This window comes from Taudactylus pleione, unplaced genomic scaffold, assembly GCF_031769625.1.
Source record: "Taudactylus pleione unplaced genomic scaffold, aTauple2 ptg000202l, whole genome shotgun sequence".
Lineage (NCBI taxonomy): Eukaryota > Metazoa > Chordata > Amphibia > Anura > Myobatrachidae > Taudactylus > Taudactylus pleione.
Window position 1 is genome coordinate 10,469,058 of NW_028284604.1, and position 69,805 is coordinate 10,538,862.

The following is a 69,805-nucleotide window of genomic DNA, read 5'->3' on the forward strand; positions in this document are numbered from 1 at the left end:
CTATATTGCGCAATTTTAGGAGAGGAACAGAAGTCCTGATTCAGATGTGGACGGTATAGCACAGCTGCAGGGAAGCGGCTGTGCAATACTGTCCAACTAAAATGCAAATGCAGCAGGAGGTGTCTGTATGAAATAGACATCTACTACATGCATCTGCGATTTGAGTGCAACGTCCATAGATGCTGCCTCGGATCACCATCGCGACTATCGGTTGCGATGATTACTGCTTTAGCAGGGCTGAAACTAGGATTTTTGTCACCAGGGGCAAGACAGTAATTGGCCCCCCCCCCCCCCCCCGGTAATTCCCTCTGCAGCAGTGCCCCTATAGCAGTGGCGGAACTAGAGAGTGGTGGGCCCAGGTGCAAGAATATGTTTTGGGCCCCCCTCCCCCCGTGTGTGTATCCTGATGAAGGGGATGTAATCTCAAAATGTTTAAAATAAAACACGTTTGTTCACGAAGGTAGAAGTCTCTGGAGTGCTGCCTATATGTACATAATTACATTATGTCCACATTAAATACGTTGGAAAAGCAGGATGTAAATGAAATACATTAAAAAAGTATAATTTACATAAAATACATTGATATAGCCACTTCCACATAAAGTACCACCATTACCCAATGTGTAGTTCAGATGGGTAAGACTTCACCTGCGTCTCCCAGCCCCAAACCCACCCACTGTGTCTCTAAATCCCAAACCCAACCACTGTGTCTCTCAACCCCATACCCAGCCCCTGCGACTCTCATCTTCAAACCCTGCCCCGGTGTCTCGCATCCCTCAGCCCCTGTGTCTCGCATCCCTCAGCCCCTGTGTCTCGCATCCCTCAGCCCCTGTGTCTCCCATCCCTCAGCCCCTGTGTCTCCCATCCCTCAGCCCGTGTCTCGCATCCCTCAGCCCCTGTGTCTCGCATCCCTCAGCCCCTGTGTCTCGCATCCCTCAGCCCCTGTGTCTCGCATCCCTTAGCCCCTGTGTCTCGCATCCCTCAGCCTCTGTGTCTTGCATCCCTCAGCCCGTGTCTCGCATTCCTCAGCCTCTGTGCCTAACAGGCCCCAGCTCCTGGGTCTCCCAGCCCTCAGCCCCTGGGCCTCACAGCCCAGATCTCCCAGCCCTTGGGCCTCACAGCAACAGCATCTTAATTTCCAGTCCCTCCCCCCAGCATCTTCATCTCCAGTTTTGCCCCCTCCCATACCGTGGCCCCCCCTCAGCCAACACTTACCTGCTGTCTCCTGTGCTGTTCCTCTTCCCGGGCAGCTTGATCCTGGCTCCAGTCCTCCCTGCAACCAGCAGCGTGACGTCGCGCACCAGCATCAAAGTAAACTTTATTGATCCAGGTCTCCCAGTCGCTAGGCTCCGCCTCCCTCTGACAGCTCGCAGCCGTGAGCCAATCAAGAGTGGCCACCGGTCCTCAAGCTGTGTTTGGCCCACGGCCGGCATTACATCTGAAAATCAGCCTGCTGTCTCTGTCTGGTTGCCGGTCCTTGATCTGCTGCCGGGCTCCCCTCTGTCAGGGCCCGGGACTAGTGTCTGATGGCGACCCTGTTGGGAGATGCTGGCGGCGGGTGGTGGCGGCTATGGGCCCCTGCACCAAGGCGGGCCCCGGTGCAAGGCACCGGCTGCACCGCCAGTAGTTCTGCCGCTGCCCTATAGTAATGCCCCCTGAGGTAATGCCCCTGTAGTAGTGCCCATATAGTAATGCCCCTGTAGTAGTGCCCCAATAGCAATGCCCATGTAGTAGTGCCCATATTGTAATACCCATATGTTAATACCCCCATAGTAATGCCCCCATGCTCTCATATTAATGCCCTTGTGGTAATGCCCCTGTAGTGCCCATGCTTTCATAGTAATGCCCCTGTAGTGCCCATGCCCCAATAGTAATGCCCATGTAGTGCTCACGCCCCATTAGTAATGCCCATTATTGCCCATGCCCCCATAATAATGCCCCTGTAGTGCAGCTTATTAAAAAAAAAAATACTTACCTTGAACCCTGCTCCTGCATCCAGTGTCGCGTCCGATCCGCCGGCTGCTCCTCGGAACTATGGGGGAAAAGTCATGACATCTCTCCCATAGTGCCCGTGGGGAGAGCCGGAAGCTGGAGTTCAGGAGAGAACTCCAGCCTCCGGCTCCAGCTACACCGCATCGCTGCAGAGAAGGAGCCGGGCGCCCGCTGGTAATAAATATTACCAGCAGGCGCCCAGCTCGGAGCCTCTCTGCAGCGCCGGGCTGGAGGTCACTGGCATCGGGTACAGGGGCGCACATGGTGCACGTGCACCTCCAGCACCCACCCTAGTTGCAGCCATGGCTTTAGCCAGGCTGCGCAAGCTGCTTGCATGGTCAGAAAAGCTGCATCCCATTTCCAGAAGCACAGCCTGGCACTGCCCCTCCCCGCTCCCAAATAGCTGCAGCCTGTAAATCAGGCCGCGGCTCGGGGGGCACTGCGATCATGATCCCAGGACTGGTTCTGCACATGCACAGAGCGGGTCAAAACGCCCCACCATCGGGTTTAAGTACTTACCTGAATCATGCGGGTTTTTAGAATTGGAGATGTTGCCTATAGCAACCAATCAGATTCTAGCTATTATATTCTAGAAGGTGCTAGATAAATGTAGAATCTGATTGGTTGCTACGGGTAACATCTCCACTTCTACAAACCCATACTTTAGGCAGGGCCGCAACTAGGGGGGGGCTAGAGGTGCATGTGCACCGGGTGCCGGAATGCAGGGGGTAAAAAAGGGATGACTCACTGTGGCTTGGGGACTGGAGAGTCAGAAAACGGCCATCCAAAAATGGCCACTGCCAAGGAGGAGACAGATGCTAGAGATCCTTACTGGACCTCTAGTGTCTGTTAGGCCAGCGCAAGTGCCAGGAGAAGATGCTGAAAGCTGCATCTTCTCCCGTGATACCCCCTGGCAACGAGCATAAACCCCATGGCAAAGAGCATGTAACCCCTGGCAATGAGCATAAACCCCATAGCAACGAGCATGAATCTCCCTGGCAACTAGCATGCAACCCCCTGGCAATGAGCATAAAACACCTCTGACAATGAGCAGGTAATTTTAAGTAATTAGAAGCCTTACTGTGGGGCATAAAATGGTGTCGGGCAAATATGTAAGTGGCACTTTGGTAATAGGCATTACAGTGTGTGGCATAATGTGTAATTGGCATTATTGTGTGTGGAATAGTGTAAGTCATACTTGCCGACAATCAGCTCCAGCCTTCCGGGAGGGAGCTGATTGTCGGCTAATAGCGGGGGCGGGGCCGGCCATTGGGGCGGAGCCGGGGTGGCCATTTTGGGTCACACTGGGGACGGAGCCGCACGATCGCGTCATCGTGACTCCGCCCCCTCTTCACAATGCCGTGATTTTCGGCATTGTGAAGCAGGGGGCGGGGCCATGATGACGCGATTCTGCGCGAATCACGTCACCGGGCCCCCCGCTGCGGGGATTTCTGTTTTTTTCTGGGGGGAGGTGGGGAGGGTGTGAGACTTCTGGGAGGCTTGCCTGCCTTTCCGGGGGGTCGGGAGCGGCACCCGAAAATCGGGAGGCTCCCGGCCAAATCGGGAGGGTAGGCAAGACTGGTGTAAGTCACTATACCAGGGACGTTTGACTAGTGCAGGAGGAGCAAGGACAAAATCCAGGTACGGGAAGGGAGGGGGCGTAAAATTGCTACCTTGCACCGAGTGACAGATATCCTAGTTTCGGCCCTGCTTTAGGAAATATACTCCTAGGCATCTAGTAGAGAATTGATCAGATTAATGTACCTTGATTAGAGATAACTTAAGCAAACCACAGAGGTTCTAATAATGTGGATAAATTGTTTATGCCCCACAGTATCATTCACCAAGGCCACACAATGATGAAAACATGGGCTCTCCTGACACTCTAGGAGTAACAGGAGAGATATCCACCTCCATTCTGTGGACACTGGGCCTGATTCATTACGGATCGCTATTGCGATCGCAAATGCGATTACGCACGCAGTCTCACTGTGAAAATATGCTAATGTTTGAAATCGCAATGCTGTCGCAGCCGAACATAAGGATGCCCACTTTACCTTACACACCTCCGTAATGTCTGCGAAACCATCGGTAACATGGAGTACAATTGGAGCCTCCCGCACACTTGCACAAGGCCTGACCTAACTCAGGAATTGCTAACCTCATCACATGCAGTGAAAGCCCAAGCTGTGTATGGCATCACAATAGCTGATTTATGCGCACCCTTGTAACGGTGTTGAAATGCACTGACACGCCTGCGTTTCTCTGACCACCTCCCCGTCACCACCCCCAAATGGTCACTTCCTGTCAATCACTCTGCGATGGGTCTGCATAGCCACTGCGATCGTCCCGATCGCAGTGAAGTGTTCGTGCACACACTGCAATGCATACACATGCGCAGAACGTAACAATCGGCCAATTGCGGGCATAATTGCAGTTGCAATCGGTAATGAATAAGGCCCACAGTCCAATACAGCCAGGAATCTAATTACACAAGCCAACGGATCTATGAAGGAATTTAGAAATAAAAAAGGAATTCAACTTTGTATATACGTATTTCAATCCCATCTAAACCTGGCGCTTTGTTGTTAGGAGAAGAGGTGACAGTTGTGTCTATTTCTTCAATAGTAATATATATTCCGGGATGTGTTCAGTATCCCGAGACAGGGGATGCCGGTGCTTAGAATACCAGCACCGGAATCCTGAAGCTGGCATCTCGAAAGTAAGTAGTGGGTTTGGTAGGAGGGTTAGAGTTAGGCAGTAGGGGAAGGGTTAGGGTTAGGCACTAACGGGGGAGGGGGAGGTTAGGTTTAGGTGCTAGGGGGAGGGTAGGTTCAGGCACTGAGGAGGGAGGGTTAGGTTAGGGAGAGGGTTAGGATACCTACCGACAGGTGTTGTATCCTAACCCTGCGTCAGGTTTTTGACCACCGGAATCCCGGGCACCTTCATCCCGTACCCATCCCATATACTCTATGAGAGAGGTTCCCAAACGTGATCCTCAAGACTCCCCAACAGGTCAGGTTTTAGATATCCATGGTTGAGCACAGGTAACTTAAGTAGTACCTCAGTCAATTTGATTTAACCACCTGTGCTTAATCATGAATAGCTCTAGAACTTGAACTGTTGGGGAGCCTTGAGCACCGCGTTTGGGAACCCCTGCTCTATGAGTAATTTTGGGAGATTTATTTGCCCAATGTAGTCCATTAGTTATTGATGTGAGTAACTCACATGGGTAATGTACATTTGTTTACAATAAATATAAAAACTTATGTCATTTAACCAATCAGTAATTGCTTTATACTCTGACCAGCTCCAGTAATATGGCAGGGATGGTCCTATTCAATATTTCTGCCCTTACTTAGTATGCCATACAGCTACCAAGGGCATTGACACACTCTGAGTGCTCTGCCATTGGATCCTACCCTCTGCATATATAAGGAGAGGTAAGCACACTAGAGATTGTGACAAACTTGTTCGAGAAAAGTTTATTGATACCTGGAGAATATTTTGAGGACTGCCATTCTCAAAATTAGGGCCGTATTTAATTAGCAGCGATAATATTTTCCCCAAAAATTTGCGCGTGCATTTTTCTACAAAGTACGCAACTTATGAAAAAAAATTGTGGTCATTTATCATTATGTCCAAAGGGTTCTGAAAGAAATCCCCGCATTCTTAGTCAAAAATAGGGATTTTGATTTTTTTTCTCCAGGTCTGAGATGGAGAAAACTTTTCTCCTGTTTCTCACTATAAAAGTGCGAAAAATTATCGCAGGTGCAATAAATCGGACGATATTACCACCGCTAATTGAACAGGTCCTTAAGGTGCGATATAGCAGCCAATCCAATGATTAGTACAATATCGCTGCTATATTGTACCATGTGTGGTCATATCGGACAGAGGCCCTGATTCAGAGCCGGACGCTCTGACAGAGCGCTCGCTCTGAATCAGGGCAGTCCCTCTTAATTTTTAGAGCGGCTTCCTGGCCGCTCGTATAGCTGTGGGTGACCACCCACAGCTATAGTGAGCAGCCAGGAAGATGGTCGCGATGGTCAAGACCATCGCGACCATCGGGCTTTCGACGAGACCCTTGTGGTAAGGTCTCATTGCCGCAAGCCCTGGAGTGCTTTTGGCTCTATCAGAGCCGAGAGCACTCCCACTGACATCACTTGTGATGTCAGTGGGGCCGGCCCCAGACGGTAGGCGTTCCCATGGGAACGCCTCCGTCTGGCCAGCCACGCCCCTGGCACGCCCACCAAAAGGGGCGTGCTGTCACTCACCATCGACAGCACGCCCCCTTTGTAGCGAGACCCGGAGCGACGGCTTGCCCGTTGCTATCCGGGTCTCGCGCATGCGCACGACGGAGCCACCTCCGTCGTGCGCATGCGCACTGGGCCAACATCGACCCGCTTGCGAGCGTTCATCGCTCGCGAGCGGGTCTGAATCAGGCCCAGAGCACGCTCCCGTGGGGTCGTACATCGCACCTCCAGATCTTACTGCAGGTTCATTTGATCTGAGTATGCGATGTACAATCCCATGCAGCGATATGTGGGTGGAGGATGGGGGTGCTGGCATATCGTCGGTCGGCCACCCGATCGCACTGTGTGTGGGAACCAACCCGAGGATCCTACGGGGATCGGCCATAGGATCCCCGACACGTCACAAGGTGCATATTGCCCCGTGTATGGGCGCCTTTAGTGTGCATCTAAGGAACATTTAAAAAATGTAGACAAAAAGAATGGTGTCAATCAAAATATCCCTCACCTACAGCCACTAATCAAGGGTGAGTGGTAAGATATCCTTCTAGGTAGATATACTACATCTTTCAAAAGGGGAATTCATGGGGCATTTGTATGTGTGGTTCATCATAGATTGGTAACAAAACAGCTTCACAAATGGGAATCTAATTCTTCAGTAATCCTATTTTATATATGGCGGCTATTCAATTACAAGCAATGTGCAATTTGTTAGTAACCTAGCGGTTCTCACCATTGAAGTCAATTGGCTGCGAGAGGCGGGGGCTCTTCTCTCCCAGCCAATGAACACTCAGCCCATGCATTTCTAAGTGGAATGCCACGGCTGAGCTCAGTGTGCTGTAATTTGGGATGTACCGTCCTTAGATGACGGTACTTATGTCAGTGTGTCGGGACTTCGCGTTTTTTTTTAATTTTAGGAAGACATGGAAGCCTACATAGAGAAGAGTGCGTGTACAGGGATTGTAGGTGAGTATGTGTGAGTGTGAATGGGAGTGTAATAAAGTTCTATTTTCACGGTGTGTGTGTGTGTCTTGTGTTAATTTTAATATTTATTTTGCAGGTGAACTAGAGGTACCAGTGGGCCCTTAATGCCTTGTATGTTGGTACTTGTGGTTCTCCAAGTACCAGCATGCGGGGGAGGCTTGCTGGGACCTGTAGTTCTCCAGCAAAAGACAATATTATTACATCTATTTTTTACATTACACTTTCACACAATCAACCCGGCAACCACTGACCAGGTGTGCCGGGGAAAGCCTTGGGTTATCAGCCCAGGCCTGGGGTGCCCTGGAGAGTAGGAACCCCTTTATTGCGGGGGTTCCAATCTCACCAGGGATCCCGAGCCTGGGCTGACTAGTGGTTAGGTATAATGCTTTGGCCAGGGAACCCAGTAAAAGGGCATTACACCCCTGCTAGAAAGACCAAAACTAGGACCGGCTCACTAAGCATAGTGCTGGTTGTGCAAAATATGGGGGACCCCTACGTCCTTTGTCCCCAGTATTTTCACAACCAGGACCGGCTCAGAAAAGCCTGGTGCTGGTTATGCTTTTAGGGGGGGGGGGGATCTCACGTAATTTTTATTTTATTTTAATACTTTACACACTTTGTACACAGAAGCAGTGATCTGATCTGTGCATACATCTGTGTAAATCATACAACTGCTCATGCTTAAAAATTCCAGCATGAAGCAGGTCTATTATTTTGAGGATTTGAAGTTCGATTTAAAATTCAGTTCAAAGTTCAATTTTGTGTTTGATTTGGACATGGGCATGCAAATTCAAACAAGAAGTCACTATTCAAAATCGAACCAAATGAATTCGATTTAGAAATGGCTTCCAAAATCGAATTATAGTAAATGTGGGCTTTTGACAGGGATTTCTACATGATTTGATTCGATTTCAGGTGAGCTAAATCAAACATAAAATCAAATGCAAAATCAAACTTTGATAAATATACCCCTTAGTTTCCAGAGTCCCTGAATCATTAAATAGTGCTCTGTGTATGACCCGGCTTGCTCCAGTCCCTCTCTTGCATCAACCCTAGTCTTTTTACTGTGCTAGAAGTGTTTTATCCTGGCTTGTGAACTGACCATTCTGCTGCCCTACCATATTCGCTTTGGTGTTACAAGACATTTTCAGACCCGTATGTCTGACTAAAGCTGTATACACACCTGGACGACCTGACGACCTATCTAGCAATAGTTAAGTGTATACACACTTACCAATCATTTGGCAGATGTGTCTGTGCTCATATCACAACTGGGCAGGCATTTAAATTTGCCCGCCCAGTTGAGATGTCAGTCAACGGCAGATCCTTGCAGCATGTGTACGGACAGTCGGCTGGTTGCATGTACACACAGCCAAATGTGCCAATATACAAGCATCTGCAGGACACATCAGCTTCAGCTGTGCTGCAGGGCAGATGTCATATGTCTGTGATGGACAATGCTCACAGACATATCATCTGCACAGACCCCCGCGATGCACTACATATATATCGCTCATTCAATGGTACAGGCGATATATTGGTCAGTGTGTCCCCCAACATAAGTGTGGCAGGGTGGTTCCTAATAAATCTGTTCCTTTTTTAGACTTTTAAATCTCACAACATTATTTTCTAATATTATTTTAAATGTGTATAATTTCAAATGACTTCATATTGGTTACAGCAATGCACTCCTCTGGTTATTCCAGTTTTAAAACATAATTAGCTTCATGAATTCTCATTGTCAAACCCCAAGGGCCATTTTTTTTAGCTACGTCATTCTCCAACAAGAGACACTTCCCCATAGCTGTATTTAATATACATATTTTTAGAACATACATTTGTTTTAATATGTGCATCAGAACCCCCAATGTTATCATTACATCCGTAATCAAGTATGATCTGAAATGTGTTGGCCCATTTGTACCCTATCTCTACAATGTCAAAGTAAAGTTCCAGCCTTTATACTGTACCACATAAATAGTGTTACAATACAATTACAAAGTAAAGTTCCAGCCTTTATACTGTACCACATAAATAGTGTTACAATACAATTACAAAGTAAAGTTCCAGCCTTTATACTGTACCACATAAATAGTGTTACAATACAATTACAAAGTAAAGTTCCAGCCTTTATACTGTACCACATAGTGTTACAATACAATTACAAAGTAAAGTTCCAGCCTTTATACTGTACCACATAAATTGTGTTACAATACAATTACAAAGTAAAGTTCCAGCCTTTATACTGTACCACATAAATTGTTACAATTATATGCTGCATTATTTGACATATTACACTTCTTCAAATTTTAAACACAATGGATTAATTAATTTAATATTGTTTCCTTTAAAGAACTACAGCACCATGTGTTCATAGGTATTAATTTGTGTTTCTATAGTTATGTTTTCATTACATCTGTCTGTGAATGCTCTGATGTTCCTTAATGTCAAATCTGTATGTGAGAGGTGCAGCAGAATATGAAGCACTATGGAATTTGATCTGTGATCAGTACTACAAACACTCGGATTAATGACTATGAATATGAGAGGTGCAGTTAACAAGAGCCATAATAACGGACTAACACTTAGACTAACAATTTAGGCATTTTAGTAGTACTCAACATATTACATTATACCAAGCATACTGTACAGGGAGTACAAGATATTGAATAATAGGCACAAAACTTGTCTTTTCTTTTTAAGTCTTCATTAGTTTATTCACCTTCTATAATCACCATCTATCTTATATATAATATTCTTTGGTCGGTTTGTTTGTCTTTCCGGTTATGCATTCAGACACCCCTGCACCGATTGGTATAAAACCAATGCAAGGTTGACCAGTTGGATCCTGGCCAGGTTTTAGGGGGGTTAGGGCGCCAGTCAAACCTCCCTTTGGTGTATGCTGGGCAGAACTTTGATCCAATGAGCCTGTTCTGAGCCTTCCACTGGATGAAAACTTCACAGTGGTAACATTAATCTCGGAAGACATACTAGGGGTTTGAGGTTCCGGTCGGACCTACCGCTGGTTTGCAGAACTTTGACCCGGGGAGCTTGTTCTGGGCCTTCCACTTGGTGGATTTGGATAAAAACTTCACAGAGGGGTGGCAACTGGTCTGGGATGCCTAATTTAATAACTTGAAGATAAGGTCCTGATCGGACATCCCAATGGTGTACGCTGGGCAGTACTCTGACCCGGGGAGCCTGTTCTGGGCCTTCCACTGTATGGATTTGGATGAGAACTTCACAGAGCGGTGGCATTTCAGATGAGCATGAGTTAGTGCATGAAGACGTTTCTGTTGTGGGGGGAGTAAAATTTTGCTGCTGATGGATGGAGCTGTATTATATGTGTGGACTGTGGATGTGCCGTCCGGAATGTTTGCTAACTGCATCCAAGTGCATAAAAAACACATGTTGTGTAAGGCAGGATACTGTAATACACTTTAAGGGAAAGAGAATGCACATTTATTTCTATAGCTTCTGCATCCTTTGCAGCACTTTACACTTGGGAACAATCACAGTATTAATACAATTCTGGGCATTGACTGCCTGACAGAGAGGTAAGAGGGCCCTGTGCACATGCTAACAATCAATAGGAGCCTCACGCACAACTTCATTTTTACATGTCCCCTGAGGTGGTAGGATTGATCCAGCTATTACATTCAATGAGATGCCCACGGGGCCTTTTTATACAGGACATTTACAGTTCCATGGTTTTACATATATGGGCATTATTACTAAATAATCTAGTCCTCACCAAATCCTAAAATGTTATAAATCTAATCTCATGTGACAAATAACACATAACATATACTACTGTGTCACTATTTGTTTAACACAAATAAGGCAACCTGAAGAAGCCTGCAGAAGTGATAAGTAGGAGCCTTTCCCTATCTCCAGTTCTAAGTTGTTATCCTCTTATGTTTCTATTGTCTGTGGCTAAGACTCCTATGTGTCCTGCTTTTTCCAGGCATGGAAACTAAAGATCTATATTTCAGTCCTAGACCCTAACCAAATGAAATCAGGATAAGGGACAGTATGACCTATGATTATTTGACACTCAAAAAGAAGTATGGGATAACTTTATTCCATATTGAATAATGTTCTAGTAACAATAATTTTCCACTTTGTCACTTCCAAAAATTAAGGACCACATGGACCATAAAGAATATGATTTACTTGGGACTCAGATTGCACAGAATTATAAAAACAAACTAAACCTTTATCACTGTAATCCAAGTTTTATACAAGTCAAATTTTCTTTATATGTCCTATTCGGGTTAGGTACGGGATGCTGGCGCTAAGTGCCTAAACCTAAGCTGCCCCCCTAGGCCCTACACCTAACCTCCCCCTCCCTGCATCCTAAACCTAATCCTCCTCCTTTAGTGCCTAACCCCACTCCTCCCCCCCTGAGTCCCTAAACCTAACCCTCCTCCTAACCCAGCTATTTACCTTTGGAATGCTGACACCGGGATTCTGACAGGTGTAGGTATTCTGGCGTCTGTATTCTAAGCGCCGAAATCCCATGTGCCGTGATATTGACCACATCCCGTCCTATTCCAAAGAAGGCATTTTGAGTCTCTGTAGTAATAAAAATATCACTCAGTTAACTTTCTCTTTCTACACTCTTATTATTAGAACTTTGAGCTAAATATTATCAGATTAATGTTCTCAGCATAAAAAGGATATATTAAGTTAATGCAATAAATCAAAATCAATTTGAATAGTTCCCCAGGTACTTTCCAGCAGTGTAACAATTTGCTGATGAGCTGCTCTAGTATGATCAGTCCTTAGTCTGCAGAACACCTGCTGTGATCTTCCCATGCTTGCAGCCTAGCGTCCCCTTTTATGAACAGAACAAGTTCTGTCAGGCAGTTTAACAAACATGATCAACCACGTTTTGAAATGTATATCCCTAATATAAAAAGTGCTTCATTAAATGTTTTCAATTACACATTGGCAGATTTTAAGCAACTTCTTTACCAAGTGAGTAAAAATAAATAACCGTCAATTCCTTGTATAGGTTGTATAGAACGGCGCTCTGGTTCAACTTCCAAATTGTATTGCACCGTAGTCCAAAAAGTGGTAAAGTCCAGTTAGTGCTAACAGGTGTGACACTTAGATCCCTTTTGGTGAAGGTGGCAGCAGTCTTCCCGTATTCCTGAATGGCAGTCAGGGTGAATGTGATCTGGGAATAGGGTATGGAAAGAACATGCGCCTAATAGTGTAGTATTTCAAAAAATATTTTTAGCACGTGCTCGAATATAAATGTGCGTACCACAAAATAAATCTTTATAGCTTATCTGTAGTTGTTTCACTGGAACCTCATATGGTGAGATGGTTTCACAACTTCAGGGTGACCAGGAACCTTAAATAAAATTGTCTCATGTCGAGCCCAAATACACATACATAGTGTAGTAATTTTGTGTCCCAAACAAATAATATGGTGAAGTAGTTATAAATGCGTACCAGAATGTTACTTGGATTAATGCGTCAAGTACTAAGTCGCCTCTTCAAACTCATACAATGGCCCCAGCATTAGCATGTGCAGGTGGAGTAGGTCAACTTAAATCAAACAGAAAGTGACTCTTACTCAGGGGGGCTTACATCAACAAGTGGTTTAATAATACTTAGTACATGGGGAATACACAGTACACATAGGGTTAAAAAACATAGGAATAAGATAAAAGGATGCTTATCTGCATAATCAATAGTGTGGAGAGGAGCTGCAACAGGGGTCCCAACGCGTTTCGTCTACAAGGACTTCCTCAGTAAAAAGAGTGGAGAAAGTTCCCCATAGCAACCAATCAGCATCTGCCTAATTATATATATATATATATATATATATATATATATACACACGCATACATACATACCTCCTGCTTGATATATTAAACCCTACATTTCTGACTAACAGATATACAATACGGGCTCTATGAACTAAGCCTTGGAGAGAGATAAAGTGGATGGAGATGAAGTACCATCCAGTCAGCTCCTGTCATTTTACAGGCTGTGTTGGAAAAATGACAGGAGCTGATTGGTTGGTACTTTATCGCTCACAAAGTCTTAGTACATAGATTCCCATATCTTTAACTATTAACTTAAAAGGAATAATAATGCAATTGTGTGGCTGACCGGAGTGGGTAGGGTTGTTATTCAATTAATCCCAGTGTTGTTTCGGCTTTAACTGATCGAAATATTGGGAGGTATGGGAAAGCCCAGTCTGTCTAAAAATGACCTTCATGGGTCTACAGTAAGTCACACATACTATTAAAACAAAGCATTGCCACCACTTAATTTAGTGAAAAAGATTAACCCAAAATGAAATCAAATTCCAATTTATCAAAGGTACTGTAAACCAAATATGTAATTGGATAAAAGTAGCATTAGTAGCACAGCTGATGCTGTGAATAGTATATCAGTCACTGCATATACGGACGATATAATGTTTAATGTGTACCCAGCATTAGGGGTCCTGAGGACCAGGTTTGAGAAACACTGCTTTAGACCTTCAACAAGAATGAATCAGCAGGGTAGAATGGTTGGCATAGTGGTTAGCATTACCAGCTTGAGATGAGGTCAGGGGTTAATGTCCTGACCAAGGCAACATTTGTGTGGAGTTTGTATGCTATCTCCATGGTTGCGTTGGTTTTCTCTCACAATCCAAAAACGTACTGGTAGGTTAATTGACTTTTAACAATAAAACAATGAACCCTAGTTTGTCCCTGTGGTAGGGACTAGACATTGCTCCACTGGGTCAGGGACAGATGTGAATGAGCGACATATTCTTTGTTAAGTGCTGTGGAATGTGTGTGTGATGTATACATTTTAATAAATAATAATATTGCTCCCAGAGCGCTGTGATTGTGCATTACAGAGTGGGTGAGTACAGGTTGAGTCTCCCATATCAAAATGCTTGGGACCAGGGGTATTTTGAATATCGGAATATTCCATATTTTGGAATATGTGCATACTATAATGGAATATGTTGGCAATGGGACCCAAATCTAAACACAGAATGCAGGTAATTTGATACAATATTTTCAATAATTTTGTGCATCATAAAAAAGTTTGTGTACATAATTGAAATTCATTTGTTTAATATACACCTTATACACACAGCCTGAAGGCTATTGTATACTGTATTTTAATAATTTGTGCTTTAAACAAAGTTTGGGTACATTGAACCATCAGAAAGCAAAGGTTTCACTTTCTCAGTCATGCTAAAAATATTCCGTATTTCGGAATATTTGGATATGGGAGACTCAACCTGTAATACATTAGCGGAGGATGGCTTTGCAGTGTTTCTGTGCACGGCAGAGTGAAGGGCTAGGTATTTTGGGAAGGGGTTATATAATAAAACATTTTTGACTTTCAGGGTGGTGGGCCCTAAAAAAAATTGTTTCCATTGACACCCATTACATTGTCCGGAAAGATTACAAAGATACAGGTCCATCAGGTTCAACCTTTCATAACGCTTAATGGTTGATGCAGAGGAAGGTATCACAGCATTCTGTAGATGTTACACTCTATATGTATGCGCTATCTCCTATCCAGGTAGGTAACATACAAGAATTGTCAGCTAATTAAATTGGAGCTTTGACTTTGATCACAACATCCAAAGTTATAACCCTATAGAATTTTATTTTATTATTGGCAGTGAAGAAAAAAACTGAAATTACTGTTTGTGATTAAATATATATGTTACAATGTGTTGCAGACCCTGTGCATTAAGCATAATATTTGCTGCTTTTGGTCTTACACTTTATCCGCCTACATATAAAACAGGTGATCTGCGTTGCCGAGACACTTCTAATTGACTAAACACAATCGCCTGTAGCAGAAAATATGTTCATAACCATACTAGAATACATGTATAAAATGTCTGTGACATGTATAGGATGTGGGAAGACATTTGATAGCACAAAGGAAGACATCTAGATGACACAGCATACTGTAGGAAGTTGAGGTCACATAATTCATGGTCAGCGAAAAAAAACAAAACACAATCACTCCCCCCTAGATATAGACATGGCATTATAAGCTAAAGGGTGCCTATCCACTAGACGATTAAAATGAGCGATTGAACGATAACGATATCATTCGATCCTTCGCAGATTGTTTAAAAAATTGGTCGTTTAGACATCTATCATCATTCAAACATGTCGGTCAACCTGACGTCAAGTTCAGCATGTTTGCAGATAATTGATTGTGCCTACACTGAACAACTGCTCGTTCAGTGTAGGGACATCACAGACTGACAAACAGCTGCACGATTACAATGTCGTAATCGTGCAGTTTTTCCCTGTCTTCTAGTAGATAGGCACCTTTAGAGATAGACAGAATTTAAACATCCACCTGGCTTCTCTTGGTATGGCACACATGTTGTTTAGGGTCAGTGCACATAATTTCACCCAGTCTTTGCCGTTTGTTCATCAGGAATGAATTTGTTGGGGACAGGACAATTTGTAGCTAATTCCATTTATAAGACGGCTCAGGACAGGAGTGTGTTTATACTGTTGGAAGCAGTGACCAGTACATCCCTGTGATTAGGGCTGCATGTGACAGGGGGTGAGGAGGGTCATGGAAGCAATCAGGAAACTACAGCATACTATATAAGGGGCAGAGTCAGCAACAGCACAGAGAAGGGATGGGAGATACTTGTCAAATGGATATAGAATGATTGTGGTATTCAGCAAATATCTTTAGGAAATGAAATTCATCCATCAAATTTGTTTCTCAAGTCCCCCAGGACTATGGGTTTTATGTATTAAGCAGTGAAAGGAGTGGAGAAGTTGCCCATAGCAACTAAGGAGCTTCTACCAGGGACGTGCAGGCACAGCCTCCCCAGTCATACTCCCTCCATCTCATACTCCCTGTCATGCTCCAGATTTTTTTAATATAAAAACTGTGTTTTTATACATGCGTGCCTCCCCAGCCATTGATTCACCGCACGTCACTAGTTTCTATCTAGTATTTTATATAATGTACTTCATAAATGCAACCTTAAAGCTGATTGGTTGCTATGGGCAACTTCTCACTGGTCCACCGCTCTTTTTTTCTCATGGATTGATACATCAACCCCTATAACTGCTAACTGTTTTAAGAATAGTGAGGCTGCATTAGCATAATGGAAGTTCTATTTCTGCAATAGTCTGCCTCTCACACATTGTGGTTTATTCACTTAAACTCACCCCGCCCAACGCTATCCGTAAGTGTGGCTATATGTATGGTAGCACTGGACTCGCTGATTTTCATTTATGACTGCATTCAAAAATATACACAGACAGCGGAGACAACCACTTTGTGGGGGTTAACCAATGAAAGCATGAGGTCACTGGTGCCTAGATAATGGTTAGGCTGCCCTCTCATGAATATTGGGAGATCCCATAAAACAGCTGTCTCCTAGGTGTGCAGGCAACAGAGACCTATAGTTTCCAAATAGTAATTTTGTCAAATTGGGGACATATAGGAAGTTAAAAGTCAAACTGTGGTATCACAATGAGTGACTCATTGACAGTGGCATATCATCACACAATGGCTATCTGGGTAATTAGATAAAGGAGAAAAAAGGCTCTCTATATTATACCAAAATACAAAACCACACCATAGGATTCTCAATTGCTTTGTTCAAACATATGGCAACATTGTATACTTTGTAGTCCCAGGAGATAAGAGGGGTGTGCTTTATCTTAGAATAGTAACCCAGCAAAATTTCAATTCTAAATCCAACCAAATCTGCAAGTGTCTAAATTTGCCCGACAACATCTGACTGGTCCATGAAAAATGGATCTGGATTGGTACTGTACAGGTTGGTTAGTGAACATAGGGGTCTATTTACTAAGCTGTGTTAGGAGATAAAGTGAACGGTGATAAGGTACCAGCCAATCAGCTCCTAACTGCCATGTCACAGGCTGTGTTTGAAAAATGGCAGTAAGGAGCTGATTGGCTGGTACCTTATCACCGTTCACTTTATCTCCTAACACAGCTTAGTAAATAGACCCCATAGTCTTCCAGTGTACGATATCATCAGCTACATCTACTAGCAAATACCCCATACAATTCTGCTATTCACATTTGATCTACCCATTTAAGGGCAGATGCAGGACTTTACTTTCTTAATGAAACATATTACTCAAAGCATTCTCCATTGCTCTCTTGTAGCCCTTTATTATATTAAGAGCAATATAAACAACTATGCCAGAAAGAAGCAATGTAAGAGATAAAATATAAAAGCAAACAAATATAGAAGAATTTTCATACACCTGCCCCCGCTACAAAGTACTAAACATACAAAAGACCATAAAAAGTTAATAAATTCCTTTATCAGGGAGTTTGAGTAGTTGGATTTATCTGAAAATTGGAGTTGATCTGAGTACCCTCATGAACCAAATTCTGCAATCAGCATGATGGGAAAAAAAAAAAAAACAAGAAAGGGACAATAGCTGCCCCAGGTCATGAACCCATTGTATGGCTACTCCTAGAAAACACATTCATTTGTTAATGGTTTATCAATGCCTGCTTTAGATAAACTGGTCTAGACTTTACATTCAAGGCATGCAGGGTTTTTTTAACCATTTGTATTTTAGAATGTACCAGTTTTATTGCAACTCTTTACCATGTTCCCACAAAAGTTTATACTAAGTACCCCTAATATGTATAAACATTTAACGTAGCCTGCTGATCAGAGTACATTTATACCAAGCTACTACTTATTTAAAATGTCCCCCTCAAATTAGTATTGTACAGGTTGAGTCTCCCATATCCAAATATCCCAAAATACGGAATATTTTTAGCATGACTGAGATAGTGAAAACTTTGATTTTTGATGGTTTAATGTACACAAACTTTGTTTAAGGCACAAAAATATTAAAAATAAAGTATAAAATGACCTATAGGATGTGTGTATAAGGTGTATATGACACATACATGAATTTCATGTATGTACACAAACTTTGTTTGAGCCACAAAATTATTGAAAATATTGCATAAAATTACCTGCAGGCTGTGTGTATAATGTGTATATGACACAAATGCATTCTGTGCTTAGAGTTGTCCCCTATTACTAAAATATTTCAATATGGTATACACATTCCAAAATGCGGAATATTCCGATATCCAAAATACCCCTGGTCCCAAGCATTTTGGATATGGGAAACTTAACCTGTATATCTAATTATTTGGTAAGAAGTTGAATGTTATTTTGAGTACTCCAGTAACCTTGAATCTATTCGAGATAAACTATGGGTTAAATGTACCACAATTTAAGATTCCTTATCGTTTAGACGATATTTTGAACAATTTGCCAGATTCCGATGCATCGAAACGGCAAATTGTACCAATCGTGTATGCACTATGCGTGCTCCTGTGCAGTCGTCCATCGCATCTTCAGGTCGGCCCTACATTCTGCTCAATCTGAAGATGTGACGGACAATGCCATGCATGTGGCGGGGGAACATAATATTGTGTGGTGTGTACGGACCGCACGATATGTCGTTTCATCGTATCTGCCGTCGGCTGGGTACACAGGTAGTTTAATGTGTACCCAGCTTTAGTGTAATCGTAGCACAGGACATGGATTATTAAACTTTAATATTTTTTTTGGATGACATTCTTGAATATTATTTAAGTATTCAAATAAATAACTATCGAATATGAATAAAGAACTATCAAATATAAATAGTTTTACTTGCCTAGCGTGCAACATTCCCCAATCCATCAAGTAACTTGAATTGCATAAGAGTCAAATACATCCAACTACTACTTCCCTGTTTTAAAGAGGCAGTTATGTTGTCGATGTCCCTTCACTGTGAATTTCCCAGTGCATGAGAATTAAGAGTTGCCAGGGAGGGGGTAGAGTAGGAGGAGGCACTGGCAGGACAGTTTCCTGACTGTACGGCCATTTCTTGTAGCATATGATGAATAAGACCTGCCAAATAATTTTGAATTACACATTATAATGAAATATTTGTATAAGTAGGTGTTTTTTATTAACCTGATGCAGAATTGGATGGAAATAGTCTTTGTGCTCCCGTTTTGTGTGCATGGGGAAAAGGTGCACTGCATATTCACCTATATGCAGATTTGTATGCATCTTGCTGTACACCTGACCATTGTATATGCACTTGAATTGTTACTCATAGTCATCATCAGAGCACACTTGCACCAGTCTATACTAGGTACAAACGATGCACCTCTAAGCAGGCATATATTAGCATGGCCTACAGTATACTGTCTACGGCAGAACACCCCGTTACGCCTTTTCAGATGTAAGTGGAGTTGCTATTGAAATGCTTCTAAGGGGGGTATCCAATTAGCACCGCTAAAGTAGCGCTTCTAATTGATCGCGGCGGGGCAATCCTATTAGCCCCTGAGTGCTGCATGACGCTGGCACTAATCGTGGATATTTTTCGGGACCTGAACTGTCCCGAAAATAAGTGAGGTTTTTTTACCCCAAAAAAGGCAAACACACATAGGTCTGTGAGCGGATTGCGGACCCTGTGTGTTTTTGTGAGATATATCCTAATATTTCATTAGAAATAATAGGACAGGGTAAAAAAAAAAAAAAACATTGGCGAAAAATTGGGATAACCCCCATTTTTTCGACGATCGCGGGGATCCATTAGCACCCAAACAATGTTCGGGGCTAATTGAATACCGCCCTAAAGCTGCATACACACACGATTTTTTGAACGATTATCGTTTAAAAAAATCGTTCACTTTCTGAGTCAAACGATGAACGATCATCGTTCGTGCGCGATCACGTTTGTAGTTCAGTCAGACTTGTCAACTCAACGATTTTCATTAAGGGAATATGCAAAAATAGTTTGTAGTTCAAAAAAATCGTTCATTACACTTTAAAAAAAAATCTGACAGATAATCTGACAGCAAATCATTCATAAAATCATTGGTAACAAAATCGTTGTGTGTGTATGCAGCTTAAGTGTTACACGTTCTGTTGTAGTTTACGTTTTGACATTTAGTTGTCTTTAAAGTCCAAATTTATATAAATTTTTTTTTAAAGTTTTAGATATTGACTATGAAATTAACATACATTCCTCAGTTTTATATTTCTGTAAAGCGCTACTTAATTTGTGTGTGCTATATAAATAATACTAAGGGCCTCATTTACGAATGAGTTATCACCAAAACGAGTGATAAATTTCACTGTGTATGATAAATGGTGCTCCAGCCAATCAGCTTCCAACTGTCAACTGTTAGAAAAATGACAGTTGGGAGCTGATTGGCTGGAGCACCATTTATCATACACAGTGAAATTTATCACTCATTTTGGTGATAAAACTCATTCATAAGATTCTACTGCTGCTCTTCCCTCCTAGTCATTCCAGGCAGCTACAGTAAAAGGAAGCACCACCTATATCTTTAGGGCAACATCCAGATGTGATCCAGTGGCGTCGCAAGGGGGGTGCAAGCCGCACCCGGATGTCACCCGCCAAGGGGTGACTCCAAAGTGCAGACTCCCCCTCAGTGACGGGAGTCGGGTGCTGCACTGTAGAATTACGTGCAGCACTCGGCTCCTGTCACAGTAAGGGAGCCGGCACTAGAAGTACAGTGGTCCATGGGGGCAGCCCACACCTCCCGGACCCCCGGAGAGACTTAAACCGGGGTTCGGGTGCATGACCCCGCTCCCACATGAGACCACACCCCTTATCAGGAGGCCATGCCCCATTTTTCCCAACACGCGGCAACGCCACGCACATTGCTCCGCTGCCTGCACCAGGTGCATCTAAAGGTAGGGATGCCCCTGATGTGATCAAATGCAAAACGATGGAGAGAAGATACTGCAACATGACTAGCCACACCATGAGCATGAATCCACACAGCATGCTTGCCAGTGCTTACCATGTTAGAGACGCACCTCCTCATAATATGGCAACCTGCTGCAAAAGAATGAATGAGCACGTACCTTAGTCAGCTCAGTTATATTCAGACTTAAGCAAATCTTTACATAGAAGACATTTCTTTGTAGTGTATCAACATAAAAAGAAACACATTGCACAAGATCACTACAATACAATGCTGAATAAAAATATATTCACAGAAACCAACTGTACAATTATTTTATTGTAAAATACTGTATAAATTGACAGACTAAATTTATTTTGGTTAAGTAATATTTCTGTAACATTACAGTGAGTAGCACACATTCTGTGGTCATTACTTGGCAATGATGTGCAAGGAAGCTGGACATAATGAATTGCATCGGTCCTCAAAATATACTATGCAAGTATTCTATTCTTTCAGAATTGAGGAGGTTCTAGGCTGCAAGACTCAGGGGGAAATTATCAAAGAGTGGAAAACTGGCCATTGCCCATAGCAACCAATCAACGTCTAGCTATGGGAAACTTCTCCACTCTTTATAAGGTTTGATACATCTCACCCCCAGTCGCTCAGGAGAAGAAAAAAAAAAGCAAAACAATAAAACAAAACACAACTGATGAAGCATTAATAAAATGGATTACAATATTATAATATTATGTTTTTAATTCAGCCTAATTGAATTAGATATTACCAAACTCAAGTAGAACGTGTTTTCAGTTAATAAATTAAGTCAAATACTAATCTCTTATTAAAAACCTTCCAGCACCTCCGCTCAGCCATCTTCAACCTTGCTCTGAAATCTGTATTGACTATGTAAACAAGCCAATAAAATACTTAGTCATTAATACACTTATTATTCAGGGTGCATTATTGTAGTAAAGTTTTCGCATACACAAAAAATAAAAACCTTAATAATCCTCAGCTTGATGGACATTATAATTGTATTAGACATATGTTCTAAAAAAAATTTTTAATACCTCCAGCAAGGTTTCCAAGATGTATTTTAAAAAAATTATTTTATTAAACAGTGAGCACTTTAAATAATAAGCTTTATAAAATATGTTTTTATTGAGGTATGGGAGAACTAGCTGACGTACATTACAGTGCTACGAAAAAAAAAAAAAAGAGGACACTTTGTTCGAATGTCTCCAGCATGGAAAAGCACACTTTGTAAATACATGGCTTAGTAGTAGGGCCTCCATTCTCCATCCTAATATGATGATGTTGTGAGTCGATCAAGTGCTAAGGTGCAGATGATTTGAACTCTTAACATAGTTCTTGGCTTTCCATGTGTCATGGAGCTGCTGAAGACGTTTATATGTTGTTAAGCTTACATTCAGGGCTGGGTGTACTTCATTAATACCAGACTCCCCCATCAAAGAAAGGCCACAGATCCCAAAATATGCGTGCAGGGCATCTAAAAGGACAAAAAAAATTGTGAAGAGTAGACAAAAACAGGAAGTGGTTGGTGCATTATTGCAGCATGTATATTATAATAAGTATTGGATGTTATATTTGAGTACATGGTAACAAAAAATGGGTGCAATATACAGTCAGCACTATGGATGTCATACAATTTACAGAAGAAATGATGCAGGAAACGAAATTATCAATAAAGCAACTGGTGAGCACAAATCAAACAAACTTAAAAATCAACAAAACAAGGCATAAAGTATATAAATACTTAGATCTAGAACTGTCCAGATGGAGTGCAGGAACATCGCTGTATACAAATATTAAAGTTGCTTCATTTTGGAAACATACACAAAAGGAACCACAGGTGAATAACCAAGAATAAAAGCAACAACATCATTAGTAGAGCTTGAAAGACAAAATGTCCAGACAATGTAGATAACACGAAACTGAAGACTTCTTTAGAGGTGTTCACATGTCTTTTATACAGATACTTTATTTACTTTATCAACAGCACTATTTACAGATATACCAGAAATCAAATGGTCTTCTATCAGCATTATTTTTTAATATACTGTACAGCGCCTACATACACTGCAGCTTGTTACAAATGGTAATAACACAAAAATTTGTATTCACAAAGAGGTAAGGAGAACTTGCTTACAAGCTGTATGCTATTCATAGGGAAGCGTTTCACACTTTAAGTGAATATTCATAGATTGCATCGCTGATTGCAATCTGGCTGAACCAACATGTGCTATAGGACGAAAATACTTAGAGGGCCTATATAATCCAGATACACAGCAATATTGATTTGGTGGCCAGTTAATTTTATTTTGATAGAAGAATAAATAAATGTTACTTTGTAGAAAGTAATGTAGAATGAAAAGAGGAAACCAACCTTCCCACTGTCTACATATAAGGCCTAGTGGTGTGAAGATGTGGAGAGCACCATGTGAAAGAGCTGCAGGTGAGACAGTGCCTGACAGTATGAGCCAGGTTTCCGTTACTGCTAGAAAGCTAAAGTTGTTTGTGAGTAAGGGGTCATAGTTAAGTTCTTACAGACAGATTTAGGGGGCAAGTCTCCCCGGTTTTTACATTTATTTAATCACATAATGCATCATATGTGGTCTGAGTAGAGGCAACTGTCAATCACTTTCCGCTCTATGTTTTTACTACAAGTGACTGACAGCTACTTACGCTCAGACCACAGACAAGGCCAAATTATTAATGTAATATTAAATGAAGGTTTTTTTATTTTATATTATCGGCAGAACCTTTCAAGCGCACTGCTGTTCTAATCAAAACCTCAATTACAATAACGTGACAGCAATCTCTGCAGTTAAAACACAGTAGAGATTTTCCTTTGCAGACTTGCTGTGTTTCAATGTGACAGCGTCCCTGCAGCTTAAATACGTTACTGACTTCAACCTGATGGTCTCCTAGTGTAAAGACCATAATAAAAATAGAACAAGAGCGCTGGGAGAGAGTAAATGTAATTTGACAATAAAAAAGTGTAACATAACACATGAGTTAGGAGGTGACATTATTGTAAATCATTCTGTGTGCAGACCTCTCCAAATGCTGCACTGTATTATTATTATTATCCTTTATTTATATGGCGCCACAAAGGTTCCGCAGCGCCTTACACAGTACATAAATGAGCACACAAGAAAAACAGTTAATAGTAATACAAAACAATGCAGGACAAGGACAAGGTTATAAACTCAGCTGCAAAACACAAGCAGCAGGACATGAGCAACCAGGTGTTAGGTGCCGTTGTGGGGAGTTAGGAGTAAATGATACTATAAGTAGGGGGAGGAGAAGCACGTGAGGATGAGGGCCCTGCTCGTGAGAGCTTACATTCTAAAGGGGAAGGGCAGACAGACAGGGGCGACACAGAGGGGTAGAGGAGGAGGTCTAGGGTACGAATATCAGCAAGTTGGAGGAAAAGTCTGCGTTCAGCTAGGATTTCCCACAATATTGGAACGCATTTCTCATCAGATACCAATAGACTAGCTTATTATAAGACATCATTATAATTAGTGGCGAAAACAATATATTGGTATCTCCCCACAACCTCCTACTGAAGAAGCAACTTTGCATGTGTAACGTATTTAGATATTTCGTTAAATCTCAGAGGTGCAAAGATTATCCCCAGCTACTGAATATTACCACCGCACAATGCTGTCAGTCATGTTACACTTATTTATCACTGCATAAATGATATCTACTCATGCTTATATCTACCCAAGCCCATTGCTATCCTTCAGATAACCATGATCTTGCAAGTAATATATACCAATGGTTTGGTAGTAGAAAGGTTGACCACGAATTAAGACAATTTAATGCATGCTGCATTTGTAGACTTCTAAAAATTATTCTCATTCTTAGGTAATTTGTACTCACATCTCGCCGCTTCCATCTTGTTTTGTACACATAAAATATCTAGACCAGTTCATTTACCTTATACCACTAAACAAAAGTTTCAGTCCCACCCTATAAAAAAAGTGAAAGCTATATACGAGTGTACTACCCGGCCGCGGTATTTGTTACTGTGTAGTGCGGACCACACTACACTGACTTGAAACCAGTGTCCTGGGCCGCAGCGCCCAGGGCATGTGCCCTGCTCGACCTCCCCCTAGATGTGCCACTGTCTAATATTGACTTGAAGACACAAGGGCCGTTTATAGGGGATGTACATAGATTGCTAATGTATGTAGCTATAAACGATGGAAACAGCATAAAATTATATGACTACTTGCCCTAGAAATTACAGAAATGGAGAAAATTAATTAAAAAATGAATAGCGAAAAAAAAAACAATTAGAGATGTTTAGTTTGGGCCAGGCAGTGCAAGCGACAAACAAAAGATGATGTTTATATACAAAGTAATATAGCAGTTTCTTCAATTAACTATTTGATACTATTAGTACTACAAATGTCTTATTTCCCTCCTAAATAACCACACAATATAACATTAATAATAGTAAATACATTACCTGGATGGCTATCTGGCCATTTAGCAAAGCCCCCAACAAGGCGGTCTTGGGTTGACAAGATGAAATTTCTATTTCTCTCAAAATTAGTATACTCGAAGATGTTTAAGAGCTGAAATGAGCAAAGAATAAATGTATAGTTTCTATGTGGTGGCACATCAGCACAATATATATCATAGCAGCCACTTCCTTATCAGCTATGGTGAGCCCAACGCCAGTTGGGCTAATTTTAGTTATTTGGTGGAAGTACAGCAAATCGGTGCTTAAAAAATAATAAAAAAATAGATTTATTGTTTGTTTTAATAATTTTCATACAATTTAAATAATTTTCTTTATTTTAAAAGCATTTAATTGTTTTATTGAAATTGTACAAATATTTACCGTTAAAGTTGCTCCCACCCAAAAGGAGTAACAGGTGTCAACTGGTTTGTTTGGTCGCCCATGGAAGCCATTTTGTTGCCTCATAATGCACCACCTTTTCATTCTATTTAATTCTCTCTCAGAAAAGACGTCTTCCAGCTTTCCCATGAGACAAAGAGATGCAATTCCACAAAAAGTGGATCCACCTGACAAAAAAAAATGTAATCCAGTAAATTGCTAAACAATATAACACTTTATATTGCAACAATATGTACATATATTCAGTGAGCCCTCTCCTGTGAACTTCTCGCAAAAAATACCCTAAGAGTGACCGCTCATGCATCGCCTGCTACCCACCTTCCGCTCCCCCACTCTTACCTGCACGCTGCTGTACCCAGGGATCAGTGTCCGGCTCTTTCCTCTGTGACCCCAGTCAGCTGATCAGTGCTGTAACCTGAGATGCCAACTGGGAGTTTCAAAGCATCAGGTGACTGGGGTCACAGGAGACAGACACCGATCCTTAGCCTCTTTTCTTTTTTAACTTTTTATTTTCTTCAGTAATCAGCCTGTGGTCTATTTAGACTAGGAGTGGGCAATAGGTGGCCGCCCAGATGTTGCAGAACTACACATTCAAGCATGCCCTGCCACAGTTTTGCTATTTGGCCATGCTAAAACAGTTGCAAGACATGATGGAATTTGTAGTTCAACAGCAGCTGGAGGGCTGCTTATTGCCCACTCCTGATTTAGACACACATGGCTGATCACAGGTGTCAGCTCTTAGCTCAAAGTCACATTGGTCAGAATTCAATGCAACGTGAATTGAACAGCACCGGGAAGGAGCTCTCGAAGCTATTCAATTCAGTGTGCTGTTAAGTCGGAGAATGCTCGTTCTTGCGCCTTAAACATGGTGGTCAGTTGCGAGAACCGGCATTCTCAGTCATAAGTGCCAGGCACGATGCTGTTTCCGCCGAGCTAAGGGTAGAAAACGGCATTGTGCACCAGCAGTTTTGTCGGATTTCTTCTCATACCCCAGGTGCTCATTGTTGTGGAGCGATAAGGTGTCAATTAAAATCGTAACATTTGTAAGCTAAAGCTACAAGCCTGTTTAAGTTGTTATAATATTGATGAGACAGATACACAGAGAGGATGTTCCTTTTATGTACAGAGGGGACATTTTGATAAATGAAGATTACAGTCTCAAACTTTTTTTTATGTCACATGTTTTTCAAATAAAGCCATTTCCAATTTTGGGCATACAAAATATAAATCTTTGGTAACTTGGCAAGGGAAACTGAATATATCACATTCCCACATACTGCTTTAGTAGAAGACCAATGGCCCTGTACCAATCTCAACAAAGATGAAATAAAGTAAAATACCATAGTGTTGACATTTATTTTTTTCATATTGCTAAAGCCGGCGAACAGTTTTATTTACCCAAAATAAAAAAAATTGGACCTGCAGCAGAAATTACATTTCATCCCTTTTTCACAGCTCGCTATTTCTGCATGCCAGATCTATTTTATACTGGTTGGTTTAAGATACTGGTGACTGGCACTTGAGAATGTTGCCCTCCTTAGTAAGAGGAGCAAGGTCATGTTGGGGCATTTGTGGTCCGTGCAGTGTAGCTATAAAAATGATGCCTCAAAACGCACTAGGGGGGGGAATTCAATTGGGTGCGATAAGCCGCTTTTACGCAAAAAACAGCTTACCGTGCGAATACTTATCGCGCAATCCTATCAGCCACGGATTTCGCTGGTGCAAATTTTGCATAGGCTTTTGCGCAAGTTTCTTTTCACCACCTCCTGGGCAGGTGGAAAGTTGGGGAAAATCCCTATTTTAAAAGGTAGAAATGTCAGGACTTGGTTTAGAACAATTGGGACATCTCCCTTAATGACTAATTAGGCAAAAATATATTTTTTAATTAGCTTAATTTGGCCAATAATTACGTCAGTTTTGGGTTGATATGCGACAAGCATTAAAAGGTGCGAGTTATACAGAAGCCATCACGGATCATGCCTATATGGAACTACGCATAACTGAGGTGAGTATGGATTTTTTATTATAGGTACCACTATGGAATCCTACTGGACAAGGGGACATGATGTCATCCGGGATACTAGGTGAGTATGTGCGATAGTCAGTGTGCATGTATGTTATAATAAACTTTAACTGACACAGTGTGTGTGGTGTGTTTAAGTATTTCTTTGGCTGTGGAACTACAGGTACCAGCGGGCCCGTAATGCCTCGCATGCTAGTACTTGTGGCTCTCCAAGTAGCAGCATGCGGGGGAGGCTTGCTGGGACGTGTAGTACCACAGCTAAAGACAATATTTACACCTCTATTTTACACTACACTTTGGCATTATCAACTCGGCATCCACCGCCCACAGGTGCCGGGGATAGCCCCGGGCTATCGGTCTAGGCCTGGGGTGCTCTGGAGAGGGGGACCCCTTTATTGGGGGGGTCCCCACCTCCCCAGGTATCGCCGGCCTGGGCTGACTAGCGGTCAGGGGTAATGCTTTGGCTGGGGAAACTGGTGAAAGGTTTTCCCTGGCTATGGCATTACCACCCCACTAGAAGGAGTCCTGTTTTTCTACAACCAGGACCGGCTCAGCAAAGCCCTGTGCTGGTTCTTAATATACAGGGCCTCCTACACATTTTGGTCCCTGTATTTTTAGAACTAGGAGCTTTCTAAAGCCTGGGGCTGGTTATGCTTTTGGGGGGTGCATGGGAAGAGACTGCATGTCACTTTTTTTTTTTTTTATAAAAAAACATTTAGCATAAGTACACACAGATACATGCATGTATCTTATGGATATGTGCAAGTTGCTGTGTTATTGTGACCTGCTCAGGATACACTCGCTATCCTGAAGCTGGTCTATTATGTGGGGGCTTTTGGTAAACTTTTTTTTGCGAGTTTGAAACTCGCACCCTATTACATTGGGCGAGTTGTTTTCAATGGGAAAACATCTGGATGCGAATTTGATAATGGCGATTTTTAGTAACTCTGAAAAAATGCGAGTTCTATTGAACTGACACCCTATTACAGCGGTTACCAAACTGTGCGCCACAGCACCCTAGGGTGCCGCATCGCTGTCACCAGGTTGCCGCGGAGAGGAGGGGAGCCACTGCCAGTTTTATCCCTATCATCTGCATCGAGTTTGGATCCGGAGCCGGCGGTAAGACGCGGTCACAGGAGGGGGACGTAGCCAGAGGAAAGCTGCTCTTATCACTATTGGAGCCAAAGGCATGACGGGGTGGTGCGGGGGGCGACGGTCAGATGTGATTACACAGGAGCAGACAGTGGGCTTGGCTGCATGTTTCGACTCTGCGGCTGGAGGATCTGAGGGAACGGCTGCGGCGCTGGAGCTCTGTAGTATAGGTGTGTGTGTGTGTATATATATATATATATATATATATATATAAAAATAATAAGGACACTACAATTACTATTGTGGATTTAAGCAAAGAATGTAAAATGTAAATGAGAAAGCTGTCAAGTTGCTTTAGGACTATTTCAAAACTACCATTTTACCCACACATTGGCAGCTGGATGGTGCAACTGTCAAATTATCTGGCTGATATACTTCATTATATGCTAAGAGAAAGAGTAATATGCAGCTGTATAAATGCAAAAACAATACAGATCTCCAATAACCTTACCATGTGCTTCTAATCCAGCTCCTTGACCCAGTGCATTCTCATAAGACTGAAGTCATAAAGAAAAAAAAAAAATAAGTTAAGTCAAACTACAGTATATACACACATAGGAGTTGTTTATTTACATTTTTTTCAACTCTAACGCAGGGGTGGCCAATAAGCAGCCTTCCAGGTGTTGTTGAACTACACATCCCAGCATGCCTTGCAATAGTTTTGGCATGGCCAAATAGCAAAACTGTGGCAGGACATGCTGGGTTGTGTAGTACTACAACAGCTGGGGGGCCGCTTATTGCCGACCCTTACTCTAATTCAATGATCTGATGGCAACTAAGACTGGGTACACACTGACAGATATATTGGACGGTCAATTGATCGGCCAATATATCTGCTGCCCGTCGGCCAGTGTGTACACACGATATGTCTGAACTGCGCCGTTCACAGACATATCGCATAGGCTGTGCAGCAGACATATCTGTCCATCGGCAAGTGTGTATATATTTAATTACCTACCTATGTGCGAAGAATATGATGATTAATTTCTGACCTGATTGATTTACTGAGTGCTGAGCAGAGTATTGCATTGATTTTGAATATATCTTTTATATTTTATTTACATTGGTGTTACAGGTGGAGTCTCCCATATCCAAATATTCTGTATGTCGGCATATTCCGTATTTCGGAATATTTTTAGCATGAATGAGATAGTGAAACCTTTGCTTTTTGATGGTTCAATATACACAAACTTTGTATGAGCCACCAAATTATTGAAAACATTGTATAAAATGACCTGCAGGCTGTGTGTATAAAACATAAATGCATTCTGTGTTTAGATTTGGGGCCCATTCCCAAGATATGTCATTATGGTATGCATATATTCCAAAATACGAAATATTCCGATATTAAAAATACCTCTGTTGCCAAGCATTTTGGATTTGGGAGACTCAACCTGTATTAAAATTAATTTTTACAAAATATCTTGTGTATTTTCTTAAACAAGCGCTCCATCCATTTGGTTTGGATTTCTTCTTTCAGCAAGTAGCAGATCCTGCTGGTGGAGCTGCCAGTATGAGTAAGCATGTATATAGATTGGCTGGGAAGCGCACTGTCTTTCTGTTTGAGTACAGGAAAGTTGCACATAAAACTCAGACACCACAAAGATATCCATTGTTCCATGAAAGTATTTCCATACAACAGAGAGTGGTTTGCAAATCATGATCATGCCACCGTCCTTTTATACATGCGACTTGTTCATGAGGGATTTGCAAATGTCATATAAACAAATTGAAAAAACAAATTGAAAAAACAAAATTGTAAATCATGAAGGAATCGGATGACCACACACAGCACCTTATTGTCAGTGTAGCAAATAAAACAATGCTACACTGTACACATTGAAAGCAAATTGGTAATTTTAACCTTTAACTTTGAAAACCCCATGCAAAACACAAAAGATCTAAAAATACATATTAAAACGAGAAGAACTTTACATTTGCATATATAATAAGGCACAAAATACTGGATTGGGTACAGGATGCCGACATTCAGGAGTCAGAATTCTGACGCCGGCATCCCGACAGAGATAGGATACCGACACCTGTCGGTAAGTATCCTAACCCTACTGCTACCCCTAATTCTCCCTTCCCGCTGTCTAAACCTAACCCCTCCCACTAGTGTACAGGACCACTGAGCAAAAACAGGTAAGCATAGTACCATGTAGCATGATATTTGTTCATGCATTTACCACAGGATAGAATGAAGAAATGATTTTGGTTACTGCTAGGCATATACATTAAGGACAGACTCAAACTAAAAATAAACAACAGTAAAATGGTGCTGCACCCACAGGTATAACTGGCAAAATACATTATTTCCAGTCAAACATGCTATAGTAATTTAATGAGGCAGTCTGCACCTATTAGCCAGCAGCCCATATCAGTCAGTTATGCCCCAAGTCAGCTTGTTGAAAAATTTGATCCAAATGATGCTACCCTTTACATACCTTATTCAATTTTGAAACTGAACCAAAGAATCTCCTCCACAAATACTTTTGGTTGCCTCTCTCCGTTTTTTCACAAATCACTATTGTGCCATGTCTTTACCATAGGACGCCTACATGCAATTACCACCTACAAGATGAACTGTCCCCTTCTGATGTTCCACCGTAAAACTGAGGCTTTAAAATGAGAAACTATACTATGCTACACTTGCTAGATTACAACTTGAACCTTGACTCTTGGATTGTTCCTGTACAGTTCTCCCTTTTGGCATTTCATAATCTTACAACTTTTTCCATTTTAGAACCTTAAGACTTACAAAGGGAGATGTATCAAACCTTCTAAAGAGTCGAGAAATGGGAAAGCTGGTCATAACAACCAATCAGCTACTACCTAGCATTTTACAGAATTGAATGACATTATCTCTATACAAAAGGTCATTTTGACACATTTTGTTTCAGTAGATTTTGATACATTTGTTAGGAGCCTAGCCGCCCTCTCTAATTGTCTGACCTGTGCCACCGCTGCCCAAATCTTCTCCTTATCTGTGACCTATGTTCTTCTGTGAACTCAAATATTGAAGGAAAATGCACACGTAACAAAGTCAGAAAAAAATTACATAAAGTACTGAAGTTAAAAAGTACATACCATACTTCTTCTAATGTATTCTATTGCCTTCTCCATATCCATTCCTGACCAGTCATTGAGCATGTAACAAATGCAGGAAGCACAGTACACAAACCTCATGTCATTCTCACTTCCTTCAGGTACGGCACAGAAACTGCAGGAAACACAAGATTTCATTTTCTCCTTACTGGTTCTTATAATGGTGGGTACACACTGGGCGATATTACTGAGCGACTGCACGATTACGATGCAATCGCTCAGTAATCGTGCACTTTTATGTCGGAAACGACCAGCGATGCGCACTCCCGCTGGTCGTTTCCGACATTGTCCATCGCCTGAACATGCAGCACAATCTGACGATGTCGTCAGGTTGCTGCATGTTGGGGAATGGGGGAGAGATCCCGGCGCTGAACGATACCGTTAATAATATCGTTCAGCGGGTGTGCTCAATGTCATGAGCGTCATTGAGCACACCCTGCCGGGGACACACTAGACGATATCGCTCAGGGAGCATATCGTCTAGTATGTATGCACCATTAGAGCACTTTCCTGAGAGGCTTCAAGAATTACAACCGTGGCGTATGGTGATGGTGGGGGGAACATTTACGATTTCTACACTTGAAAGCCAACCAACCCTTATGCAGAGGCCATGGAGAACAATCTCTATAGTATACTCCAATTTCAGAAGCAGAGACGTTAAAGGACTAATAAACACCCACAATTTAATTTTCTGATATGAACCACGAAGGTAAAATACATAGTGATAAACAGACATTTTATGCCTATTAAAAAGTCAAATATTACCTCTCCCTACAGACCAAAGAGCGGAGACTGATGGCTGTGACATCATTAGCCCTGACCATATGACTGAATCAACCAATCCTCACAGAGCATTTCTGCAAAATAGTCTGCCTAGCTGTCTGCTTTATTAGACAGAAGCACCTCCTTCCTACCATGGCAACCTGCTGCAGAGATGTGAGAGAGCATGGGGGACATTCAGTATATATGCTCCATTTATTTTGCATATATTATTTGGTCAGTAATACACCACCAGTAATAAGTTGATGAGGACTTAAATGCTCTGACATTTACCTGCCATCGAGAAGCTGGAGAGCACGCAGCCCTGCGAGGCACGCTTCCTTATTAATGCGGCTGAAGTCATCTCCCAATATTAGCAGACTAGACAGAGCTGTGTATGTCATTGCTATGTGCCCACTGTCATACGGATGGTAAAAGCCATGGCCCTGAGAAGGACAAAATACAACATGCAGAAATACCCTTACTCAAGTGCTATTTGTAATATACCTTGTTTTATTAGCAGCACAAAAGGAAAAAGAAAGCCCAAAAGAAAATATTGAGGCCATGTAATACACTTCACTATTAATTCTATGGCATAAAAATAAATAATGACTCTGTCCCACATTATCTTAAAAAATTAAACTAAATATAAAATATATCTTTTCCTGGTGACTAGGGATGTTACAGAACACCAATGACAAGACTATTTTATTATGGTAATCATTTTAGGATGCTTCTCGCCATTGGAAAATAATTAAAAAAATAACATTTCACATTTCTTCCAACAGAGTATTATCATCACGTCTCTGCCTCCATCGTAATTGCTTCAGTCAGAAACCACACTAAGCTGTATACAAAGGTAGTCAAAGCATCTGTAACGGCCACCTTTATACCCTGTCTGGCTCAGCACTACTCCCTAGTATAGTGGACGAACGTTTGAGCCTAAAGGCCCCAATACATCTGCAATTAATCGGGGCAATTTGGCATTTTGCAGTTCACTGTACAAAAAAAAAAATGTATGGGCAATGTATGGGGTTCACCGATTGCCGATTCCTATCAAATAGTGATCGGAATTGCAAAATTAGGTTGTCCAACATGTTGAATTTCAGAGACCAATTGGGGCTATGGATTAGTAGTGTAAGGAGACGATCAGCCGAACGTTACTAGTAAAATGATGAGCCTTTCAAGATTGGCAAATCAGTGATTTGCTGTAAATTATCTGCAAATCCCTGAAGAATATCTGTAATGTATGGGCGCAGATTGGAAGATTGAGGAATCTTTAAATCATTGGGGTAAAAAAAAAATCTGTGAATTGTTTTTTTTTTTTTTTAGATTGCTGATGTATGGGCCCCTTAACACATTGTAGATAATCTTTCAGGAATCAACATACCATGGATGGATTGAACGGTAACCCTAAACATGATGAACCCCGAAATCCACAGCGATCTAGATTTGTTTCTGTGCAAAATTACAAGAAAAGAATTGTTACTAGTCTCAATATGTAAAAAAGAAAAAATATATATATACACACACACACATATTAAAAAAACGATGAGATATATTAGTAAAATATACATTTTTAGTTTCACCTTGTAGGGTTTTTTCCTCTTTAGTCTTATATTATGCCAAGTCTGCCCGGTTCCTATGTGTTCGCTTGAAAACTACAAATTTTGCGTGTGGTAAAAATGGAGGGTAATTGAATTGCCCGGAAAAAAAGAATTGCAATAAAATTCTGTTTTTACCGCACACAAAAAATTATTCTGTGCAAATGAATTCCCCCCAGTATTTCCAAAGTGAAGCCAAGACTTGTTCCTTACAAACAGAAGAAGAAATACGGTAACTTGAGAAGAAAGTGTTGCAGTGTTTGTAGTATCTCCAGCGACTATGGGGGAGATGTATAAAAGCTTAGAGAGAGATAAGGTACCAACCGATCAGGAGTTAGGAACTGATTGGTTGGTACTTTATCTCTCCCCACTTTCTCTCTTCCCAAGGTATAGTAAACCTACCCATTCAAACCTTAGCTAAACCAACAAAGAGCAACATTAACAGACATATTTAGACAACAGTAACGTAATCAGCCTTTCACATACTTTGGGTCTAGTTCTTTTATTCCATGGAAAGCAAGACAAATATTTGCTTCAAACAGCTAATTCAAATGTAATATAGGTTGAGTCTCCCATATCCAAAATGCTTGGGACCAGGGGTATTTTGGATATCGGAATATTCCGTATTTTGGAATAATTGCATAAAATAATGAAATATCTTAGGAATAGAGACCAAATATAAACACAGAATGCATTTATGTGTTATATACACCTTATACACACAGCCAGAAGGTAATTTTATACAATATTTTCAATAATTTTGTGGCTCAAACAAAGTTTGTGTAGATACATGAAATTCATTTATATGTCATATACACCTTATACACACAGCCTATAGGTCATTTTATACAATATTTTTAATAATTTGTGCCTTAAACAAAGTTTGTGTACATTGAACCATCAAAAATCAATGGTTTCACTATCTCAGTCATGCTAAAAATATTCCGTATTTCGGAATATTCCGTATTTCGGAATATTTGGATATGGGAGACTCAACCTGTACTATAGAAGACTAAATCAATTTAATTGAATATGTTAAAATACTATACTATGCTTTAGAATTGTAGTTATTGTAGATGTCAATATACTTGGGCACCCTTATGTGTCCCCATTTTTTATACAGGGAGAGTGATATTCTTCTGTTATGGTTGGCAGTAAGCACTAACATCTTAAAATAAATAATGTCACCTACACTTTGAAAAAGTACATTAACAACTTTTAAAAGTTATAACTATTTATACTGAAACCAGGCAATTTCCAACAATGTTGGTGCGCTCTGCTACCCTGCGTGGAAAAGGACACCGCTCTTTAAATAACCTCCACAGTTTATGCAAAGGCAATGTTATTTATGTCAGCTTTAGAAGTACTGTATAACAAAACAGCATTGAAACCGAAACAAATCGTGGTTTTCCAGGGTCAGACTCAATGCAGTTATAGAAGTTTAAATAAACATTTAAAACAGAAAATGACGTCAGATTTGTCGTTTTATATTTAACTTGGGAAAGTGAGGGGAAGAGTAAGAAAGCTTTCTCCCATTCTTTTATGTGGGGACTCTGCAAGGAGAGGTGGGAAACAAGAGAGAAACCATAAAATGAAGAAATAGTTCATCCCTTTATGAATGGGGTGGTGATGGCAAAGAGGGTAACAGTGTCTTATGTGAATGAACTCAAAAGATCTCAAACACGAGAGGAATTTGTGTTGCAGAGCAGAGAGAAAGCCGTTGTCCTGGCTTGCTAAAATCTACAGGACATCTATTATGGCTCAGGGAGGGGACGTTACTTTCTTTCACACACACTTTGCGTTATACAACCAGCCCCAACACCCAGAACAAATCCATTAGCTATACCAGCCCCATTGCCTCTGCTGCTTCAGTCACTTCCCCCAAGCTCCTGCACTGCACCTTTATTTCAGCCTTATACGCTGCTGGACTGTCCTAACTATACTGTGTTGTGCTCCCCAATACCTTATATGTCCAAAGCAACATGCACACAGCTGTCAGTAGCTTAATTGGGGCTCCCGTAATTTAGAAATGAAAAACAGGGACACCTATGCGACAGACTATAAAATCCACCCTCTGTTTCCATTTATATCCCAAATAAGTTTGACCAGTTATAGCAAAATATTCCAATTGCCCCTGTTCATAAATGGTCATTACAAGTTAAATTATGGTAAAGTAAGTTTTGTGAGTTGAAGATTTGGAATGTAACAAAAGGGGATTGTCCTGAGGATTGTACCAGCCAATCAGCTCCCAACTGCCATCTCACAAACTGTGTTTGAAAAATGACAGTTGGGAGCTGATTGGCTGGCACCTTATCGCTTTTCTCTCTGACTCCTAACACTGCTTAGTAAATAGACCCCTCAGTCCTAAGTGATAGCTGTCCATTTCCAGTGTATACAAATCTGCAGTAACCTCTTCAAAGCATTTTGCAAACCAAAATGTGTTCACTATAGAAAAAATTTATTTTAATGTCAGTAAATGTACTGAACAGTGGCAACAGAAGTATTGTATATTAGATAAAGCCCATGCTAGAAAGAATCTGGATTGCGCTGTCTAAATTTACATAATGCATGCTTCCTAACATTAACACAGGGAAAATCGTGACAAATAATCCCCCCACAAGATCTGTACATGACACGCTCCAATTCATACATAATACACCCAAACCAGGACAGCTGTGAGGCATGCATAATGTGTGTCTTTATTAGTATACATTGGGACATACCTTATGTAACAGTCTCATAAGCATCAGAAAAATAACATTAGCTCACTAAATGGTACATTAGTGCACCACTTATATTAATAGGTTCTTAGCCTGTTGTGCGCCTTCTCATAACAATAACTCAAACAGATTAAAAGTATTGAATTTAGATTTAACATACACACACGGGGGTACACCCTGAGTATACATACATCCACGTAGGGTACAAGTACACCAACTTTGTTAATGTATGTTAAAAATAAGGTCACTGGATCCTGTTCTAGAACGAAGATCTTGCCATAAATCAAAGTTAAAAAGAAGAATTTAAATCAGACACTAAGGGGTATGCGATTTCTCCAAAACCAAGGACACCTGAGGCAAAAGGTAATTCATTTGTAAGTTGTCACTTTGTGCTGACTCAGGGTCTGGGCTATGTTCAATGCACAATATGCCTTCCAGTTATTGGTTATCCACAGACACAGATCTGGCTGCTTAGTCAGCTCCATTTATTCTGCTCACCTATTCATTCTCTCTGAAGAACTAACATTTGCAGCATCATCAGAATTCACTAGCATGCATTAATGCTAGCAACAGGAATGGCTGTAATGACTTCAGATGATAAAATAATGACAGCCTTCAATTATTACATTTAGCAGCAGCGAATCATCTCACGTCAACAGTTTAGTAACTTATCTGCGCATCTAGCAAAGTAAATGTGCAGATAAGAATTTTTAAACTACTTTAACTAAAGTAGACCTGTTGCATTTATAAAACAAAGATATACAGTGCAGACATGGGATTATATGAAAGCCGGTTTATCCAGCAAGTTCTTGTGAATTGATAATATGAAATATTATGAATATGAATGTGTGTAATATGAAGGAATATGACAGGGTGGGGGAAACAATTGTACTTTTGGATAGAGCGATATGCACTTATGCGCGAAAAGTTTGCACCCGCGAATGCTTTTCGCCAAACACGACTTTTCGCACCTAATTGAATACGGCCCTAAATGTCTACATTATCCTGGCGAGCTTTTATTATGCAATATGCTTGATAGAAGCGGTGTTGGCTATAGGGCTATAGTGACTGCTGTGGTTGGCTGTCAGCTCTGTGTAAGGAGGACTCAGGCGGCATACAGAGGAACAATGCGCTCGGCTGGGCACCCCATCACACTGCAGTGTATCCAGTAACACTGCTGGGTTACTTTTATACCAGATTAAATGAGCAGTACATACTACAGAGTAATGGTGCATACACACGATCAGATTTTTCCTTCAGATATGAACGATAACGATTTAAAAATCGTTCAGTCGTTCATATCTGAAGGAAAATCGTTCATATCTGACATGCCTGAACGATGGACGATCAACGATGCGCGTTCCCGATGGTCAGATAACGATTTCTGACATCTGATGTGTTTGCAGTCAGACTTGGACGATTCCATTCATTTTAATGCAGTCAAAAATCGTTCAAATCGTTCTAAACCATGGTAAAATCGTTCAATCGTTCAGTCGTTCATCTGACAAATCTGACAAGTCTGACAAATCTGACCGTGTGTATGCTCCATTATACTGCAATAGCGAGGAATGAGCAGTGTCCAACTTTGTCCTATTTATAATGTGTATTTAATACAATTGCTAATGTGCGAAAAGTGTGAAGTGCTTAGGCATGAACAAATCCTAAGACTGCATATGGCTCTCCAATCAACTGTATCAAACGCTGCCCTAGCCTAGGGGAACCAATCCAACATACAAAGTGATGGGAATATAAGAGACCCTATAATTGAACTGACATGCAAAAGAAAAATAATTGCACTACAACTTTTCCAGGGACCTATAAAATTGCAGTAAAGCCAGGGGCAGCTCATGAAAGCAGACAGTTGGAATCTTGCGTCTGAACACACAAACACACGTAAAAATTATTTTCATAACAGACACTGCCACCTACTGTTACATATTTTACCCTGAACAGAAATTGTAAAGCAGCAATCATACATAGAAGCTTGTTTTTTCCTATACTTAAATAGCAAGTTTAGTAACTTAATGATTTCTTTGGCATATTGTTAATAAAAAGGGCCATCAAATGCTTATCTCCTTTTCTAAATCTCTTTGGAGGGTGCCTAGTACAAATGTCAGACACAGGAATCGGTATGTAATGCCGGCATACTAAATACAGACGCTGGAAGCTCAAACCATCCCGACTGGGGCTGGTAAGTAACCTAACCCTCCCCAACCCTCCCTTAGTGGTGCCTAACCCTAACCTCCCCCCCGGTGGTGGCTAACCCCCCTCCGCCGCACCCTAACCCTTCAAGGGTGGTGCATAATCCTAAGTCCGGCGGCAGGATCTAGACAGACGTCGGGATTTCAACGCCTGTCTTTAGTCGTGCGTCAGGATTTATTCAGACGGCTTCCTGCCCATCGGCATTTTGACCGCATCCCCATACACACCTCAACACATTGTGTGAAGCCAGAGGGGGTGAAGGAGAGTGGTGACATTTAAAGTACACAGAACTCCCAACTTGGTAATACAAGCCCCCCTGTAATTCCACTCCATCAATTTCTTGCCCGTTATTCATCCTCCTCATTACTCATTACATATCACCTGTATGATATTATACCGCATGTTAAATTAAAATGCACATTATACATGTACATTTTTGTCTGCAAATAAATAAAGTTACATCAAATTCTTTTTTTAGGTTTCCCAAATACATGTACTAAACTTTATATTTACGTGAACGACTACTGTCAGAGGAAAGCTAGAGGCTTGGTGTAAACTCCCCTTGTACTGTATGCAGAAGGTACAGTTAATTTAATAACAATTTTTACTCCTCCTGAAACAAATTCCTTGCTCCATAATAAATATATACATACTGTACATATACACACACACACATAGTACAAAATAAAGTCCCTGGTGTCTGTCTGTTTGTTTGTTCGGGTTAATCGCGAGAACCACTGGCTGGATATTGATGCAGTTTTCACTATTCTAAGAGCATTAGTCGAATCATTCCGTGTCAAATCAACACAATGATTTTACCTCACCAGCTTTGATAAAATTTGGTATATGGAGAGTATATATGTAGTCTAAGAAAAATGCAAATTATTATTTAAATATATAATTCAGTTCCCAAAATATGGCTACGCAAAGTTTTAAAAAAAATCTGTAAAAAATGCACAACCAGCATATTTTCAAATCGCCACAGCAGCTCTAATTAAGCTAGAGAGGTGGGAGTGGTGTCTTTTTACTGAGTTTTTTTTATGACCTTTCCTACGATATACAACACAATAGGCTTTGTGAGGTAAAACTTTGTTCAAATTCAAACAGAAATTTTTGATCATGATTACCTCAAAAAGTGCATCGACAAAAAAGTTCAAAAAATGTCTGGAAATAGTCTATACTAATGTTAAAGCTGCATACACACAAAACGATTTTGATACCAACGATTTTATGAACGATTTTTTGTCAGATTTTTTAAAGTGTAATGTACGATTTTTTTGAACTACAAATGATTTTTGCATATTCCCTTAATGAAAATCGTTGAGTTGACAAGTCTGACTGAACTACAAATGTGAATGCGCATGAAAGTGAACGATTTTTACAAACGATTATCGTTAAACGATATTGTTTAACGATAGTCGTTCAAAAAATCGTTGTGTGTGTATGCAGCTTTTGTATGAAACATTTATGTATGACAAAAGGGAGCCGAACAGTGACTATTTTAGTGAAGCAAGTCAATGAAATAACGGACATCCAAGCGCTTTCTTGGCTTACACTGCCTGAACCGTTAAAGATTTATCATAACGATGGACTTTATATTATACCATGTAGAGATTGACACGTATATCCGATTTCTCTAGAAAGAGTGATGGAAACCCTGTTTACTGATTAAAAACTTCAGTTTTTCCCTATTTTTACCGTTCCTATTTAAGTTATGTCAAAAATGGTTCTTTAATTACAAACGAGACCAATTCCTGGTAAGAGTCTGCTTTGGGATGACAAATAAAGCACAGGGATAGACACACTTAACATGGCTAGAGTTGACCTAGGTGGAGACCTTTTTCTCGTGGACAACTTTACATGGCTCTTTTGCGTGTCACATCAAAACGAAATCTTTTCGTGTTGATGTCAGGAAGAAAAACGATTAATGCAGTCTACAAGCCAATCCTCTAAGATCTCGGTAAAAAAAAAAAAGACCATCGCCGGCAATTCAAAATTGCTCCCATGCCTGGCGCGCGCACGTGTCAGAGTATTATAATATATATTATAAATATATACATACACATATATATACATATACATATATACACACACACACACATATGTATATATATATATATATATATATATATATATATATACATACATACATACATACATATATACGTATATGCATACATACACACATACATTTTCAAGTTATAAAGTTAGGTATCCTTCTGAAGTTTTCATCCAAATCCATACAGTGGAAGGCCCAGAACAGTCTCCCTGGGTCAACGTTCTGCCCAGCGTACACCAACGGGAGGTCCAATCGGGACCTCAACCCCCTAGTATGTCTTCTGTGATCCACTGTTACCACTCTGTGAAGTTTTCATCCAAATTTTGTAATGTCGTCCAAATCCATCCAGTGGAAGGGCCTGAACAGGCTCCCTGGGTGAAAGTACTTCATGGCACACTCCGGTCCAACAGAAACCCCAACCACTTCATTAGACACCCCAAACCAATTGCCACCTTTCTGTAAGTTTTTAACAAAATCCATCCATAGAAAGGCCCAGAACAGGCTCCCCAGGTCAAAGTTCTGCCCAGTGTACATCAACGGGAGGTCCTCAAGCCCCTAGTATGTCTTCTGGGACCCAATATTACCACTCTGTGAAGTTTTCGGCCAAAATATGTGATGTCGTCCAAATCCATCCAGTGGAAGGCCTGAATAGACACCCTGGGTCAAAGTTCTACTTGGCGCACTCCACCATGAGGTCCGACCGGGACTGCAACCACTCCATTAGGCATCCCAGCCAAATTGCTCATCCAAATCCATCAAGTGGAAGGCTCAGAATAGGTTTCCCAGGACAAAGTTCTGCCCAGCGTACACCAACGGGAGGTCCGACCAGGAACTCAAACCCCTAGTATGTCTTCTGGGATCCAATGTTACCACTCTGAAGTTTTCATCCAAATCCATCCAGTGGAAGGCTCAGAACAGGCTTCCCAGGTCACAGTTCTGCCCAGTGTACACCAACACGACGTCCGACCGGTACCCTAACCCCCCTAAAACCTGGCCAAGAGCCAACTGGACCACCTGGCGTTGGTTTCATCCCAATCGGTGCAGGGGTGTCTGAATGCATAACCGGACAAAAACAAAAAAAAGCAAGCAGACCAATTCATTTTATATATCAGATAGATAAAAATGCAAATAAAAAGTGGGCACTATACAAAAGAAATATTTCAATATAAATGAGTGATAAATTCATATGATAAGACCAGTACTGTAGGTCTTTACGGTTTCTACAAGTCCTTTCCACTAGGATTTTTTTTATTTACAGATCTAGATATTTTTGGACAGTATTATTTTTATTATAAGATTTAGATGGACTGATAATCTTCTTTATATGGGAATCTGGGGAGTGCAAACTAAGCTTTGCTACAGGGGCCCATACAGTAAAGGAACGTGGCGATCTGTTGGTAATCCTGCAACACGGCATTGCAGGATCAGTGAAATCTAACATGTTGGATTTCACTGATTTGCTGATTATGATTAAAATATGATCGTGATTTGCACATCGGTGAAATTTAACATGGAGAATTTCACCGGTCCTCAGACGGATCACAGAAAATTGATGGCCGCCGGTTGGCATTTCCGATCCGATGGCAGGATCACGGGACTGGCCGGTAGGTGTATGGGGGCCTTAACTTGTGAATATCAAGCAAGCAAGACCAGAATTACCAGGCTGCCACATTTGTCAACATTTTAATTCACTTTATATCATTCAATTCAATTTGTACTACACATCAGGTGTGCTGAAGAATTACAAGTGTTTATTGTTGATCATTTAATGATTATCTCAATTCTACAATCCTTCATTTTGTGATTGATGACACAGCATCAAACACTGGATGGTTCTGAAAGGCTATATGACACTGTGGCCGGGTCACAGTCCCGCAGCCAGCACCCCCTCGCGCACTCCCCTCCTCGTGATTAACGGCGGCCGTGTCACTGAAGGGGCTAACCCCATGCTGCGGCGCCATCTTAGAATTGGTAGTGGTGCTAGACGCCGAGTGTTTAAACAAATGTGTTTCTTATTGTATTCCGCTGGGGCCCGGACCCTCTCCAGCGGCTGCGGCAATGTGTTAACCCCTGGTGCCGCAGCCCCGGACCATCTCCGGCGATGATTGATGTCAATTCCCGAAGCATTGCACCGGGGAAGGGGCCAGGGGCAAGGAGCCTAGCTCTCAGCTACACAGGGCTGAGTACCACATGCAGGGTGACCGGGCTAGCCGTCACCCTGTGCGGTGGCTGCATGCAGGGAGCCGCTGGGGATTGGGACCTTAGCTCCCGACACCCCAGCACAACAGCGAGAGGAAGCCACAGTTAAACCTCAGTGCACAAAAAGCTGCTGCAGCCGGGACCTGGTCCCGGGCTGCGGGGCTGTGTGCTGACTTGCTGGGGACTGGAAGCTGAGCTCCTGGCACTCCAGCACTACAGGTCAGTGAACTTGTCCGCTGGGGACAGGGAGAACCCGCTCTCCGGACCCCCTGCAAGGAGGCAGACAGCAGGTTTAACACTCGGTGCACCCCGGACTGCAGGGCTAAGGGAGCTCTGCACTGAGCGCCGAGCAATGTGTGGGCTGGGGTCCGGGAGAGTAGCTCTCGGTACCACCTGCGGTGAAATGGTCAAAAGCCCAGCACTGAGCACAAAGTGTAACAAAGGAACTGTGGAATAAAATGTATAAATATGTTTAAACTGGGATGTAGTTATGGGACCTCAACACCAACATCGGAATCCCGGCAAGGGACTTAACACAGGCATCAACATACCTATCTTAATCCTGACGCCGGAACGCAAGCCCGAAAGAGGTAAGTCCAGGGCGACCTTAGCGTTAGCCGCGCGCGTTAGGCACCAGTAGGGGGGAGGGTTAGGTACGCCCGGGGGGGTAGGTTAGGGTTAGGCACCCCCAGGGTGAGATTAGGGTAAGGCACTAGGGGGGAGGTTAGGCACCACTAAGGGAAGCTTAGGGTGGGGGGGGGGGGGGTGGCGGGACTTCATACCCATTCCGTTTAAACTGTATGTGCAGCACTGAGGTAGGTTCACAGGACCCAAGCTACAATGCTGTGGTGACTAACTCCAGTTGCAGGGCACAAGGTGTATGCACAATGTAATTATATTGAATGTAATTTAAAGTAAAGTGCACTTACTGTTAGCCCTGGTGGTCTAGGGGGAATCCAGGGCTCTGTGTGGGCTGCTGGGACCCCCTGCCTCCCTTCTCAGGAGAATGGAATGTCTTCTGCTCTGGCCTCCCGCATAAAAGCAGCATGAGGAGACAGAGGAAGGACTTAACAATGCAGCCAGCTAAGTGTTTTTAGAGAGCTTCAAAGGGCTCTCACTCGGTGGGCAGGAGACGCTGCCATGGAACTTGGGCTGCCCATCTCTGGAGCTTGGATTCAGACTAGAAGTGGTGAGCTGGGTCCCCGGGCAGATTCCTGGAAGTACGTTTTGGAGGGAAACTTCCTCCGACCCGAGACGAGCAGACTTCTAGGTGGTGACTAAAACACCAGGTGAGCTCAGACAATGTTAAACGTGCATGTGGTTGAAAACCACAGGGCGGAATTACCCTGTGGTAATGTGTATATGAGTGACATAAAAGAAGGGCCTGCGTTCCTGTATGTGTGTATCTTTGTGAATATCAAGAATGCTGTAACATCTCTGTATGCTGTACCCTCTTAAAGCTGAGGGAAGAGTCAAGACTACTGAGCAATAAACATCTTTGCCTGACTACGACTGCATCTGAATCCTGCGACAACAGAATTGCGCTAAACACTATTCCGTTCTCCGGCTGTTCTGGATTGAGCCCAAGCTTCACCAAGCTCAAGCCGTCTGTCAGCTACCGTGCAGGGCATGGTCCATTGTGAGGGATCAGGGGGATATCAGTCGACACTAACCAGGAGGTGTGGCCGCAGTTAATCGACGCAAACACAGCAGTAGCAGTTCTAGGTGCCGGCGGTAGGAAACTGGGTGCTCATAAGTGGTTCCAAACGCTGATTGAAGGAGTTTGGTGGTGGCAGCATCGTTACACGCCCACTGTGCAGTGGGCGGAGTCAGTAACAGGCAGTTACTGACAGTAAGCGGGAACCCCTGATACCCCAAGACCAGTGGGGATCAAACCCAATCTGTGATTGGGAGTGGAGGCTGAGGCCATCCGGTCACAGACACCTCAGTGTAGGGCAGATATTCCAAACTCTCGGGGGAGATGTAGTATAGCGCCATGCACAGTGCCACTATAACTCTTCCTGCTTCACCTCTTTACCAAGGCCTAGCAGGAAGCAGTACCGACGAGATGTAAGAACATCTAGTCTGCCAGAGTGGGGATTGAAAACGCCCCTCTCCGGCGATCCCAGCCAGAGCCCACAGCGCATTAGCCTAGTGCTCACAGAAGATGTAATTATTATCCTTTATTAATAATGCAGCACACTCAAGAGTCCTGTATAATGCCTATAACAGACTCCCACAACTTACTGAATCAACTTCAGTCAGGCTTTATTTCCCAACACTTCACAGAGATAGCACTGACTAAGGTAGTGAATCATCTAAGTCTAAAGGTCACTAATCACTTCTTATTCTTCTAGATCTCTCTGCTGCATTTCACACTGTTGACCACTCTCTTGTCAAACAAACACTACCATCCCTTGGTCTTTAGGACACAGCCCTATGCTGGTTGTCATCCTACTTATCTAATAGCTCTTTCAGTGTTTGTTTCTCTGAATCCACCTACTCTTCGCTTAACTTGCCAAATCAAACCCACCCCACCCCACAAGCCCGTTGCCTAGGTGTCATCCTTGACTCTGAACTGTCATTTGGTCCCCAAATTAAATCAGTCTCCAAATCATGTCACATACATCTAAAAACATATCCAGAAAACGACCATATCTTACATAAGACACTGCAAAAACTCAAATTCATGCACTCATGATCTCCCGCATTGATTATTGCAATAGTCTCCTTACTGGAAGTCCCCAAAAGAGACTCTGACCACTACAATCAATTTTGAATGCAGCTGCGAGGCTGTTCTTCCTCGCTAAACATTCATTGACTGCAGCTCCGTTCTCTCAGTCCCTCCATCGTTTACCCGTTTTATACCGTATTCAATATGAAATACTTTTACTTACACATATGACTATTAACTAAACTACACAAACATACATCTCTTCACTTATCTCAAAATAACTCCGAACCAAACCTCTCCACTCTGCATCTCTCAACCACATACATTACTTGCTCCCATTAATGGTTACAGGATTTTTTTTGCACCCCTCTGTGGAATGCCCTCCCACGCACTTGTAGTTTCCAAAACTTCAATCGTTGCCTGAAAACTCACCTCTTCAGACAAGCTTATCAAATTCCATAACCTCCATAAGCTATTCTACCCAATTACCTCCCCTCTATACAGTCCACACATAACTTTACATATTTTCTCTTTCACATCCTCCTGACCCCAGGCCAACATTCCTGTGTCACTGGGTCATACAGCTCACCATGAACCTCTGCAACCTAGCTGGACCAATATGCTATAGGTAGCACTTATCCTTGTGCATTAATTACTATTTCCTTATAGAAGGTAAACTTACGAGCAGGGCCCTCTTACCATTATGTCTGTCTGTTATTACCCAGTCTAGTTTTATTACTGTTTGTTCCCAATTGTAAAGTGCAAAGGAATATGCTGCGCTATATGAGAAACTGTTAATATAGTGTTACCGCTACGCTGCTTCAGCAGGGTGCCGCGCCCTGCCCGATTTTAAAATGACAAAATACACCGTGCCCTTATGTCAGCGCCCCGCTGAAACAGCCTTCCCTCAGCCGTCCCCATCCGCAGTGTCCTGCAGGTGGGAAAGGTTGCAGTTTAGCAATCAGGGCCAATGAATATCTATTCACAATGAGGGGAGAGCTTGGGGGCAGCCCAGTATCTCCGGAAGTGCTGGGCATGCCCCCTAGAATGATGAACAAAGGGCGTGTCATGAAGCCACATCACCTTTTCGGGAGTGCCCCTTCACCTGGGTGGCGCCATGCCCACTGTTTAACCTAGAGTGAACACAACAATAATAATACTAATTGGATACTATTACTCAAGAGACACAACCTACGACATGCACGTGAAAAACAAACAACTATCGTAGTCAGAATGTTTTTTATGTAAAGGGGTTTGGACCTTGGAATAAACCCAGAGCACCCAGAGAAAATCCATGCAGAGACAGAATCTTAATTTTTTGAATCAAACCTAAAGCCCCAGTAAAGCAAACTATTATGCCATCATACCTTTCATCTTTTTCTCTCAAAGAGCAATTTACGTAACATAAGTGTCTGAGGACAGAAGACCCCTCTCTTTATTATCATTCCAGAAGTCATGGACAGCACAGACAGCAGCTGATAAGGATGTTGATGTAGGTTTTATCTTATACTATTGTATTTTGAGATTATAGCCATTTTACTGATAATCTAATGCACAGCTAAACTTTCCATTTTATATGATTTTCCATTCAAATCAAACCATTAGACTACATCAGACTATTAGAAAAACATTTTAAAAAAGGGTGATCACAAATAACACCTCATCCAAATTCAAGGATTGAAGGCTAAGATAAGTTAGAAATGTTCCATATGAATTATCCAATTAAATTTTTGAGGCATTTCATTGACTTCTGATACGCTTTGATACCTAAATTCCGGGTATGCCCCGGAGGTTGGAACAGGGTCCCAAACCGGATTAGCCGGCGCCAACCCAGGATATTCCACATAGTGACCCAGCTCTTCCAGAGTGGAAGTGGACGTCATTTCCAAGCGCCACTGAAGCCGGCCAATCGGCCGGCATGCGGTGCGCTCCAGGTCATCGTGACCCGGATCACGCAGTTTACACTGCAGGGTTTCACGAGTCATTCCCTGGGTTGGATTGCCAAGTCACTCGACCCGGGAATCCAACCCTGTCCCCTTTTACACCAAAGAGCTACCCAGGTTCACCCTGCAACAACCCATGTTTTAGCTCTGGTGTAAAAGCAGTATCAGATGACAACAGGAAGGGACCCAGGCAGCGATCTCTTGATGCATGACCAAATTTATTTCCTAGTCTACCTCACTGTAACCTGGAGACAGTGACTTCAGAACAGAACACTCATTTCAGAAATTTGTCTGACTTACAGAATTTTAACCACTTAACACCCGATTAAAACTTATCCAACACGATTTTATTTAAAAAAAAAAAAAGGGAGGGATGGCCATTGGTGGGGTCCATTGGATAGAGATAAAGTGAACGGAGGTAAAGTACTAGCCAATCAGCTCCTAACTGCCATGTCACAGGCTGTGTTTGAAAAATGACAGTTAGGACCTAATTGTTTGGTACTTTATCTCCATCCAAGGCTACAGGCGCATACACACTTAACGATACGCACGATGAAGTGTTTGAATGGCTCAAGGTAGTTAACATTGAGCCTATACACTGAACGATATCGTTAACGATATCGTTCAATGACGTCACCGGCAGCATCCCTGAACATGCACAACCTGACGATATCGTCAGGTTGCCCTGCATGTTGAGGGGATGATAGATATTGTTAATCCACGGGAGCGCACATAGTTATCGATATCTTGCATACACACTGGCCGATATTGTGAAGGATTGAACGATATACACTTGCCGATATTTTGAACAAGTGTGTACGCGGCATTAGTAAATAGACCCCTTAGTAACTGTCAGTGTAGGTGCAGTGTGACAGTTGATCCTCCAACTCTGCCTGCCCCTCACTAGTACATATCAGCCTGTGCCTTCAGATCAGTGCAGTTGTATGCACTGGAAGACATCCTGAGCAAACTTTCTTAAACAAAAATAATAAATCAGAGACTCCACAGCCTACTTGGTGGGCACCACGTTGATCCCCATGGACCCGACGAACTTCAAACATAGCCAAACACCTAATCCTGGTCAAACTACACCACCATGCCAAATTTGGTGGAGCTAGGTACAAAACTCTGGCCATGCATAAAAGACAGACAGACAGACAGACTTTGTCACATATTATATATTTTTACATAATTTAATATAAAAAAATAACAACTTTGGTGTACATTTTTAGAAAATATATTAGTTAAGAGGTTAAAGTAAAAAAAAAAGCTGTCAATGTGAGGCATGTGTGTGTATATTATATGTATGTATGTATATATCAGTGATAGCTACACCCATTCACAGATTGGCCATTCTGCTTACATTCCCCATACGATTAATCAAGTTGTTCAAATGCCTAATTAAATACAGGGCAGTGGAGTAAGACATGAGTGCACTCCAGCCGATGTATCCTGTGCGTTTATCCTGCTGCCCTTAAGGGTCTCCTATCACCTCTTCCCCGACCCAGTAAGTCACCTGCTACTTTTGGGGAGCTTTGGAGGTCCTTGGGGCTGTATGACTGCATCTGCAGCCCTGTTCAGCTCTGATTCCCTGTGTGCTGAAAACGCCTGCCAGCCATTCTGGATTTTGTCCTCTCGCTTCCCTGCTTCCAGATTTAGGTCTCCTTGTGGCTAATTTTTTCCCCGTGTGGTGGGATAGCGCCCAGAGCCTACTTCTACCCTTGCTGCTGTGGTCCTGTGAGCCCCTGAACTCCCGGAGGGGTATTCAATATGAAACGTTAACTTCACTGCCGAAGTTAACGTTTCATATCGGAGTTTTTTTTCTGCGTTACGTCTGGTGCGCGCTCCCGCTTATCCCCGTATTCAAAATAAAAGTAACGAAAACGGGAAACTCCGAAGTTGGATTTGCGTAAAGTTACGAATTTTTCCTGAAAATAATTGTAAGACCCCCCTAAAGTTGTAAAAACATGGGGGATCACTATGGGTACCCCCATTTTAGCCTTTAATTGAAAGTCGGGGATTTAAATAGCCGCAGCAGGTGTTTTTTTCCCCGACATTGAAGAAGTGATGCAAAAGAGCACTTAGGTTATTTTTTTCGTTTTTTTAAGTGGGCCCATCAAATTTGGGGTACATGAAAATGGGTACTAGCATATTTTGGTGTCCCTAAAGTAATTTTTAAAAAATTCTGCATTTGTGCACCTGCCGCTATAATTCTATTCTAGAAAACACCTGCCGCATACATGCAGAATAGCCCTGAACCTATTTCCCTATTGTTTAAGAATTTTTTCCCATTTTTTTTTTTTTTTTTTGCACCCCATTTTTTAAATTAATTTTTTGGGGTGTCCCTATTTTTTTTTAAAACTTTTTTTGACAGTTCTTTTTTAAATGTCAATCTCAGGGGTGCAGGCTATTTTTTTTAAGCCTGCACCCCTAAACCCCAATTCTGCACTTTTTTTCGACACCTATTCAATGGTGAAAAGTTATCACCGTTTTTTATCAAAGACTTTTCAAAACTGCGATAAGTCTTTGATATTGAATACAGTGTAAAACTAAAACAAGTGATATTAACGCAAAAACGATAAAAAGTGCGATATTAACGCAAAAAACACCCATATTGAATACCCCTCCTGGTCTCTCAGGCAGATACCTGATGTCCAGTGGCAGTTTTGGTTTTGAGGGGTCTGTTTACTACAGTAAGCGGTGTTAGGAGATAAAAGTGACAGGAGGTAAGGTACCAGCCAATCAGCTCCCAACTGCCATCTCACAGGCTGTGTTTGAAGAATGACAGTTAGGAGCTCATTGGCTGTACCTTATATCTCTGTTCACTTTATCTCCTAACACAGCTTAGTAAATAGACCCGAGTCTCCGACTGTCTTTGGAGGCCGTCACTGTCTGGGACTACTTCTGACTCCTATGCTGCAAAATCCTGACCCTGCTATAGGTACCCTCTATACTTACCTGGAGTCTCCCCTGTGCTGATTTGAGATGTAGGAAGTTGCAGTTATACTCTGGTATCCACAGCCACATCTCTGCAGTTCAGTACAACCCTCTGGCCCCTACTGCATGCTATTGAGGATACCTGTCCTATGATACTTTGCAGCCGGTAGCTTTGATTTCTGATGCTTATCTCTGTAGCTGCTTTCACTATTACTCACACACCAAATGATTTATTCTTTATTTAATCCTGTATTGAAAATATAACAAAATAAAAAAATACTGACGTACAAAATGACATTGTCCTTTTCCGGGCCTCGAACCCAAGGCAGCCGCTCTGTAAGGCGCTCACCTTACCCACTCGCCCACACACACCAGCCATATCAGCAGTCACACATGTTGTGTACAGTATGTGATGTTCAGTGTGCGACTTTACACCAGGTAAAGTGTATAAAACAATGTCTATAGCAGTTTAGTGTAAAATGCAGCTGGGTGGTATACAGTAGCAAAGAAATGACAGATGGTGGGAAGTTGGGAGCAATGTATTGAGTTCAGCAGAGTTCATTAAGAATATTGAACTTGAATTGCTCTGTCTTTATTTAAATACTGGGTGTGCGTATTTTGGCCAATGCCGATAACTTTATTTAATCCTGCATTCATAACAAAATGTAGTCCAGTACTACTGTATAGTGTAATGAATGACAGGTTCCTAAACACTTCCACTTTCTAATAATATCACTTACAGTTGACCGTGGAATATCCAGCAGGGATGAAATTTCACGAACAGTCTTATTGCAAAGGTGGCATCCTATCACAGTACTACGCTTCAAACCACTGAGCTCTTCAAAACAACCCATTTTGTATCTGGAGACTGCATGGCTAGGTGCTTGATTTTATACACTTGTGGCAACGGGTCTGATACAATAATGAACACGTGTGGCCAAATACTTTTGCCCATATAGTGTATGTGTTTCTAGATTTGATGCTCTGGTGCGGATGTTTATTACTGTGATTCTAGAAGTCCCTGTAATGTGTAGTTGAACCTAGGACTTTTTTCTTAGTTTAAAGGGTTTGTTTTTTTTGTTAGGGTCTAGGTGTACTTCTGTGTTGTTTTGTTGTGTTTGGGGGTCAGGTATAGTAGCGTAGTTAAAGGGGGGGTTTGTTTGGGGAACCAGGTATGCCTTAAGTTGGGGGTAAGGTCATGCAGGTATGGATGGGAAATTATGGGGTGGTTGCTAATTGCTGTAAATGTTGTGAAGATAATGGCTAAGGTATATTTTGTTAATTACTCCATATAGATTTGTTATTTATTTGAACCACATCAGCTTTGTGTAGACAGGTTCACAATATTGCAGCACGATTTGATGTATGGTATGGAGGTCTACGTATCTTGCCCTTACTCTCTCTATAGTGCTAGAATTATTTTTAACACAATGCTACCCTCTATTCTCTAGGTTTAGTGTTACGTGGGCGTGAATGGCGCCTTCGGGCATCCGCTTCTCTGCTTTTTCATTGTATGAGGTTTTCATACATGTACGTTTTCGCTATTGGGAGTGTTACAGCTCACCTGCTTTTATCTCTATTCTGACACCTCAGATATTTGTTTTTTGAATTACTGAATTGGTCTTTTTTTTTCCACTGTGTTTTTATTATTGTAATATGTCATCCCTCCCAAATATGTTGTTATTGTATTATTTTTTGTGGGTACAGTTAAAAAAATTATAAATAAAAGTAGAGTTATGGTAAAACTTACCCTTGTTAACTCTCTTTCTTTGAAGTCCATAGGGAGACAATGGGGTGTAGGTGGTACTTGGAAGGACCGGACACCAACAGCAAAGCTTTTTTCTATCCCAGCATGCTCCGGTCCTTCCCCCTATACCCCGCCCACAGCCTGAAAGCAACTCAGTTTTGTTAACAAGCCCAAGACAGGAGCAGCATAGGAGAGAAGGAAGACTGGTACAATGAAGAATCACACTCTCACACAAAGAAGGAAACAAGTGACCAAGAAAAGAAACCCATAGAAGCCAGGTGCGTCAGGAATGGTGCCTCCTTTTCTTCTTCAGGGTCCATAGGGAGACAATGTGGATGTCCCAAAGCAGTTCAAGGTCGGGGACACTCCTAACCTCCTAAGAGAGGAGAACCCGGTGCCCAAAAAAAGCATTCTGAGAGGCAAATGTGTCAAAGGCAAAGAAAGATGTGAACAGAAGACCACGTTGCCGCCGTGCATACTTGTTCAGCTGCCCACGAAGGACCCACAGAGCAAGCAGATACTGTAGCCAGCACAGGAAGGCCAGTCTGCGTGTAAGCCTGTGAAATAGTCATGCAAAGCCACCTGGCCAGAGTCTGTTTGTTAACTGTCCACGTAGATCTTCAGAGCATGGATCACATCCAAAGAGGCCTCACCTGCCGAGAGGTCTGGTGATTGAAAGGCCGGAACCACGATTTCTTCATTAAGGTGAAAATAAGAGACCACCTTGGGAAGGAAGCCAGGGCGCGTTTGAAAAACAGCCCTGTCCGGATGAAATATCAGAAATGGGGAGCGTCAGGAGAGCATCCCTAAATCGGATACCCGGGCAGATGCTATGGCCAGAAGAAAAAGTCTACGCAGTGAGCCATTTGATATCTACTGAATCCAAGGGTTCAAATGGAGAGTTCTGAAGTGCGTGGAGAATTGCTGACAAATCCCACGGAGCCACAAAGGGAGGTTGTATATAGAGAACACCCTGCAGGAAGGTGTGAACATCCGGACCCCAGACTGCAGCCGGGACTCAAGGGGACAGGTAAGACGGGGACCCGAGTCTATGCGCAGTATAACCTCCGATCTCAGAAGACAGACTGGAGGCGCTGATGTGGACACCGGTTCGTCCAGGACTCCACTAGACTACTAGGGCATAACCTATACTGGCGCAGGGGACAGCTAAGGCCAGGGACCCGGTGATTGATGTCAGCATAGGGGAGAAGGTCCTCTCCCTGCGGCCCCTCTCCCAGGTCAGGGCGCCATTCCACTGCGGTCTTGCCGCCCCTGAGCTACTCCTCCCTCACCCTCCGCCCCCTCAGAAATGGCAGCCATTTTCTGCCACAGCCCCAGGTCTCCGGGAATGCTGGGTCCTTTCATCCTGTATACCTCTCCTAGGAGCCACGTTATACAGTGCTATTTTCTACCAGCCACTGTGGTCTGTGTAGTTGAATTTAGTGCCCACTGCAGTTAATTTGTATGTTTTGCATTGTATGTGACTTGTGTTAGCGCTGCTGTCTGTTTATTTTTCTTAACTGTTAGCTTATACCTTTCTCTTTGTTTCATTATAACCCTGGAATACTGAGGTATAGGGGGTTCACTGTACCTCACATCTGTATTTGTGAGGGCTGTCACATACTGTATATCTGTGTTGCGCACTATACTGTGCCATATTGTACATATATCTGGATTGCTCACCGCACTGTACCAGATTGTGTGCTATATTATCCTTGCAGCTATATCTAGCAAAGGCAAGAATAACAAGCAGCCTGCTGCTCCCACTCTGGTGTCTTGCAAGTTCTGTTTACTAGGCTTAGCTTCAAAGGATCTCATTCAAGATGGTCTATGTGCATCTTGTTATACGGCACCTGGTCCATCAGTCCCTGCATCCTCTCCTCAGGACCCCCCTGTGCTCCTTTTTCGCAGGTGTTGGCAAAAAGTGCAAACCACCTAGCGGTCCCTGTGGTAGCTCCCCTATGGGATGGCCACAGCAGGTACTCCCTGCAATTCTTTTGGGCCTCCAAGTCCCACCTACACCCCATTGTCTCCCTATGGAGTCCTATGCACTGAAGAATAAAGTGATTTAAAAAATAATAATAAAATAAATAAATATATATATATATATACACACATATATATATATATACACATATATATACACACATACATATATACACACACACACACACACACACACACACACAAACACATATACAGCAGTGGTGAAACCACTTATGGGTCTATTTTAAAAGCATTAAACATCACTACTGCTGAGAGACTGATTCATTCCTGTGAGGGGCAGTCTTGATCCAAATTAAATAGGAAGATCCAGCAAAGAGGTGCTGCAGCAGCTACTCACACCGCCCAGAAGCGTTGTGGTGGCAGAAATACCCTCTATAGCAGTTGGCACATGGCTGATTGTTAGCATATGGCTGATTCTGCCATGAGGTGCCAGTAGGAGTAGTCTGTGATAACAAGATACTGGGGGCAGCAAAACTCAAACAAATGGGTAAGCCAACAGGGCAGTAAACTAAGCCTATCCAGTCACATAACCTATTACCCACAAAAACACCAACACTTCAAAAAGCTGTTTACAATAAATTACATGAAAAACTCCTGTATATTACATAAAAAGCACACAATGAAGCAATTTTGGTTCACGTAATAGACAGTTTGCAAATTAGATATACTATATGAAAAATGTGGTATGATATATATACTTTTAAGAGATACTTACTATCTTCAGTGGGAAGGACTTGGAGAGAATAAATCCATTCAATAATTTCAGTTTTGTTCACAACATGCAATGAGTCCAACATGTCCAGACCAGACAGTGCAAAAAATGCAATAGTTAACCTAAAAATAAATATTATGTCAATTTCACAACAATGTGCAACCTGTTGGTACACCCATAATGCAAAGGGAAGTTTAAATATCACTAGCATTACATGCATTGAGGAACACACATGCAAGTTAGATTAGGTATGTCTCGCCTATTGATTGTGGGGGGGGAGGGGGGGGTGTATCCCCCTTTTGCGTTTTAGAAATCAGTTTATCAGGCAGGACTGTTTCTTTTTCTAGCCCTGGAATACAATAGAAAAATACTCTGTAGAAATGCCTCTATCCAACGCAGTGTACAGCATAGCAGTGTGAGGTCACGTGCTAATTAAAATAGCCTAGGCTTCATTGCCTAAATATATGGCAGATAGTTAAATGAATGTATCTGCAGAGAACACCTTTAAAACAAAGTTTAGACAACCCAAGATGTTGGGTAATACTTTTGCGAAACATTAGGGTGTCATTACAGAACATACATTACCAAATTTAGTGGCAAAACCAGGGTTGGCTGGTTTAAACCCAATTTTATTATGCTGCGACTACAGGCACAATGCTGTGACTGGTATTATTCCACATTTTTGTTGCTTGTGGTCTTTATCTGAGTAAACTGAACCAATGCAGTAAATCACACACACTACAAAGATATAGGGAGTATGAAATAGGTGAGAGGTGCTAAATCTGCCTTGCTTCAAGGTAAAGGTGCGTACACACGTAACGATTTTTTTAACAATTTAACTAGAACGACGTCGTTGTCATTCAAAAAAATTGTTCAGTTTCTGAGTTATAACGATGAACGAAAATCATTCAAACGCATTCCCGTTTGTAGTTCATTTCAGACTGAGCAACAGAACGATTTTCATTAAGGGAAGGAACATTTTTCGTTCATCGTTGTAAAAATCGTTCATTACACTTCAAAAAAATCGTTCACTTTTCAAGGGAAAATCTGACAGATAATCGTTGGTTACAAAATCGTTACGTGTGTATGCACCTTAATGGAGCATACACACGGTCAGATCTGTCAGATGAACAATTTGAACGATTTTACCAAAGATTTGGACAATTTTTGACTGCATTAAAATTAATGGAATCGTCCAAGTCTGACTGCAAACACATCATATGTCAGATATCGTTATCTGACCATCGGGAACGCACATAGGCCCTGATTCAGAGCCGGTCGCTATTTGCGCTCGCTCGTCCAGAAAATAGGGGTGGCTATTCAAATGAACCGTTCGCTGTTTGCGGTCTGTTCACGCCTCTAGGTCTGAACGAGCGAACAAAACTTGCGGTCGTTTTTTGGGAAACTACGCCCCCTGGCCGCTCGCATCCGACGTCATGTCCGCTATTTATTAGATTAATCGAGTACATTGAACAGGGTATGAACTGCTCGCTATTCTTGTGGTTGGTTTTTGCTACCACAATTTTGCGAGCAGTTCTGGCTAAAAAAAAACCCAGTGACGTTGTCAATGACGCTGCTGTTTTAAATATGCACACCCATAAAACGCCAGTTTTGACCTTTAAGCACGCCTGCGTTCTGATTTCCACTCCCCGTTTTCAAGCACCTTCCCCTGTTACCACCTACATACGCCTCATCCTGTCACTCAAATTAGCAGGCATTCGCTATTTTGCGAGCACATGAATTTCGGCCGCACTGACTGGTTCGCGCATGCGTATAACGATCCGTACGCATGCGCAGTTTGGTAAACATCGCTCCGAGCGAACGAGCTGCCGCTTACGAGTGGCTCTGAATGAGGGCCATTGTTCAAATCGTTCATCTGACAGATATGTCAGATTTTCCTTCAGATGTGAACGATTGAACGATTTTTTAAATCGTTATCGTTCAGATCTGAAGAAAAATCTGAGCGTGTGTATGCTCCATACTTCTCCCCTATCAATCCCATAGGGCAGGAAAGAAAACCACAGCTAACATTCTCAATCTTAAAGAGTAAACACCAACACATAAAACAGGTAATATACAGGGAAACACCTCATGGTTTAATCTCCATGTTTACCTTTGTATTCCAATTCAAAACCTTCAGTCCTATTGAGATGAGTACTAGAAAAAAAAGACTAAGGGCCATATTCAATTTGGAGCAAAAAGCCGTTCTCGGCTAAACTTTGTCGCCGATGACATCATTTCGCCAATTTCACTTATCCCAGTATTCAATTTGTCAGACTTTTCCCTGGTGCGAAAAGTAAATGTATCAGACCCTGCGATAAAGTATCACCTATGAATAGGTGGCAAGAACAAGTGCAGAATTGGGGTTTGGGGTGCAGACTTCCAAAAACCACCCTGCACCCCTTGGACAATCCCTCAAAGTACCACAGGACACCCCAAAAAAGGTACTTCCATTTTGGGGGTCGAAAAAAAAAAAGTTGGGGGACAAACTTTTAAACTAGCGATATTGACTCAGGGGTGGGTCCCAAAGTATGCCCCGGGTGTTTTTTGGTTGCAAGTGCTTGCGGCAGGTGGATTTTTCACGATTTTTACAAGTTCACTTTAGAATATGCTAGTACCCATTTTCATGTACCCCAAATTTGATGGGACTAGTTATTTTCCATTAAAAAGTTGCTAAATGCTATTTTTCACCACTATCCATAGACCTAAATAGCACCTATTGAGACCATTTATGTTTTGTAAGTGGCTTTGCAATATGTAATATATTAATAAAGTTAAGTTTTAATATTTCCATATAAGAGTGCCCCCGCAAAGGAGTCTTCTTTATTATCCTGCTGCACAGGGTAATTAAAGGGTGAAAGTATTTGACCATTTCAAGAACCCAAATACCTTCAAGCAGGGCTATTCGGGGGTACCCATAGTGAACCCCCATGTCAAAGCATCTTTTGGGGGGTGTCAGGCTGATTTCCCCAAAAATGAAAGGACTTTTTGCTGATTTCCTTTTTGCTGGGTCCGTTTTCCCCCATTTGAAATTGAATACAGGGATATGCTGGGACGAGCGCGAGCGCGATACTTTATCGCAGCCAAAACCTCCATTGACGGTGAGAAGTCTGGCAACTGACTTTTCGCTCCAAATTGAATATGCCCCTTAGGCTCTGTGGTGTCACAAGTATCATCTTATGAATGGTGGCCGAGCAAAAAAAAGTTAACCCCAATGTATTTCCCATTATTTAACAACTTCTGACTGCTCAAGCATCTTCAGCTAGTTTAGAAAGAATTTTTTCTTTCGGTTTAGTTCATTTGAAGCTTCGAAACAGACTGGGAACTGAATAGGCCTCTAAGCTAGTGTTTTTATTCAAAATGTTTAATGCCAGTGACATTTCCAGTTCTAACGCTTAACTAATTTTTTTATTTTGTGTGTTTCTCTGAAAAGTGCTTTTGCATGTTTTAATTATGTTTAGTCTAAAATTGGTTTTATTGAAAGATGTCAAATAAATCATATCAAACACTAATAACTTTGGTTTGTTAATGTTAGAAAGCATTAAAAAGTGATTGATCAAGGTTTGTAATACATAGCAAGATTCTTTGTTTTTTTTCCATTTAAACATTAATGCAAAAAAACTGGTTTAAACAAAAAAAAAACGGTTTCAACCAAAAAAAACAAAACAGGGTTTTTGTTTTTTTGGGGTACTTCCTCATCGTTGCGGCCCCTTGCTGGAGGCGCTGGTTACGCTACTTTGTATCTTCACTAGTCAGTGAAGATACGCAAGTAGAGTAAAGAACAGCCAGTGTCCAACATCATTCCCTACCATCCAAGTGGGCATGGAGGGGGAATATATCCATGTGGCGAGCCACTGTGCCCGCAGTGAAGCGAGCCCGCAAGGGGCCAAATGGTATTTCCTCATGTTTATGCTACTTGCGTATCTTCACTCACTAGTGAAGATACGTAACTAGCGTAACCAGCGCCTCCAGCAGGGGGCCGCAAAGATGAGGAAGTACCCCAAAAAACAGGGTTTTTTGTTTTTTTAAAAACCCTGTTTCTTTTCCAACCCTGGGCAAAAGCAATTTGTACATGGATATAAACTCTAAAGACATAGTAATATAAGACAAGGCGGTATATTTACTAACCAGCGAGGTTGTCAAATCTGCTGATCACCGACAGCTTTAAAATGATAATAGAAATAAATGTAATTGGTTTAAGCCGCCAATGATCAGCAGCTTTGACAATCCGCTGGTTAGTAAAACGAGCCCTAGAAGTTAAAAAGGTGATGTACTTGCAACATTACCAATTAAACTAATGTGTGCAAGTGTCTCTAACATGATGTTGCTGCTGGCTCTATGCTACACAAAACCACTTGTGGCTACAGAGCAACAACAGGAAGGAAACATAAAAAATAAATACATCCGTTATTTTAAATTATGTGTCATCTGATAAAGAAAAAGTTGTGTCTATATACATTACACACCCATGCAAGCTTCAACTTCTCCCAGTACAGTGTATACGTCTCTGGAGGTCTCAGTATCAGTGTTACTGCAACAAGTGGAACGGTGTAAGTCTCTGTACTATGTCCCTCTCAGTATTGCGGGGTATAGCAGCAATGCAGGGTGTATATATGGAGAAGGCAGTACATCAGCCTCTGCCCCAGCAGTCAATGCTCTATGCATGGAGGCAGCCCTCGCCCTGACTATACATCACCTGCTAGTCTCCAGCGTGCAGCACTGCTCGGGGAGGGCCTGCAGGCTGCGCTGGAAATAACGGACATGTCTATCCGGGAGGAACAGCAGCCTCTCCCCGGGCAACTCATCTCCCTCCTCCGCCGTCGCCATCTCCCTCCCTGGCTGTTTTGGCTGCTCCTACTTCTCGTAGCTCTTCCAGCAGCACTTCCGGGACAGGCGGAAGCCGCATTTCGCACCATGGAAACCATCAGACAGCGTCTGTCACATGACTGTCATAGCTAAACTGACTTTCTATCGGCTCCATGTTGTGGTTGGCGACATTTGCAGTACTTAGCATACTATATACATTGATAACACTATCTTCTTCTCTTATCCTCAAGTGTACTGCCTGGGTTTCATCCTCACATTCATTCCCTGCCCCAATCCTGCCACTTCCACCTAATAGGACCTCTCTCACCTTGGAAGCAAGAAAACTGGGATGTAGTTATGGTGCGGCTGCTGGTCACAATCCCGACTGTAGAATGTCAGCAAAGATTTATGATAGGCGTCGAAATACCGATGCCAGAATCCAGGACGATATGTGCCCAAACAAGGTAAGTCCGGGCCCCCCGTCCTGTTAGCCACGGGGGAAGGGGGGGAGGGTTAGGGAGTGTAGCGAGGGGTTAGCATTAGTTTTTTTGGGGGGGGAAGTTAGGAACCCCTAGGGGGGAGGGTTAGGCAACCCCAGGTTGAGGTTAGGTTTAGGGAGCGGTAAGGGGGGGGGGGTTAGGCACCCAGTCCCATTCCATAAAACTCATTTCCACTTTCTGCCCTTCTCTCACTTCTGCTACTGTCCATTCTCTCACTCCCTGGCCTTCCATTTACCCAGAAATGTCACACTGTAGAAATGTGAGTGACACTGTACCTCAGGGTTGCCTACCCTCCCGATTCGGGCGGGAGCCTCCCGATAAACAGGTGCAGCTCCCGCTCCCCTGGAAAGTCAGGCAAGCCTCCCGCCTGCCGCCGATCCCCCGTCTCCCCCCCGCCAGTACCTGTTAAACCCCCGCAGCGGGGGGCCTCTGACGCGATTCGCGTCATTTTGGCCCCGCCCCCTGCTTCACAATGCGTTTTTTCGGCATTGTGTAGCGGAGGCGGGGGCCAAAATGACGCAGTTGCGTGGCCCCGCCCCCTGTCACACCCGCAAACTGTCTTCAGCCCGCCTGGCCACGCCCCCTTATGCCTGCCACGCCCCCTGTTCTGCCGATCTGGCTACTCCCTCCCGGAAGGAGCAGCCAGATAGTCGGCAAGTATGCTGTACCCACCAATTCTGCCATTTGGGGAGGAGGGGTAATTATTGTTATCGGTAATGCAAAAATGTACATTAATATGGGCAGACATTTCTTAAGAAATAATCTGCTATGGTCAGGGCTCTAAACTCTGTTGTCAGAGCAGATGGATTTCAGTTAAGCAGGGAGTGGATGTGAGACCATTTCATATCGAGGAAAAACAAGTTTTTTAAGAATATTGATAATGGAGGTGGAATGAGTTAAGCTTTGGTTTCTTGGTAAATCTAAACCACAGGTTCTCAAACTCTGTCCTCAGGACCCCAAACAGTGCATGTTTTCTATGTTTCCAAACAGGATCACAAGTGAAATAATTATCTCCATCTGTGGATCCTATAAAATGTGTCAGTGAGTAACGAATACACCTGTGCACCTGCTAGGTGACCTGGAAAATGTGAACTGTGTGGGGTCCTGAGAACCGAGTTTGAGAACCACTGATCTAAACCATATGAGCTAACATTTTAACCACTTGCCTGACATGGTCGCATCAGATGCAACCACACCAGACTGTGCTTTCCCTGATCTGGTTTCATCTGATGCGACCAGTCAGAAAAGCCTACTAGGTGTCTGCGGGAAGCTTTTCCTGCAGCTGCCTATATCAGAGGGACCTCCTAGTCCCTCTACATCTGTGGCTCCCCCTCGTTTGTGTCCCGATGACTGCTGGCCACAGTGCTCGGGCACCCGGCATCACCCCCCTCCCAGCACTGCTGTAAGGACAGCCGTGACTTACCTAAAAGCAGCAGCTACGGCTCCTTGTAGCCGTGGCTGCTGCTGTGTCCCTATCACTGTGGGCAGCAGTGATCGGGAAGCTGGTTTAAAAAAAGGCAGTAGGCACCGCGGCTGCTGCACTTTGTCCAGCCGCCGACACCCTCCTCCCAGCGTGGCTGCCTTCAGTGAGAGCAGCTGCAGCAGCGTAGCTCCGAGTCCTAGCATCCACCGCTGCTGCTTCCTGCCCCCGGGACCTCCCTCCCCTTCCGCCGGCTTCACAGTGCTGTGGTGTCTGCATTTGAAGCAGACAGCAGGTTTGTCATCACCGCCTCTGCCCGATCACTGCTGGCAACAGTGATCGGGCAGTGTCTACTGTGTGTGTATGTATATATATAAATATATATATGTATATATAGTGTTCCCTATAGCTCCGGCGGCAGGCAGGGCGCCGGAGCCAGAGAGGGCAATCTAGTGCGCGCGCCCGAAAAGGGGGCGTTGTCTATAAGACGCGTCCCCTTTTCGTCATACTTGGGGGCGTGCCCGGCGCTTACGGACATGCCGGGCAGCCCCCAAGCGCTGCAGAAAGGGATAATAGACGCCAGGCACATGCGCCCGGTGTCTTTTCTCCGGCGGTGACCGGGTCACCGCATGTTTCTCCACCCGCGGGACACTGCGTCCCGCGTGTGAGAACGGCTCCCGCAGGCTGTGAGGGCAGGGCGCTTTTGCCCTCCTCCTGGAGGGCAGGGTGCTTTTTGCCCTCCAGAAGGAGGGCAGTGCGCCGCGCCCCGCTAAAACAGCCTAGCGGGAACGCTATATATATATAGCGAGAGAGAGAGAGAGTCAGGTGCATAAATATTGGGACATTGACAGAATTTTCATATTTTGGCCTCTATTCACCACCACAATGGCTTTGAAATGAAACAAACAAGATGTGGTTTAACTGCAGACTTTCAGATTTAATTTGAGGGTAATTACATCCAAATCAGGTGAACGGTGTAGGAATTACAACGGTTTCTATATGTGCCTCCCACTTTTTAAGGGGCCAAAAGTAATGGGACAAACTAAACAATCCTAAATCTAACTTTTACTTTTTAATTACTTTGTTGCAAATCCTTTGCAGGCAATTACAGCCTGAAGTCTGGAACGCATAGACATCACCAGATGCTGGGTTTCATCCCTGTTGATGCTCTGCCAGGCCTCTACTGCAAATGTCTTCAGTTCCTGCTTGTTCTTGGGGCATTTTCCCTTCAGTTTTGTCTTCATCAAGTGAAATGCATGTTCAATCGGATTCAGGTCAGGGGATTGACTTGGCCATTGCATAACATTATCCTTTAGCCTTAAAAAACTCTTTGGTTGCTTTTGCAGTATGCTTCGGGTCATTGTCCATCTGCACTGTGAAGCGTCGTGGGGCACCCCCCAAGAGTGACGAAAAGGGGACGCGTCTTATAGATATGCTCCCTTTTTAATGGCCACGCCTGCCGCCGGAGCTAGAGTGAACACTACTTTAATAGTGTGGCACTTTCATCAGACAAAGATAAAAACAGAACATCTTATCTTAAGTACAGACAAACACCATGTGGAAGCTGCAGGTGGACGCGGGACCTCCCACCCGGCCAGTGGTGCAGTGAATATGATGACATCATGGTCGGCAAACAACACGTCATCATTGTGCACCCCATCACCATAACAACAACGTAAATAACAAGTTGCAGAAAATAGTATAGACATCGATATAAATAAAGATCATGGCTATAGTATCATAGAGACATGTATATAACTATATTACTATCCTATACCCCTTGAGGTTGCTATAGATGTTATAGTATAACAGATTTACTATATAACACTAGATCACTATTAGGTGATTTTTTGAGGGGGGGAGGGAATTTTAAGAACCATATATAATTAAATCTCACATTATACATAACACCAAATATACCCAAGATATACTAAATATAGACCAACAATTGACGCCATAAATTGTAGTCTGAAAGAGGCTAAATAACGGAGTGTCAAGGGCCCATGACTAACCCTATATTTTACCTATAAAAAACTATTCAGGCCTAAATGGTCATTTAGCCCTTTGGTTTACAATGTACTTAATCTGAATATCCATTCGGATTCACGTTGGAGTAATTTGAGGGGACGGTTGCCACCTCTGATGGAATAAGGAATATGGTCTATCATACGGTAACGTAGGGAAGCTAAAGAGTGGGGGATCTTAAGTGTCTGGCCACAAGCTGGTCGCTATCTCCACAGTTAGTGCTGCTCTAATAGCTGACCTATGTGCCGCCGTTCTCTCTTTAAAGGTACGCTCAGTTTTCCCTATATATGAGAGTCCACAAGGACAAATTATTTGATATACATTAATTTTAGAATTACAAGTGAGCTGGTGCCTGATTTTAAATTCCTTACCAGTGAGCGGATGATATAATTTATCTCCTGGTATTAAATATCTGCACATAGTGCAGGAGCACTTTACACAGCCCAATTTAGTAGTCAGAAAATTAATATTGAGTTTGTTACAATTAATGATGTCAGTTTTGACTTACGTCTCTCATATTACGTTTTTTGCTTGTTGGAGCAGGTTATAGTCATATCCGCTCAATAAGAATTTATCAATAAGGAGGTCATTAATTTGTTGTTCAATTAATTTAGGGTCAGATGTAATACGTATAATACGGAGCATTTGTGAATATGGGAGACCACGTTTCAATGATGGTGGGTGAAAACTTGACATATGTAATAGGTTATTGCGGTCCGTTGGTTTGGTAAAAACCGAGGTCTCTATCAAACCGTTAACCAAACAAATTTTTACGTCAAGGGACGTGATGCTTTCCTCAACGATATTATAGGAGAATTTAATTGGGTGATTTTTAGCATTATGATCTTCAATAGTGGATATGAAGGATTGTTTAGTACCTCTCCATAATATAAGTACATCATCTTTATAACGATGGTATGTTATGATGTTATTAGTAATGTTACTGTCAGAAAAAAAAATGTCATGCTCTGTTTCAAACATGAATATGTTGGCGTACGATGGGGCCACACTGGACCCCATCGCACAACCAACACATTGTAAATAAAACTTGCCATCATATAGAATTTTTTTTTTGTCAAAATCATGTACAATAATTCCATACATAGATCTAGATCTGGACCAGTATATAAGCGATGTTCCGTAAGAAAACGTCTTACAGCTGCTATAGCCATATCATGAGGTATAACAGTGTAAAGACTATTTACGTCAATACTGCATAACCAAACTTCACCCTCAAATTTAGGTAGATCATATAAAACATTCAATAAAGCTGTAGTATCAAGTAAAAAGTTCGGGTGTGCCTGGATGCATGGCTGTGTCAGGACTTTGACTATTTCAGTACATAAAGATAAACTACACTTGCCGAAGTTCCATTGTGGTCGTTGGAGGATCTATCCTGGTTACTGGTGTTCATCACATGCAGTGTGCAGAGAGTTAAAGTGATCATCTGTTTCTTAGATGTCGTCAGGTTGTTGGATTCCTTGATTGTTTATTATTCCAAACCTGATTCTATTTGGGTCACATGTTCGTTACTTTCAGGTCTTCCTTGGACTCCTGCCAGATCCCCGCTGTGCCTGGTGTGTGCTGTGGACCTTGCTACATTCCTGCTCGTGTTCCGGCTCAAGTTCTGATACAGGTTATCTGCTACAGAGCTCAGCATTGCCATTACCTTCCTGTTATCCTGCTCTATTACTGCTATTCCATTCTATGCTACACTATTTGGTTTACTTGTTATAATTGACTCATACGGACACTGGGGTTACTTCTTCTACAGTTGTCAACTGCACCGTTACAGTCTATCCTCATCGGAACTCCATCACATAGCAGGGCTCAACCCTGCTCCAGACCTTCACCCTGCCGCAGGGCTCAACCCTGCTCCGGACCTTGATCCTTTCGCAGGTCTCAACCCTGCTCCCGACCTTCAACCTGCCGCAGGGCTCAGCCCTGCTCCGGCCTTTCATTCCGTCGCAGGGCTCAACCCTGCTCCGGCCCTTCATCACATCTCAGGGCTCAACGCCGTTCCGGACCCTCATCACGTCTCAGGGTTCAATCCCGTTCCGGACCCTCATCACATCTCAGGGCTCAACCCAGTTCCGGACCCTCATCACGTCTCAGGGCTCAACCCTGTTCCGGATCTTCATTACGTCTCAGGGCTTAACCTCGTTCCGGATCTTGTTACATCCCAGGGCTCAACCCTGTTCCAGACCTCTGCCATGATACTGGGCTCAACCCTGTTATTGACCTCCATTCTATCCTGAGGCCCTAGCCTCGTGTTGGACTTGGGGTTTCTCCCCCCACCAGTTCAGTGTGTACTTCGAACTTTGTTTCTCACAGGGGCATACCACTGCATCTGTTAGTGCATGTCATGAACTTTTTGTTATTGAGATTTAGGACCTCATTCAGAGCCGGTCGCACAGAGCGTGCGGTCGGTCTGAATGAGGGGAGGACGTCTTGAATTTTCAAGACGTCCTCCTTTGCGGTGGTAAGGCTGTGGGTTAACACCCACAGCCTTACGACTGCCTAAGGTGATGGTCGCGATGGTCAAGACCATCGCGACCATCGGGGCTTACGACGAGACCCTAGGGTAGGGTCTCCCTTGTCGTAAGCCCCGGAGAGCTTTCGGCTCTGTCTGAGCCGGAAGCTCTCCACTGACATCACTAGTGATGTCAGTGGGGCCGCCCCCAAACGGTAGGCGTTCCCATGGGAACACCCCGTTTGGGCTGCCACCCCCCCGGCCCGCCTTCCAAACGGGGCGAGCTGTCAATCAACATTGACAGCTCGCCCCCTTTGGATCGAGACCCGCTACGACCGGCGCTGTCGGTCGTAGCGGGTCTCACGCATGCACGCGCATGCTCTGTGGGGGGCCATCGACCCGGTCCGAGCGCATCGGCGCTAACGACCGGGTCTGAATGACCCCCTTAATGTGGAACTTTGCCATACAGTTTTGGTCTTGAATAAATTCTATTTACTTTTATTTCGTGCTAGTGATATTTCATGAAAAGGTTAATCCTAAAACCACCTCGGTTCATACTACCTAGTAAGCCTGACTCATCCCAGGAGTCTCAAGTGTCTGTAGCCGTGACAGTTTGCACAGACCTAAAAATTAACCCGGATCTGGAACAGGCTACTGGGGTACAGGTGCTCCAGGGTTTGACCACCCATCTGTAAGTACAGGAAAATACACAAGTTCAAGTTTTGCAATGTTTACAGGATCTTTCTACATGTTTGGATAAATTTAAGATACCTGCTACGAATGCATCAGTGGTTTCTTCTTCTCATTTACGTCTACCGACTCCAACCTCTTATGACAGTAATCCAAAAACCTGCAGAGGATTTCTCAACCAATGTGAGATTCATTTTGAGTTATTACCACAAAGTTTTTCCACCCCTCGTATTAAAGTGACTTATATAATGTCATTATTGTCTGGTACTGCTCTCGAATGGGCCTCTCCTTTATGGGAGAGAAATGATGCTTTAATGTCTAATTACCAAGCTTTTGTTTCTACTTTTAAGAGAATATTTGACGAACCTGGAAGATCAGTGGCCGCGTCTGTGGACATTTTGCAGTTGAAACAGGGAACATCTCCAGTTGGTCAGTATGTGGTTCGTTTTCAAACTATAGCGGCAGAACTTAAGTGGAATAATGAAGCATTAAGAGCAGCCTATTGGAGTGGTCTTTCTGAGAAACTTAAAGATGAGTTAGTGACTCGGGATCTTCCTGAGAATTTAGATGAGCTGATTTGAATATTAAAATTGATTTGTGGATGCAAGAACGAGGGGTTCAGAGGAGTTGTACTGAGCATACTAAAATTTCTCTTTCCCAGTCTCGTTCCTCTCAAGATAAAACTGATGAACCTATGCAAATTAATAAATCTAAGTTATCTGAAGTAGAGAAGCAACATAGGAGGCGTTCTAATTTGTGTTTGTACTGTGCGTCCTCTGAACATTTTTTGGCTAAATGTCCAATAAGGCCGGGAAACGGTCGTCCCTATTTGATGGCGGGGAAGTCAAACTAGGGGTTTCCCCAAAAAGGATTGTTTAATCTCTGTTTGTATTCCTGATTTTACTTCTTCGTGTCAAGTGTTTCCTGCCTTGGTAGATTCTGGAGCAGCTGGCAACTTTATTTCATTTTCATTGGTTCAAGAGTTGCAGATTCCTGTTGTCAGATTATCCCATTCTTTTTCCCTCTCTGCAGTGAATGGGACTAGAATTTCTAATGGATATGTTACGCATCAAACAAAGTCTATCAAGCTGAGGGTTGGAGCGTTGCATGAAGAAACTTAGAGTTGTTGGTATTACCTACTTCTATGTATGATATAGTTCTTGGTTTACCATGGTTAACTCTTCATAACCCTCATATTGATTGGACTTGTTCTCAAATCCTTTCTTAGAGTCCTAAATGCAAACTAAATTGTTTGATTCCTGTTGTACGATTGGCTGAAGTAAAAGTAGATGCTCCACCTTCTCTCCCACAGACGGAGGAATGTGTCCACTTATGGAGTTGGTGCCATTTTGTCCCAAGTGGCTGCAGATGGGAGAACAGTGTCTTGTGGTTTCTTTTCACGAAAGTGTTCCAGTGCTGAGAGTAACTATTCCATCGGAGAATAATTAGCGTTAGAGGAATTGAGATATTTGCTAGAAGGTGCAAAGCATCCAATTACCATTTTTACAGATCATAAGAATTTTTTGTATTTGAAGACAGCTCATGGTTCGTTGGGCACTCTTTTTCTCCCGTTTTGATTTTATCCTCAGGTATCGTCCAGGTTCATTGAATAAAAAGGCAGACGCACTTTCTCGCTCAATGTTGGAAGAGAAAGAACAAAATGAGGATCAAAGATACCCTATAATAAATCCTCTGGCCTTTTCTTCAACTTTTATCTCTCCTGATCCTCCTCCTGGAAGGATATTTGTAGCACCTGACTTACGAGGTAAACTCCTTCTTGGGCTCATAATTCTCGTTTCTCTGGACATCCAGGGGTTTATAAAATGTATTCATTCCTGCAACGTTCATATTGGTGTAGCGTTCCCGCTAGGCTGTTTTAGCGGGGCGCGGTGCCCTGCCCTCCTTCTGGAGGGCAAAAAGCACCCTGCCTCCAGAAGGAGGGCAAAGAGCGCCCTGCCCTCACAGCCTGCAGGTGCCGTCTTCACCCGCGGGTCGCAGTGTCCCGCGGGTGGAGAAATGTGCAGTGACCCGGTCTCCGCCAGAGAATAGACGCCGGGCGCATGCGCCCGGCATCTATTCTCACTGTCTGCAGCGACTTAGGGGCTGCCTGGCGTGTCCGTAAGTGACGGGCACGCCCCCAAGTATGACAAAAAGGGGATGTGTCTTA

At 42.7% G+C, this 69,805-nt stretch overlaps 1 protein-coding gene across 1 annotated transcript; it reads right to left on the reverse strand.

Moving 5' to 3' along the window:
* Positions 1 to 21,313: 21,313 nt before the first annotated feature.
* On the reverse strand, positions 21,314 to 60,627 carry PGGT1B (protein geranylgeranyltransferase type I subunit beta). Its single transcript, XM_088477727.1, has 9 exons — positions 60,421 to 60,627; positions 55,728 to 55,846; positions 34,311 to 34,378; positions 33,215 to 33,366; positions 32,144 to 32,276; positions 29,505 to 29,550; positions 25,861 to 26,045; positions 25,483 to 25,591; positions 21,314 to 22,485 (listed from the first exon to the last, which is right to left on the reverse strand). Exons 1-9 carry the CDS (start codon positions 60,549 to 60,551, stop codon positions 22,304 to 22,306), a joined length of 1,125 nt encoding a protein of 374 aa, XP_088333853.1. The 5' UTR covers positions 60,552 to 60,627; the 3' UTR covers positions 21,314 to 22,303.
* Positions 60,628 to 69,805: the final 9,178 nt, after the last annotated feature.

Coding starts and splice junctions, on each gene's coding strand:
- PGGT1B (XM_088477727.1), bottom strand. CDS start 60,551: ATGGCGACGGCGGAGGAGGGAGATGAGTTGCCCGGGGAGAGGCTGCTG. Junction 55,847..60,420: donor TGCACGCTGGAGACTAGCAG/GTGATGTATAGT, acceptor ATTTATTTTTAG/GTTAACTATTGCATTTTTTG. Junction 22,486..25,482: donor ATGGCCAGATAGCCATCCAG/GTAATGTATTTA, acceptor TTGTCCTTTTAG/ATGCCCTGCACGCATATTTT.